Below are 72089 nucleotides of genomic sequence, written 5' to 3'. Positions count from 1 at the left end.
GGAATCTGTTGACTTGGAGTTTGTTGAATATGTCACTCTGTTCTCTTTTTGCCCATACTGTTTCTTTGGAGAAGTCTGATGTCAGCCTGATTAGTTTTCCTTTATAGGTTATGTATTTCTTTCTCTTTGTCAGCTTCATTTTTTTCCCTTGTCTTGGACTCTTGCGAGCTCTACTATTATGTGTCTTGCTGTAGTTTTCCTTTTATTGTGATAATTTGGTGTTCTCACTTCTTGTATAGCTATTTTCATCTTCTTCATGCTTGGAAAGTTCTCTTCAATTATCTCCTTGAATAGTTTCTCAGTTCCTTGGTGTCTCTCCTCACCTTCTGGGATTCCTCTAACTCTTATATTTCCTTTCCTCATCATGCTAGATAGTTCTCAAAGTGTTTCTTCATTCTTTTTCCTTTGTACTTCTCCTTCCCTTTCCCTTTTGTATCTTTTTATTTCTGTATTTCTGAGAGTACTAATTTGTTTTTCCATTTCAGCAATTCTGTTTTCATTGCTTTTCCCAGAGTTCTTTAACTTCTCCATTAACCTTTTGTTCTCCTGCATTTCTTTCATTTACTTTTTTAAGGACTCAATTTCTGAGTTCATTTATTATTTTTCTCATCATTCTTTTCCTTTCATCTTCTTTATGTTATTTAATCATGATAATTTTAATTTCTCTGTCTGGCAGGCAGAGAATTTCTTCCATGTCATTGTTGTATAGTTCTGATTGCTGGTTTTCTTTTTGTGTTGTGCTCTTCCCTAGAGGTCTTACTTTGTTATTTGTATTTTTCTTTTCTCCTATTGTTTGTTTTCTAATTTGTTCAGTGCATTGGGACATTGTGCTACTGGTATTGGCAGGCATCTCTTGGGAGTGCTCTTTCTGGGATGTTGGGAACTTGTGGGCAGACCAAACCCAGCCCTGTTACGCTAAGACTCCACAAGGGTAGTGATGTTGTGGGTATGCTGGTGGGTACTATCCCTGAAGATTCCCTCCCTCTGAATTTACTCAGTTCCACAAGGGGATATTGGGACCTCTGGCTTCATTTGCAGAGTTGAACCTCTGTCATTTCCCAAAGGGAATTGTTGGATCCCTGCCTGTGAGGCCTGTACTTTCCTGGTGACCACAGTTTACCTTGATGGTGGATCCCACACCCCAGTTTAACTTGGCTCCAAAGCTCAGGTGGGCTCCAAAGGCCTGCAGCAGCTTTGCTCCAAGCTCACTTCCTTACTGACCCCTGTTTTGGGGCCCTCCCTCTCTCAGATCCAGTGGGTGATTGTGGGGGTTCCTAACTTCCCCCAGTGGTGCAGAGATTGCACTCTCTTGGTGTGGTACCCGCAGTTAACTTTGATGGCAGAAACTGTGCCTCAGTTCAACTTAGTTCCAAAGCACAGGTGGGTGCCAGAGGCCAACAGCAGCTTTGCTCTGTGCACATTTCCGTATTGACCCCTATTTTGGGGTTCTCCCTCTCAGATCCAGAGGGTGATTTTGGGGGTTCCTGACTTCCCCAACAGGTTTAGGAACTGGTGTGGTGCACACAGTTCACTTTTCTATTTGCTTTTTCATCTGGGTGACTTTCCCTGATGGTTCACTCAGCTTCTTCATTTCTTCTTTTAAGTGTTGCTATTATAGATTTTTATTTGCGGTTACCATGAGGAATGTGCTAAAACTTCTATATCTGAAACAATCCATTTTATGCTGGTATTAACTTATCAACACTTAACTATCCAAATCCTGCCTTTTTTTTTAAGATTTATTTTATTTATACAAGAATGGGAGTACAGGTCAGATGTGTGGGAGGATGAGAGGATTCATGAGAGACAGAGTGGGGAACAGAACAGGCAGACTGATGAAATACACTGCTGAGGGGAGCAATGGGGTGACAGGAGTGGTCTGCTGCGCCATGTGGGTTGCTCCAAGGCCGGCAGGGATCGAACTGGCACTGCAGAGGCTGCAAACAGCTTCACTTCACTGCGCTCAACCGCCTGAGCCACCAGGGAGGCCCCAAATCCTGCCTTTTTATTCCCTGTTTTAATGTTTTGTTGTTTTCTCCTATTATTCTTTTTATGCTTCTGATTCTTTTTTACTGTTTATCAACTTGCTTAACTTTTTTTTTTTTTTCTTTTCTTGTGAAGGTCTTCCTTTAAACATTTCTTGCAGGGTGTATCTGGTGGGATAAATCCATCAGATTTCTTTGTTGGGAAAATATTTTTGCATTAGATTTGAATAACAATTTTGCAGGATAGAGTATTCTTAGTTGACATGTTTTGTCTTAGAATTGCAAATATGTCATTCCACTCTCTACTAAGCCTTGAAAATATCTGCTGAGAAATTTAATGAAAGTCTGATTGAGATGTCTTTGTATATTATATAATTCTGCCCCACCTTCATTCAACAATTTTTAATAGTCTTTTTTTTTTTAAAAATCTTTCACTTTTGATAACTTAATGGTGATGTTTCTGGGTGAAGAGTACTTACCATTTAGAAATTTGGTCATTCTTTTGGTTTCCTGGACATCTGTGATCAAGTCTTTCCTAAGGTCAGCTATTATTTCATTGAATAGGGTCTCTGTTCCCCTCTCTCTCTTCACCTTCTGGAATACCCATTAATCTTATGTATGCTCTTTTAGTGGAGTTTTTTTGGGGGATAGTGTTTCTTCATGTTTTCTTGACCTTATTTCTCTTTCTTCTTCCACTTATTTCATTTGGGTATTTATAACTTCAATTTCCAAAATTGTTTCTTTTGCCAGCTTGTGTCTATTTAATCTGCTTTCCATATTTGGTTTTATTTAGTTCACCATCTCTTTTGCACATTAAAAAAACCCCTTCAATCTTTTTTAGAAAAAAACACTTTTTGTTCCTGGATCTCTTTACTAAGATCCTGAACCTGCCTTTCTATATTTGATTGCCTTCCCAGGATTTAATTGAGTTTTTATGATTGTAATTCTAAAATAGTTTTCTGTAAGGTTTTTTTATTTCTGTGTTCTTTATAATGTTCTCTGGACTTCTTTCTGTTACTTATTTATTTTTTAATGCATTAATTTTTCTTGAGTTAATGCTAGCTTATAACACTATATAATTCAGAGTTACAGGTTCACATTTCTTCAAATGTGAGTTGCCACACTACATCTACTATCATGGCACCCAAAATCCACCATAGTCCACTGGATTCTCCATCCCCACTGTCCTGGTCTAGTAGCTTAAATTCTAGAGTCATATTTCTAGGATGTGTTTTGGTTTGGTTTTATCTGTAACTTTGTTTCTTTTTATTCCACATGTGAGTGAAATCATGCAGTATTTGTCCTCTATCTCACTTAATTCACATCATTCAATTCTGTTAAAAATCACAAGATTTCGGGCCTCCCTGGTGGCGCAGCGGTTGAGCACTGGGCTGCGAAGCTGCCCGTGGCCTCTGCAGCATCTTCTTCCCGGCCACCGGAGGAGGGTCCCACATTGCGCGCAGACCTCTCTTGCCGCCCGCTGCTCCCCTCAGCAGTGTACTTCGGTCCTTCTGCCTGCTCTGCTCCCCACTCTGGCTCTGGTGGATTCTCTCACCCTCCCGCGCTTCTGACACCACCCAGTGCATGAACAAACAAATAAATAAATAAATAAATAATGCCTCTATTAAAAAAAAAATCACAAGATTTCATCTTTTTATTTTTTATAGCTTGCTTGTATTTCATTACGTATGTATACCACATCTTTGTTAGCCACTTATCTGTCTTTGGGAACTTGAGTTGTTTCTATGGCTTGGCTATTGTAAACAGTGCAGTAATGAACACAGGAGTGCATCTGTCCCTTTGAATTAGGTTTTTTTTTTTTTCATTCTTTGGGTATATACTTATGTAGGGTAAGGTCAACAATTGTCGGGCTTTTCTGCCCTCCTGCCATTAGGATTGATGATGGATCTGTGGTCCTGATTGAATGCCTCATGGCAGGCACCTGAAGTAGGGTGTGGGCATATGTAGGTGGGTACACCTGGGCAAGAGACTGAGCTTATAAGGGTGGTGTCATGGGGATGCCAGCAGCGCAAAAGAGCAAAACAGAGTGAAAGAGAAAGATGAGGAAGGGAAACAGCAGAGAAACAAGGTCACGAGAGAACACCTGAGAGCCGAGACAGAGTGAAGACTAGCTGGCGGCTGGGAGGCCTGACAGCCTCCAGTCCCCACGGTACCCCTGCCTACTGTATACCTGGTAAATCCCAATAAAAGCCTGTGAAAGCCATTGAGGGCTCCAGGACTCTCTCCTTTAACCTGTCTGCTCAGGTCATAGAAAACCTGCACTGTGCCCTTCCTGCTGCTACAATTTAGGAGTGGAATTGTTGGATCATATGGTAGATTATTGTTAATATTTTGAGAAATACCCTTACTGTTTTCCAGAGACTGGACCAGCATACACTTCTATGAACAGTCTCTGAGGGTTTCTTTATTTTCACATCCTCACTCTCCACATTCTTGTTTCTGGCCTTTTTAAGATGGGTCATTCTCACAGGTGTGAAGTATTAGGTATTTCATTGTGGGTTTGATTTTCATTTCCTTGATGATAAGTGGTGATGAACACATATTTTTTCATGTGCCTGTTGATCATCTGTCTTCTTTCGAGAAGTATCTGCTTAGGATTGCCCATTTTTTTCATTGGTTTTGTTGTTAAGTTTTATGAATTCTTTGTAGATTTGGAATATTAGCCCCTTGTTAGACATATGAATTAAAAATATTTCTCCTATTCAAGAGGGTGACTTTTCATTTAATTATGGTTTCTTTAGCTATGTAGATACATGTTAGTCAGGTATAGTCCCATTTTTTATTTTTGCTTTTTTTCCCTCATTGCTGTTGGAGTTCAGTCCCTAAATGCATCTCTGAAGTCAAGGTCATGAAGTGTTTTGCTTATGTTTTCTTTTATGTATTTTATGATACCAGGTCTTATATCCAAGATTTTAATCTATTTTCAATTAATTTTTGTGTATGGGGTGACATGGTAGTCACATATAGCTGTCCAGTTTTCCCACCACCAAATTTTGAAGAGAATTCCTTCCTCCAGTGTATATTCATGGTTCCTTTGCATAAGTCAGTATGGGTTTATTTTTGGGCTCTCAATTCTATTCCAATAGTATGTATGTCTGTTTTTATTACAATACCATACTGTTTGATTACTATAGACTTGTATTATAGATCGAGGTCTGGGAGTGTGATAACTCCATTGTTCTTTTTTGTCAGGATTACCTTGGCTATTTGGTTTTTTTGGTGGGGATCCATATAAATTTCAGTATTACTTTGTCTATTTCTTGGAAGAATGCCATTGAAGCTTTAATAGGGATTGCATTGGATACATGTTGCTTTGGGTAACACAGACTTTTAAAAATGCTAATTCTTCCAAACCATGAATAAATGTGGATCCCTCAGCCTCCTTTGTTTTCGGTATTTTGCTTGGCACCCACAGTTGCTGCTGGTAAAGCTAAATGTACAGTCAGACAGGGAGCTTCTCACCTGGACAAAAGTCTTAGTATGAGGATATCTGTTGTAAACAGCAGGCAGACATTATGGCCAGATTACCATAACCAGCATAATCAGACCACTTTGACAGGAAGTTAAGTGTAAACAAGGTCTAGAGATAGCAGCAACAATGGAGCCCCCCCAAGCAACAGCCCCTATTCACTGCCCCCTACCTTGTGCCAGACTATTATATATGCATTGCCAATCCACATCCCCACCACACACATTCCTCCATACATTCTTCCATGGACTTGCCCACCTTCCCTGAATCTGATACCAAATAAATGTGAGACTGGCCCGGAAACTGGCACTGTATCTCCTGAGATGTAGCCCCTCTAGAGCTCTCTCTCTCTCTCTCTCTCTCTCTCTCTCTCATTACTTTGACTATGAGTTATTTTTCCTCCATCCCATGCCACTCTCAAAGTTGCCTCTCCACGAGGCAACAAATGGTGATCCTGATATGATCAGCTTGAAAGAAGGAACACAGGACTGATCTCCTATCGCTTCAAGAAAAAGGGGAGCCTGGATCATATGGAAGCTCTATGTTTAGTAGGTCCAGAAATCTCCACACAGCTCTCCACAGTGGTTGGACCAGTTTGCACTCCCACCAACAGTGCAGAAGAGTTCCTTTTTCTCCACACCCTCGCCAACATTTGTTATTGCTAGTTTTTTTTAATATGTGCCATTCTCACTGGTGTAAGATGGTATCTCATGGTAGTTTTGATTTGCATTTCCCTGATGACAAGTGATGCTGAACATTTTTTCATATGCCTGTTGGATTCCACTCCTAGGTATTTACCCAAAGGACACAGAAACATCAATTCCAAAGAACACCTGCACCCCTATGTTTATAGCAGCACTGTTTACAATAGCTAAGCTTTGGAAACAACCCAAATGCCCAAAAATAGATGACTGGATCAAGAAGATGTGGTACATATATACCATGGAATATTACTCAGCATTCAAAAAAGATAAACACATGCAATTTGCAGCAACATGGATGGCGCTGGAAGGGATCATGCTCAGCGAAATAAGCCAAAAAGAAAAAGAAAAATACCGGATAGTCTCACTCATAGCAGGAATCTAGAAAACTTAAATAAGGGACCAGGAAAACAAATAACTATAAGAAAGTGAAAATCAAAATCAACAAAAAACTACGAACCAGAGACACTTTTAAGGGGGCGGGGGTGGGAGGGGAGAGATTGGGGTCAGAATGGGGGGGCTGCAATTGTATGGGGAATATAAAAATAAAATTTATTATTAAAAAAAAAAAAAGAAAAAGGGGAGCCTGAAAAAAAGGCGGAATTGTCCCCAGAAGAGGGGCACCCAAAAAAAGGGTGGCATCGCCCCTGGAAGAGGGGAGCCTGATGGAAGGGTGAATAAAGGATGTTCAACTTCATCTTAGGTAAGTAAAACAACAGACTGTGGTAGATTTAGCTCCACAATCTGGGAAAGTCAAATTAGGATTTTTCACCTAGAGGTTTCTTTATTCCTGTCTCTGTCACTTTCTTTCTCTTTGTCTTTACAAAAAACAGATTGAAAAAGCCATATGTCATATGCTTCTATTAAATAGGCCAAAAAAGCTTACCTGGTGAATGTTTCTCTCTCTTGCAAAACATTTCCTTTATTTCAGAGCCATTAAGAGGCCATTGAAAAAAGGCATGGGTTGGCAGTTAAACACCACAAGGGTCGCCACCATAAGACTCCCCTGAGAGGATAAGCTAGAAGCCAATCAGGATTAGGAACTAGCCTCCCTCCAGCTACGAAAAAGGTCTGGCCATCATATGAGACACTTAGGTCTCTGAAGAAAATAGGCCCGTATACCATCTAGAAGCCCTTTCGGGGGGTTGCCCATAAAGGATTGATCTTCTGGTAGCCTTTATGGGCGAGAGGATTCAATACCTTGCCACAAGTTGGAAAGGGCTGGCCCCAGTGTGACAACTGGGGAAGATGTTTTCTCATCTAAGCACCACACAAGATCCGATACAAAAAAACCCACCCTGGCCTCAGACCCCCTGTTAGGTATTTAAGTGGCTCCTCTTGTCTCTTTTTCTTTCTTTCCTATTCTTGGAGACAAGTTTAACTTCTTGCAAAATGGGAAATACTCTAACACCTGAGGAAAAACAACAGAAAAAGCAATTACAGGATCTTTTAAAAATGCTAGGTTAAAAGGTTACAAAGTGTTATTTATCCTCCTCATAACCATTAGGAACAGATGCCCTGGTATCCTAGTGAAAGAATTTTAAATTAAATGATTGGAAAAAGGTAGGACAATGGTGAAGGACATCAGCTGGATGGGTAAGAGACTCTCACCTTTCCACATGGAATCTCTGTCAACTAGCACTAAAATCCCTTCAAGGGGATTAAAAAAATAATACATCCAAATGGCCTGAGGCCTCCTGCACTAACTCATCCTCCTCATCCCCTCCTGTACCACCACCACAGAAGAGGGACTACCACCTCTTACAGGTTTAAAAAAAACAAAGTAAAAAATGCATCATCTTGGGCCTCCCCGGTGGCGCAGTGGTTGAGCACTGGGTAGCGAAAATGCCCGCAGCCTCTGCAGCGCCGGTTCAAACCCGGCCTCCGGGCAAGGGTCCCATATGGCATGCAGACCTCTCCTGCCACCCGATACTCCCCTCAGCAGTGTACCTTCAGTCTGCTTGTTCTGCTCTCTGCTCTGTCTCTGGTGAATTCTCTCACCCTTTCATGCTTCTGACTGTACCCTGTGCTTGTATAAATAAATAAATAAATCTTTAAAAAAAAAATGCATCATCTTTTCCAGTTAGTTATATGAGGAGGAGCTCCGGGTCCCCAATGCTAGAGTTTGCAATTTGCTGTTTTAAAAATATTTACAGAATATATTTCTAAAAATGGTAATCAAAGTTCATTTACAGATAAAAATGTTAAAATTATTAAAAATGGGTGTAATATGACTGCATGAGACTAAATTTTTCTTGTTCTAGTCTATGCTATAGGTAAAAAATTCTACTTTCCTGTTTTCCTACAAAATGCTTATTAGTTGAGTAAAAACTTCTAAATTGCTTGTTGGGCCTATAAAAAGTTGAGTTTCTTCTCATGCCATTCACAGCAATGTGGATGGATCTAGAAGGAATTATGCTCAGTGAAATAAGTTAGAAGGAAAAAGAAAAATATCTGATGGTTTCACTTACAGCAGGAATATAGAGGAACCAAACAAGACATCGGTGTAAAAAAATAATAATATAAAACACAACACAACAAAACAAAAACAGACAATTATAAATCAGAGACATTCTGCAGGGGAGGAGGAAGGGAGGGATCTGTGGGAGGGAGGGAGGAGCACAGGGGACTGAGGTGATGGTGCACAGGTGCATTGGTGAAGGAAACTCTATGGGAACTACACCTGAGGGGGTGGGGGAAGCAAATACTGTTTACAAATGAATAATGTAAAAAAATATTTTTTAAAAGTTGAGTTTCTTGTTGAAATTTAATAAACCTGGTAAAAACTATACAATAAAAATACAGCTTTCTGTTAGTTAAATTCCAGACCTTAACATTTCTAATAAAAACTAGGAACAGAAAAACTACAAAATAAACATCTTTATCTCTTCACCTATACATAATCCATTAAAAAGTGTTTTTTTTATCTTACAAATGTGCTTGGTCTCAGTAAAATAAAACAGAAACAAAGTCAAGTTTAAGGATCATGTCTTAGTAATACAAAATTAAAAAAAAACTTTCTTTTCTAAAAAAGTTAGTAAAAACTTAAACTAAGTAATAAAAATTCTCAGTGTCTTCATAAATATTGGTAAAATAATTCTTAAAATTAGTACACATGGCCAAATTTTAAATAAAGACATCTCTGTATCCTTCTTTGTCTTCTACCTCAGGATGTTTAACTATAAATGACATATATAAAAAAATCCCAAATTTTAATCATGATCTAAAATTTTGGTAAACAAAAGCAATTCAAATTTAATGGTTTAACTTAAAGCATACATGCCTTAAGATTATAATATTGGGTATTAATACTTTTTTCTGTGTTTTAATATAACTACTTAAAAAAAAAGGTTTTGGTATTCAGCAAAACAGAAGTAATTAACGTGGTCTTTTCTAACAAAGATAAAGTTGACTTTTGTCTATACTAAAACTTTTCCTAATCAAATTTCTTTCCAAGAAGGAAGACTAATGCACTTAATTTTTTCCCTTTAAAAATAAAAATAAGTGTTTTTGTTTACTTGATTACAGTTTCAATGTTCTTGCCTATAACTGGTATTTCTTCCTGACTTAGTGTTAGAAGCTTGCATGATTCTATTCGTCTATTTCTTCCAGATTATTCAATTCACTTAGATGTCTATTTTAATCCTCTTTTCTTTCCAATTCCATTTAATAGAATATTTGTCTTTTTTTTTTCTTAGCCTAGGTAGAAGTTAGTCTGATTTGTTTCTCTTTAAAAAAAAAAAAAAACAAACAGCTTTTGGTTTCATTTTTCATATATTTAATTCATTTATTGCCATTATCATATCCTTGCTGTGATGGCCTTTGGTTTCATTTGTTCTTTTTTCTAGATTCTAAAATTTTAGTTAGATTATGTGTCTGAGCTTTTTTGTTTCTTGATATGGGTCTGTATTGCTATAAACTTTAGTTTTAGTACTGCTTGTTTTGCATAGGGTGATAGTTTGTGTCTTCGTTTTTGTTTGTCTCAAGTATTTTTTAATTTCCTCTTTGATTTCTTCATTAACCCAACAGTTATTCAGTAGCATATTTTTAGTCTCTATATTTTTGATATTTTAACTACACCCTTTTTTGTGGTTGATTTTTCGTTTCATGACATTGTGATGAGAAGGATACTTGAAATGAATTCAGTCTTCAGAAATTTTTCATCACCTGTTTTGTGACCCTCAAGAATGGCCAGGTGCCATCCAGAAGAACACGTACTCCACTTTTTTGGGTTGGAGTGCCCTGTAAATGTCTATTAAATCCATCTTGTCTAATTTGTCATTTAAGACTATTGTTACCTTGTTGATTTCTCTCTGGTTGATGTGTCCAATGATTTAAATGGGGTGTTAAATATGTTGCTTTCAACGTCTCCTTTCAGGTCTGCTGAAAGTGCCTTATATAGTTTGGTGTTATTCATTTGATGCATATATATATATATATATATATATATATATATATATATGTTCATAGAAGAACTGGGGTGTAGGCTAGAGATGCAGGGGTTGAGAGGATTTACCAGAGACAGAGTGGGGAGCAGAACAGGCATATTTACCACAATACACTGCTGAGGGGAGCAGCAGGTGAGAAAGCAGAGGTCTGCTGCTCCATGTGTGTTAACTCCCTGCCCAGGGATCGAATTCATGCCACTGTGGCTGGTGATAGCTTGGTAGTGCTGAGACTTTAACCACTGAACCACCAGGGAGGCCTTGAAAGTTACCTTTAATGTAGTGTTTATATTCCATTTTTATATTCATTTTTCCCTGTAGGTATGTTTTTATCCCTGCTGTTACTATGTGCTTTATATATAGGGTTGTATACTTAAAATCTATCTTAAACCAAAAGCAGGCTATTCCTGAGTTCATTCAACCAGTGTCCATTTTTACTCTCCTTCCCATCATATTTTCTGTTTTTGGAATTTTATTGCTTCCAAGTGAGATTTTTTATTTTTCCACTTTATAAAAGACTGTTTATTATTCCTTGCAAGGCTAGTTTAAAGGAGATGGATTTCTTCAATTTGTGTTGTCTGTAAAATTCTTTATCACTTCTTCAATTTTGTGTGTTAGCTTAGCTGCATGGAAGATTCTTGTTGGATCCCTGATAATCAGGGAAATGCAAAATAAAACCACAGTGAGATACCACCTTATACCAGTGAGAATGGCACATATCAAAAAAAAAAAAAACAAGCAGCAATAAATGTTGGTGAGGATGTGGTGAAAAAGAAACTGTCCTACATTGCAGCAGGTGGGAGTGCAAACTGGTACAACCACTATGGAAAGCTGTCTGGAGTTTCCTCAACCTGCTAAAACTAGAGCTACCGTACGACCTGGCAGTTCCACTCCTGGGAATCTACCCAAAGGACACAAAAACATTGATTCAAAAGAACACCTGTGCCACTATGTTTATTGCAGCACTATTTATAATAGGGAAAACCTGGAAACAACCTAAATGCCCCCAAATAGATGACTGGATCAAGAAGATGTGACATATATACACAATGGAATATTATTCAGCAATAAAAAAGATAAACTCATGTCATTCACAGCAATGTGGACAGAACTAGAAGGAATTATGCTCAGTGAAATAAGCCAGAAGGAAAAAGAAAAATATCGGATGGTTTCACTTATAGCAGGAATATAGGGGACCCAAATAAGACATCAGTGTAAAAAAATAACAGTACAAAACACAGCAAAGCAAAACAGACAATTACAAATCAGAGACATACTGCAGGGGAGGAGGAGGGAGAGGGATCAGAGGGAGGGAGGGAGGAGCTCAGGGGACTGAGGTGATGGTGCACGTGTGCATTGGGGAAGGAAACTCTATGGGGACTACACCTGGGGGGGTGGGGGAAGCAAATATTGTTTAAAAATGAACAATGATGTAAAAAATAAAAAAAAATATTAGAAGATTCTTGTTGGGAGATCTTCAGCACTTTAAATATCTCATGCCATTCTCTTTTTGCCTGTAAGGTTTCTACTGAGCAATCTGCTGATAATCTGTGTGGTTCCCTTTATATGTGACATTTTGCTTTTTCTTAGCTGCATTTAAGATGGTCTCTTTATCTTTAATTTTTGCCAGTTTAGTTGTCGTGTGACTATGTCTATTTGGGGCTATTTTGTTTGAACTCTTTGAGCTATCTGGATCTGGACATCTGTTTCCTTCCCTGATTTGGGGAAGTTCTTGGTTATAGCTTTTTCCCCCTCCCCTCCCCTCCCCTCCCCTCCCCTCCCCTCCCCTCCCCTCCCCTCCCCTCCCCTCCCCTCCTCTCCCCTCCTCTCCCTTTCCTTCTCTCCTCTTCTCCCCTTCCCTCTCTTCTTCCCCTCTTCTCTCCTATCCTCTTCTCCCCTCCCCTCCCCTCTCCTCTCCTCTCCTCGCCTTTCCTCTCTTCCAGGCAATCCCTTTGATGGAAATATTGTTCCTCTTGATGCAGTTTTAAGTTGTTTCCATTTTTCTTATTTTTTTCCCCATTGGACAGTGATTTATACTATTTATACTATACAATTTTTTGTCTTTCTGATTCATTCCTTGGCCTTCTTGAATCTATTGGTGGGCCCCTCTAATGTAGGTTTTTGTTCAATTGCATTTTTTTAAAAATCTGTGAGTTCTATTTGGGATTTTTCATATTTTCTCTGTCCTTGTTGTATTTCTTGTTTTGTTCTAATTTTGGTAAGCATTATTAAGACTTGTTCCAAAGTCTTTCAGAAGGTTGGTTAGTTCTGTTACAGTGGGATTTTTTATTCCGCAGGTTTTTGTCCTGATCCATATATTGGGGCAAATTCCTCTGTCTTCTCATTCTATTTGGTGCCTTTTGATTATTTCAATGGTATATCCCTGACTGTTTTCCTTCTTGCTCATGCTGTAAACTGTCTTTAGTTAGAATAATTGGTCACAGGGTTTCAGTTAGGTGTTGGCCTTGGATGTTGGGCTTTCTGTTGTTATGTTGGGTGAAGCCTCATCCCCAAGCAGTATAACTTGGGCAGGAAAGCATCTGAGTGTCCAGCTTTCACTGTCTGGGTGTAGAAAGTGGATGTGTGGATGATGCTGCAGTAGATTGCCAAGAATATAAGCCTCCTTTCATACTGCAGCCATATGAATGGAGGGATGACTCTGTAATCACTGTGGTTCAGGCAGACTCCTTCTGCAATGCTCTTCCACAAATCCCAGAATGAAACAGACTTCAACTGCAGTTCTGATTATGAATTTAGCAGGTTTTTCCCTGAGGCTTAGGCACATGCATAGCGGATGGGTACCAGTTGTATGCCCAGTCACAGGCAGCACTACATGACATTGAAGATTGTAGTATTCAGGCTGTCCAAGGGCCTGCCAAAACCAGATAGGGTATGAACTGGTATTTATTAGTACCACTAAAGCTAACTACAAACAATTCTTGTGTCCCTTGTCGTTATGCCACTGTCCCAGGCCAAGCAGTTTCATTTTTGTTTCAGGCAGATGAAAGAAGAATTTTGGAACCTTCAGAATCTCTAACATTCTGTTCTGCACTCATTCCAGTGCAGTAGGTTCATCATTAGTTCAGGTAGCTTGAAAGAGAACCTTGGAGACCTTGACATCATCCCTACAGGTTAGAGGGAAAAAGACTGCAGGGAAACAGCAACTTGGGCCCCCCTGCTTATCCCTATACACTCTTTCTTCTCTTCGCCATTCTCTGATGCTCTCTACTGCACCCGCCATACAGCCTTCTGCCGCCCCCATCCTCTGCTGCTGCTGCCATCTTTATATGCTCATTCTCTTGGCTCAGTTGTGCCCAATTATGCATGCTTACATCATACTCCAGGTGTCCGCCATCAAGCGTGCTTATAAGACCACAGGTGTTGATCATAGATGCTGGTGGAGGGAGTGTGAAAAAAACCTGATCACTTTGATTTACCCTACACACATGCCTTTAATGCTGAATTAGGGCACCAGACTCACAGAGCAGCAGGCATGGAGGCAGCAATTGAGCCCTAGGCCATGTGAATCTTTCCGTTTAGCCCTTGCTTCTCAGCCTAGGTGTCTGTATTTACATATGCACATGCCTCATGTTTTCTGGCTTCTCTTCCCAGGTGTCTACAATTACAGGTGTGTGTTCCCCACTCCCTAGCATGCTCCACAACAACACTATCATATGTGGACAAAAAAACCTGGGAGGAAAGCAAAGCCACAGGTAGTGGCTGTAGAAGCTGTCAGCAGGAGGCAAAAGGAGCCTGAGTACCCCATGACCCATACACTTGCTCAGCAAGCTGTGTTTGCCTGGTTAGGCTCACTCTCCCTGGCTAAAGCAAACTGCAAACTCTGGAAGACTGGGCAGGGAAGAGGCAGGAGCTTCTCCTGACTACTCCATTTTTCAGTAAGATCCCTGTTATTCCAGGGAGACTTGGACTCTTTCACTGCATTAAATCAGGGGCTTCAGGGAAGTCTGGAAAATTGCAAGCCACACTGTAGGGGCAGGAGGACACAGGGCAGGATCTTTATGACCAGAACAGACGGGTGAAGGAGGCATCCTGGAGACCTAGGTGACTTTTGCAGGTTTTTATTGGGATTTACCAGGTACAGAGCAGGCAGGGGTACTGGCAGGCCTCCTAGCCCCCATCAAGTCTTCACTCTTTCTGGGCTCTCCGGCATTCTCTCTGCTTCTCTGCTCTCCTGCTTCTGCTGGCATCCTCATGACACCGCCCTTAAAAACCCAGTCTTAGCCCAGGTGAATCCCATCTACATAGGCCCACACCCTATTCCAGTTGTCCTCCACCAGGCGTGCATTCAGGACTGCAGGGTTCAGTCATCTATCCCAATGGCGGGAGGGTAGAAAAGCCTCACACTTTTTACCTTACCCTACACACGGAAACCCAGTGCTTTTTGCTTGGCAAGCAATGTTTTCCTAGGAAGTTTGCACTCTCTATAGCAAGCTGGGAACTGTAGAGTAACCTACACATTAAGGAGAATGTGTAGGGGAGAGGCAGGCACCTTTCCTGACTCCCAAAGTCTGCCAGAGGCAACCCAGGTGTTCTTTGTTCAGCAAACTGTATTCTTTGGGGGAAGCATCCACTCTGTCTGTAGGAAGCTGTAAGGACCTCAGGAAAGCCCAGAAAATCCCAGAAGACTGTATAGAGGAAGGGTGTGTATCTGTAGGGTAAAGAAAATATCAGGCTTTTCTGCCCTCCCGCCATCAGGATAGATGATGGATCCTTGCGGTCCTGAATGCATGCCTGATGGCGGCACCTGGAATAGGGTGTGGGCATAGGTAGATGGGATTCAGCTGAGCTAAGACTGTGCTTTTTAAGGGCGGCGTCATGGGGGGACGCCAGCAGCAGCAGTAGAAGCCGAGAAAGCAGCAGCAGAAGCCGAAGAGAAGCTGAGATCACCAGAGAGCCCAGATAGAGTGAATACTTGCCAGCACCCCTGCCTGCCAGCACCCCTGCCTGCCATATGCCTGGTGAACCCCAATAAAAAGCCTGCAAAAAACCACTGAGGACTCTGACTCCTTTACCCGGTCTGCATGGGATCAGAAAACCTGCACTGTGTCCTGTCATGCCCTTACAGTATCTTTCCCAGTGTCCCAGTATAATGCACTTTTTGCCACACCATATTTCACCTTTCCTACCTTTTTTAGTGGTCTCTCTCTTTCCTCTAAACACACTAGTTTCCAAATCCTGAGCTTTCTTCCAGATGAGAATGCTCCCTTACAGATGCTGATCCACTGTGTTAGTGAAGAAAGTTATGACTCTAGGATACAGTTAGTCCATTGTCTTGCCCTTATCTAAAGGAAACTGGTAGGGTGCTGGCTTCTCTTAAGAGATTTAGAAAATACTGCCAGAGAGGGAGATGGAGAGAGAGAAAGATAACATCAGGTGCAGGCAATTCTGAAAGTAAAGACTATCAGGGAGGTGCAAAGAGTTAAGGTGTCTTTCTCAATTCTGATATTTTCTTCAGGTAAGCCCTTATTGAATTCTTTTTTCAATCATTAGATTGTCTTTGGTTCCTATTTAAATCTTGTAATGAAATGAAACTATAACCAGGTAGTGCCCAGGAAAAAGGGGAGGTTTCTATTTCCCTGCTCCACCCAAGGGAGGGTGGACCTGAGCAGGGAGGAGAAGGAGCTGGAGAGAAGGCTGGAGAAGGAAGGGAGCAGGGCAGAGAGCCAGGAGACCTGGAGGAGGCACATGGAGCAGAGAGACATGCGAAGAAACTGTGCTTGCTTCTTGGCCCTGGACTGGTTGAATCAGATGTGGGTGAGAGACCTGTGGGGAAGTTAAACAATGGCACTTTTTATCTTGGTTTTGATTTTGCTCTTTTCCTCCCAGACTTGTCTGCTTCTGACTCTTTTCTGTGGGTCCTGGCCAGAAGGTGTTTTAGACTTGGGGCAGGCTTTCAGGCCTTTCTTTGGGCCAATCCTGTTTGGCTGGACTTTTACGCATGAGGGCATGGGTAACTTCAGTTGCTAGATTTGGAAACTATATTCTTTGTTTGTCTATATTGCACACTAATTGTATTAAAGTTCCTTTCTATTAAAGGTCTTATATGTTTTGTCTTCATGTGGCAAATGGCAGAATCTATTTAGAACAGGCAGGTTTAGGGGTTGTGGGGTACCCCTCTCCCTGTCCTGTAACAATGCTATCATTCCACTATCTTTGCAGCTTTTGCTACCACCAAAAAATGCATCCCATTGTGCTTCTCTGATCTTTGAGTTGACTCTTTACCTGTGAATATGAATGTACAAGTTAAGTCATTTTGAACATTTTAATGTGATATCTCTTTGGATAATTCCACCATCTAGAGAGATATTTGCAATTATAGCTCCTTTCCCAAGCCAACCAGTGTTTGTATGTAATATCTGATGTTCTGATGTAATATCTGTAATATCTTTGTAATATCTGTGTGTGTCTCGTCAGATGCCTTATTTCCATTGTAAATTTTTCTTTCAGGAAAACAAAAGTAGGGGTAGAGAGTATTGTATTAAATTGCACTGATAGCTCCTAGATAACTGCTGCTCACATTATAGTTGTCACTGCTGTCTAAAACAGTTGGTGAAGGGGCCTGAATTGCCACCAATCAACCTTATATGCACCACCGAATGAGCAAAATTTTAATTACAATTGTGATTGGAAGAAGTTAAGAAACTGTTATACATCCTATGGCTTAACCCAGACACTTTCCCTAATGAACACAGATGCAAAAATCCTCAATAAATTCTCAGCAAATCATTAAAAGGATTATATGTCATGAACAAGTTGAATACACAGGATGATTCAATATCCAAAATTCATATATATATATATATATATATATATATACACACACACCTGGAAATAAATAAACTTAATAAAGGAGGGGAAGGACATGTAAAAGGAAAACTATAAAACATTGGTGAAAGAAGTAGAAGAAGACAAAAAGAAATGGAAAGATATTCCCTGCCTTAGGACTGGATGAATCAACACTGTCAAAATGGCCATGCTACCTATAGCAATTTACAGATTCAACACAAGCCCAACAAATATCTCATTGACATTCTTCAAAGAAATGGAACAAATATTAATAAAATTCATATAAAACCACAAAAGATCCCAAATAGCAAATCCATTCTGAGTAAAAAGGGGGAAATTGTGGTATTACACTTCTGGACTTCAAAGTATACTACAAAGCAGCAAATATTAAAGCAGTATGGTACTGGAATGGTAAGAGTCACAGTCAAATGGAATAGAATTGAGAACACAAAAATAAAAATCACACACATATAAATGACTATGATAAGGGAGAAAAAAATACACACTGGACAAGAACATCCTCTTCAATAAGTGGTGTTGAGAAAATTGGACTCCTATGTGCAAAAGAATGAAAATAGACCACTATCTCACAATATACACCAAAATCAACTGAAAATGGCTAAAAGACTTTGATGTGACTATGGAAAGCTGTGTGAAGGTTCCTCAAACTACTAAAAATGGAGCTTCCGCATGATCCAGTAATTCCACTCCTAGGTATCTACCCAAAGGACACAAAAACATTAATTCAAAAGGACACCTGCACTCCTATGTTTATTGCAGCACTATTTACAATAGGTAAGCTTTGGAAACAACCCAAATGCCCAAAAATAGATGACTGGATCAAGAAGATGTGGTACATATATACACAATGGATTATTACTCATTAATTAAAAAGGATAAATTTATGCCACATGCAGCAACATGGATGGAGCTGGAAGGGCTTATGCCCAGTGAAATAAGCCAGAAGGAAGAAGAAAAATATCATGTGGTTTCACTTATTGGAGGAAGGTAGAGGAAGCAAATAAAGGATCAGGAAAAAAAGTTACTATAATGAAGTAAAAATCAAAATCAACAGGATATATACCTACTCCATCCCTACAGAATGTCTCTGATCTATAGTTCAGATGTGAGGTCTGAAACCATAAAATACAAAGAGAAACTATAGACAAACTGCTCCAAAATATGCACCTCAGCAATAGCTTCACAGATTTGACCCAACAATGAGAAAACAAAGGAGAATATATGCACAACTGGACTACATCAAACTAAAAACCTGCACAGGGAAAGAGATAATAACTAAAATGAAAAAACATCACATGGAATGTGACAAAATATTTGCACACTACATCTGACAAGGAGTTGATAGCACTTATATACAAAGAACTCACACAACTCAACAAAACAAATCAAATATTCCCTTCCCTCCAAAAAAATTGGGCAAAAGAGCTAAATAGATACTTCAAAAAGAATATGCCAATAGGCATATGAAAAAACGTGCATCATCAATTATAATCAGGGAAGTGAAATCAAAACCAAAAAGAGATACTACCTCATACCAGAGAGAATGACCATAAAAAAGACCAGAAACAAAAAGTGCTCATAAGGGTGTGGAGAAAAGGGAACCCTCTCGCACTGTTATTGGGAATGTAGACTGGTCCAGTCCCTATAGAAAGCAGTCCTATGTCCATTTCCCATGGAGTTTCCTCCAAACGCTAAAAATTGATCTTCCATATGAACCAGAAATTCCATTCTGAAGTATGTATTCAAAGAACAAAAAATCACAAATTCAAAAGGAAACCTGCACTCTGTTTTTCACAGCACTATTTACAATAGGAAAACTATAGAAATTACCTAAATGCCAAAAAAAGAGATGAGTGGATCAAGAAAATGTGGTAAAAATACACAATGGAATACTACTCGTAATTAAAAAAGTTAAACTCATTTGCAGAAACGTGCATGGAACTGGAAGGGATTATACTAGCATAATCCAGAAGGAAAAAGATAAACCAGATAGTGTCAATCTATGTGTAATATAGAGAGACCAAACAAACATTCACGAACATTACAAAATAAGCCTTGAAAGCTAACCATGAACCTGAGGCATCCAGGAGGGGAGGGGTCAAACAGGAGGAGAGGTGGGAACAGGGGTGTGAAGAGCACAGTGGACTTGAGTGAAGGACTATGGGTGCTTTGGTGGTGGGAGAACTGTGGTGACTACACTTGACAGGAGAACTGTCAAAACATTAACGAGGATGTAAAACAATGGTACTTCATTATAATATGAAATCAAATTTATAAAGATAGAGAGAAATAAGCCAGAGAATTACCAACTCTATAATGGCTAAACAAGGAACACAATATAAGTTTAGGTCACAATATAAGATTGTTTACCTGTTTATATAATACACAGTTGGGAAATCTGTCCCAACAAATCTCAAAAGAAATATTTTTATTTTTGAGGGATAAATGGGCAAAAGTACAAAGAAGTTTTTCATCAGCCCAAAGGTCTCAGATCAGTATTGCTATATGTACTTTTATTCTCTATTTCTTTTAGTATAAATGGACTTACAATTATTTGACTTATGGTTTTTTGATTTACAGTGATGTGAAAGCAATTCATATTTAGTGAAAACGGTAATATGATACTACCCTCTTGAGATGCTGGGCAGTGGCAGTGAGTCACAGATCCTGGTCAGCATTTTCGACTTATGACACTTTCAATAAGTGGGACATAACCCCATCATAGGCCAGGAAGGTATGTATGTTATTTTCTTTCACTTACAAAAATTATATGTACAGGAAGACTGTTCACACAGAACTTAGCTATTACAAATGCTAGTAGGATAATCCTCATATACTTTAGGGAAGGAAAGGACAGTTGGAAGCAGTATTTATTGGAAAGCCAGGGTATCCTGTCACTTGACAATGTTATACCCATGGATACTAAAATCAGAGAGCAATAATTCTACTGGCACCTGTTGCAGAAGATCATCTTTTTGAATGCATCCCTGAGCTCTGGACTACGGAAGGCATAGATAAAAGGGTCAATGACTGCATTGCACATGATCAACATGCCATTCACCTCAAAGAGGGACATGTAGCAGGCACAGTAAGGGTTATGTGGGCAGAATGTCATTAGGAGGACATGAAGGACAAAGGGGGCCCAACAGAAGATGAAGACCCCAAGCAGTATAGTCAGAGTGATGGCCCCTTTCATGTTGGTTCTGGGAAGGGTGGAGATTGAGAACTTCTGGGCATGGGATCGGGCCAGCAGGAACATGTGCACATACAGGCACAGGATGAAGACTAACATGAGTGGGAACAATGATGTGAAGGTGATCACTGTGGGGACCTTATGGGAGAAAATGACTATGGTGATGCTGCTGCCTGTGCAGCATGTCCAGATGACTGTCAGAGTGACAATGGCACGTCTCGTGGTCACAATGCTGTGGTACTGCAGAGCATGGAAGATTGTGATATAACGATCAGTGGCAATCACAGATAGGCTGAAGATGGAACCAAGTAGGGAGAGGATGAACAAGGAGTCCATGATGTCATCTGCTGTGGTTTCAAAATTGCCATAAGACTTGAAATGACCCAAGTCTTTGAGCATCATCAGGATATTTTCTAAGAACCTAGACAGGCTGCCCAGCATATCTGAAACGGCCAAGCTACAAATGAAAAAGTACATGGGTACTTGAAGATTCTTATTCCTGATAACAGCCAGGAGGACAAGCATATTCTCCAAAACCCCGAAGATGGAGATTATGAAAAATATCTCTTTTGGCATAGGCATATAAGGACAGTCCGAATTATTTCTTGCTGTATCACTGATGTTTTCAGATAGATTGATCTTGTGCTTCATTTTTCCTTTTTCTTGTTAAGACAGATGTGACTTAGATGACAGAAAACTTGATTCTTCAGAATGTTTTCTTCTTTTTGATACTTGCTGGAAATCTGAAGTAAAAACCTCGTGCCCACCTAAAAAATAATAGATAGTGATATCAACAGATTCTACAATAGATTCCACAATAAATTCCAAAATAAAAGTAGCCATATTAGCTTTAAGAAAGTTCTACTATCTCTGAAAAATATTAGTGTGTAGTAAGTCACATTTATGGACCCTCATCTTACTCGCTCCGTGAAAAATGTCTTTATGGATTTTTGTGTCCAGAGATGAAAGTAAATTTTATCCTTTGTCTTCTTCCCTTTCCTGATACAGGAAATATAATTGTATGTAAGATAGATTAGAATATAAAAAGAAGTAAAAAAAAAATTAGAGAGGGATGTGTAGAAACAGGAAAGCACATAAACATCCTTCTTTCAGCTTGGAAGCTGTGGCTGTGTTCAGAGATGTTTAGGTCCTTTCCTTTCCTTTACTTGTCTTGTCTTTCTGGGTAATTGCTGGACCCTAAATTACAGCACAATGGTATTGATGTCTAATACCCAAACTTGACTATGCAATACTTGTCATTAATTGTGTTTCAAAGATAGAACTCAAGAAGTGGTAATTCTGGAAATCAAGTGCCTTATTGTGATCAGATTTATTTTCCATCTTGAATGTATTTAGTGGCTAAATTGAAAAGGAAAAAGAAAGAAATGTCAACTTCTTTAGGAATAGGACATTTGGAAGCCCACTTTCAGTCCATGAGCATTACTGATGCACTGATGCCAATCCTACAAAACCAGGGCAGAGTTCTGAGTTGAATAGAAATGTAGTGCATACTTTGGGCCCATCTTCAGCAGACCATCAATCAGTTGCTTGCTGCGAATTTACAATTTCTGCCAATCTTGTGGACTGTAAAAGGTTGAAGGGGTAGAGATGCTCAAACTAACACTGATGAGAACTCACTGGGTACCACTCTAAGCACTCCATATCTACCTCTTGCTCTGTTAATTCTTACTCATTAATCCTCCCCAGTGAAATATGTGCTGTATGATCCCCATTTGGCAATTGAGGAAGGAATTGCCCCGGGAAGGTAAGGTAACAGCTCAACACCCCACCATGGACAGGTTGTACTGGAGTCATCTCTGAACTGCCACACTACCCCTCTCTTTCAAGGTAGCAAGGGGTAACAATATATACAAGAAACCCGATTGTTTCCCCCACCGCACCCCAAATAGAAAAAATACTTATTTTCTTATTGACTCAGATTCCTCAGTGTCACCTAGGTATGGCACTGTTGTTTCCACCTACGTATTGTTTGTAGGAACATTAAGTGATGATTAGAAGTAATAAGACACCTTCATTAACACTTCACAACAATGAACTGACTTTACTGACTAAAGTATTTCAGGTGATAATGTTCTATGACTTCAAGACTCTGGATAATAATCCACACTGTGTCTCGTGAATTCAAAGCCTTCCACTGCTTCTCTCCCATCTGCATTTCTGTGTTTTGATTTCTTTACTTCAAGGGACACTCCTCTAATACTCTCTCTTCCTTTCTGGTTTATAGTTTGCTAGGCAGTTTATGTCCATCCTTCAAATCCATATGGCTTCTTTCAATATTCCAAGGAAAACTACCTCTGGTTAAACAAAATGGACCAGAGTCGCGGCCTCTACTAACTATTTTTTCCACTATGGTCTTTATGGTACAACAGAATATTACATTAATACAACCAACATTTATGACTTACAGTCATATTTTAGTTTTTAAGATAATTTAAGAAATTATATTTGATTTGGGAACACTGTATTTATAAATTTGCTTTTAATTTGGCAGAACCATAGTTTACTACCAATGTTCAAATACCAGTGAGAAACTAATCTGGTTTAATTTCCCTCCATAACTTGAAGCCAACACAGGCTGCTGAAGGAGCTAGTGGCCAGCTGGGGAGTTAGCCCACACCGGGCCCCTTCCGAACAAGTAGTCTGAGCCCACAGGGAGAGCGAGCACCCACAGCCGGGGCAGACCAGGCGCGCAGAAGAGTGTGCCTGAGACCGGACGTGCAGGGAGTGTGTCCCACATCACCATTATAGATCAGGGACATTTCTTCAGTAAAGACTACCTGCAGAAGGCTTCCTCAGGAGCCAGAGGTGAGCGGGGGAAGTTCGCCCACGCCAGACCCCCTCTGGCCTGCAGTCCAAGCCCAGAGGGGGAGCAGGAACCCACCGCCGCCGGGGCAGACCAGGCGCACAGGGGAGTGTGTCCCCACATCGGCATTTTAGAATAGGGACCTTTCTCCAGTAAAGACTGCTTGAAACTGACAGATGACTCCTGGAGGAACCAGAGGGGAGCAGAGAAGCCCACCCAAGATGCCGGCCAGTCCCAACAACACAGTGTCCCAACGCATATGGCAAATTAGAAAACAGACAGTAGGGAGGAGAAGAACCACACGCAACCTAGCAACTCTGCAGAGAAAAAGCACACCACAAAAAGAAAACCAGGCCCCAGATTGCAACGACAGTAACTTGGAAGAACTTCTGAGCCTTCCAGAAAGAGAATTTAAAATTGCCGTGATTAAAAAACTGATGGAAGTCGTAAAGGAAAACAATGATAAGGGAAAAATAATCAACGATCAGAAGAATGAAATTGAGTCCCTAAAGAGGGAAGTAAAAGAAATGCAGGAGATCAAAGAATTAATGGAAGAACTAAAGAATTCTGGGAAAAGCAATGAAAGCAGAATTGATGAAATGGAAGAACGAATAAGTACTCTTGAAGACACAGAAATAAAAAGAACCAAAACAGAAAAGGAAAGAGAAGTACGAAGGAGAAAGAATGAAGAAAGACTTCGGGAACTATCTGACTCCATGAGGAAAGGAAATATAAGAGTTATAGGAATACCAGAAGGAGAGGAGAGAGAAGTAGGAACAGAGAAAATATTCAGAGAGATAATTGAAGAGAACTTCCCAAATGTGAAGAAGGAGCTGAAAATTGATATACAAGAAGCAAGAAGAACACCAAACTTCCATGACGAAAGGAAAAATACAGCAAGACACATAATAGTAAAGCTCCCAAGAATCCAGGACAAGGAAAAAATAATGAAGCTGGCAAGAGGGAAGAAACAGATAACATTCAAAGGAAAGCCAATCAGGCTGACATCAGACTTCTCCGAAGAAACACTATGGGCAAGGAGAGAGTGGAGGGACATAGTCAACAGACTCCAAGAAAACAGATGCCAACTAAGAATACTCTATCCCGCCAAGCTCTCCTTCCTCTTTGAAGAAAGAATATGGACCTTCCCAGACAAACAGAAACTCCGGAATTTCATTGCAACTAAACCCCCACTCCAAAAAATACTACAAGGAGTCCTAAAGCCAGAACCTCAGAGGGACGAATAACAACGAAAGAAGGCCAAAAAAAAAAAAAGTTATTAAAAGAATAAATAAATAAAATCAAAGGAAAGACAAACACAATGGCAAATACAGATGTTAACATATCAATATTAACTCTAAATGTAAATGGACTAAACTCTTCAATAAAAAGACACAGAGTTGCAGCCTGGATTAAGAAACAAAACCCAACCTTTTGCTGTCTCCAGGAAACACATTTAGCTACAAAAGATAAAAATAGGCTCAAAGTTAAAGGATGGAAAACAATCCTACAAGCAAATGGACCAAAAAAGAAAGCAGGAACAGCTATTGTTATATCAGATAAAACAGATTTCAAACTCAAAAAGATAAAAAGAGACCCCAATGGTCACTACATTATGATCAAGGGGACAATACTTCAAGAAGAAATAACACTCATTAACATAACTCATAACCAAACGAAGGAGCACCAAAATATATCAGACAACTGTTGTCCTCTCTGAAAACAGTCATTAGAGAAAACACATACGTAGTGGGAGAATTCAACACACCACTATCAACAATGGATAGATCAACAAGACAAAAAATAAGTAAAGAAACCAAAGCTCTAAATAAGGACCTAGAGCAATTGGGCTTAACAGACATCTATAGAACACTAAACCCCAAAAAAACGGAGTACACATTTTTCTCAAGCGCACACGGATCATTCTCCAGGATCGATCACATACTGGGGCACAAGACAAACATCAACAGATACACCAAGATTGAAATCATATCAACCATCTTTTCTGACCATGAAGGCATCAAACTAGAAATAAACCATAAAAAGAAGGCAAGGAACTTTCCTACCTCATGGAGATTAAAAGCCACACTACTGGAAGACCACTGGACTAATGAGGAGATCAAAGAAGAAATTAAAAAATTTTTTGAATTGAACAACAAGGAGGACACCAATATCCTAAATGTATGGGATGCAGCAAAAGCAGTAATAAGAGGAAAATATATAGCAATAGAAGCTCACATCAAGAAACAAGAAAGAACTCAAAGAAACAACCTAATCTCGAAGCTCAAAGATCTAGAAAAAGAACAACAAAAAAACGCCTAAACCAGTAGAAGAAAAGAAATAATAAAAACAAAAGCAGAAATAAATGAAATTGAAACTAAAAAAACAATCCAAAAGATCAATGAAACCAAGAGCTGGTTCTTTGAAAAAATCAATAAAATAGACAAACCCCTAGCCAGGCTCACAAAGGAAAAAAGGGAGAAAGCACAAATAAACAGGATCATCAATGAAAGAGGAGAAATCACAACGGACACAGCAGAAATCAAAAGAATAATCAGTAACTACTATGAACAGTTATATGGAAACAAGTTCAACAATCTAGAGGAGATGGACAAATTCCTACAACTCTACAATCACCCAAAGCTAGGTAAAGAAGAAATAGAACACCTAAACAGACCAATTACAATTAGCGAAATTGAAATGGTAATCAAAAACCTCCCCAAAAACAAAAGCCCAGGACCTGATGGATTTACAAATGAATTCTACCAAACATTCAGAGACGAATTAGTGCCTATCCTTCACAAACTCTTCCAAAAAATTGAGAAGGAAGGGACAATACCAAACACGTTCTATGAAGCCAACATTACACTAATACCAAAACCGAACAAGGACAACACAAAAAAGGAAAACTACAGGCCAATCTCCCTAATGAACACTGATGCAAAAATCCTCAATAAAATTTTAGCCATCAGAATCCAACAATGTATCCATAAGATAATTCACCACGACCAAGTAGGATTCATTCCAGGGACACAAGGATGGTTTAACATCTGAAAATCAATCAACGTTATCCAACACATCAACAAAAAGAAATATAAAAACCATATGATAATATCAATAGATGCTGAGAAAGCTTTCGACAAAGTGCAACACCCATTCATGATAAAAGCCCTTGAAATTCTTGGGATACAAGGAACATACCTTAACATCATAAAGGCCATCTATGACAAGCCAACAGCCAGTATCATTCTCAATGGTGAAAAGCTGAAAGCAATTCCATTAAGATCTGGAACAAGACAAGGATGTCCACTCTCACCACTGCTTTTCAGTATAATACTGGAAGTCCTAGCCAGGGCAATAAGACAAGAGAAAGACATCCAAGGAATCCAAATAGGAAAAGAAGAAGTCAAACTATCACTATTTGCAGACGATATGATATTATACATAGAGAACCCCAAAAACTCCACAGAAAAGCTAATTCAACTCATCAATCAGTTCAGTAAAGTGGCAGGATACAAAATCAACACGCAAAAGTCAGTAGCCTTCCTATACACAAACAATAAATCTGAAGAAGAAGAAATCAAAAAAACCATCCCTTTTGTTATTGAAACAAAAAAAATCAAATATTTGGGAATAAATCTAACAAAAGAGGTAAAGGACCTATACAAAGAAAACTATAAAACACTGTTAAAAGAAATAGAAGAAGACACAAAGAAATGGAGAGACATCCCCTGCTCATGGATTGGAAGAATAAACATTGTTAAAATGGCCATCCTTCCAAAAGCAATATACAGATTCAATGCTATTCCAATCAAAATTTCAATGTCATTCTTCAAAGAAATAGAGCAATTATTGATGAAATTCATATGGAATCACAAAAAACCCTGAATACCCAAAGCTCTCCTGAAAAAAAAAGAAGGGAATGGAGGCATCACACTCCCAGACTTCAAACTCTACTACAAAGCCACAATCATCAAAACTGCATGGTATTGGAACAAGAACAGACATACAGACCAATGGAATCGAATAGAAAATCCAGAAATAAACCCACAGATTTATGGTCAACTAATCTTTGACAAAGGAGCAAAGACTATGCATTGGAGCAAAGAAAGTTTGTTCAATAAATGGTGCTGGGAAAACTGGGTCGCTACATGCAAAAGAATGAAGCTTGACCACTACCTCACACCATACACAAAAATCAACTCAAAATGGATTAAAGAACTAGACATAAGACCTGAAACCATAAAATATATAGAAGGAAATATAGGCGAAACACTACGTGATTTGCACATCAAAGACATCTTTACAGACACATCACCCAAAGCAGTGATAGTGAAGGCAAAGATCAACAGCTGGGACTACATCAAATTAAAGAGCTTCTGCACAGCAAAAGAGACAATAACAAAAACAAAGAGAAACCCCACCAACTGGGAGAACATTTTTGCGCCCAACACTAATGATAAAGGACTGATCACAAAAATCTGCAAAGAGCTGATGAGACTCAACAACAACAAAGAAAATAATCCAGTCAAAAAATGGGCAGAAGAGCTAAAAAGAAACTTCTCTGAAGAGGAAATGCAAATGGCCAACAGGCATATGAAAAAATGTTCAACATCACTTGTCATCAGGGAAATGCAAATCAAAACTACCATGAGATACCATCTTACACCAGTGAGAATGGCACATATTAAAAAAACTAGCAACAACAAATGTTGGCGAGGGTGTGGAGAAAAAGGAAGTCTCCTGCACTGTTGGTGGGAGTCCAAACTGGTCCAACCACTGTGGAGAGCTGTGTGGAGATTTCTGGACCTACTAAACATAGAGCTTCCATATGATCCAGCAATTCCACTCCTAGGTATTTACCCAAAGGACACAGAAACATCAATTCCAAAGAACACCTGCACCCCTATGTTTATAGCAGCACTGTTTACAATAGCTAAGCTTTGGAAACAACCCAAATGCCCAAAAATAGATGACTGGATCAAGAAGATGTGGTACATATATACCATGGAATATTACTCAGCATTCAAAAAAGATAAACACATGCAATTTGCAGCAACATGGATGGCACTGGAAGGGATCATGCTCAGCGAAATAAGCCAAAAAGAAAAAGAAAAATACCGGATGGTCTCACTCATAGCAGGAATCTAGAAAACTTAAATAAGAGACCAGGAAAATTAATAACTATAAGAAAGCGAAAATCAAAATCAACAAAAAACTATGAACCAGAGACACTTTTAGGGGGGCGGGGGCGGGAGGGGAGGGATTGGGGTCAGAATGGGGGGCTGCAATTGCATGGGGAATATAACAATAAAAAAAAAAAAAGAAAGAAAAAATAAATAAATAAATAAATCTGTAAAAAATAATAATAAAAAAAATTTCCCTCCATAAGTCAAAGTTAAATTAATCATCATAGCAGGAAAACATAGGTGCTTAAATTTTTTGGCTATAAAAAGCAATATATTTGGTAAATATAAAGCAATCATGGAATATTTAATAGAAAATGAAAATGAATCACTTTTTATTCTTTACTACTCACAAATGTTAAGATTAGGTCATTTTCCAGGTTCTTTGGGAAAAAGTACCAGATGTGAGGTTCTTTTCCAAATTAATAGTGAAAGAATTACATTCCTTGAGACAGTTTTCAGTGCAAACACTCTTTGCTTTTTCTGCTTGTATTTAAAAATTCCATTTAGACCACAGGGATCTATACCCAGTGTGTGCTCAGTAATGGCTTTCTATACCATTCTACCAGGGAGGGTGGTTACTTATCACCATACAAACCAGAATACTTTCAGTTTGGTGAAACAATTGCTAAAATGACAACTGAACATTTTATTTATTTATTTATTTATTTATCTATCTAGCTAGCTATTTATTTATTACTTTAAAAGATTTATTTATTTATATAACAACTGGGGTACAGGCCAGATGCGTGGGAGGGTGAGAGGATTCACCAGAGACAGAGAGGGGAACAGAACAGGCAGACTGATGAAATACGCTGCTGAGGGGAGCAGTGGACGCAACATGAGAGGTCTGCTGCGCCATGAAGGACACTCGCCGGCCTGGCCAGGATCGAATTGGCGCTGCACGGGCTGCAGACAGCTTCACAGTGTGGCACTCACCTGCCTGCGGCAACATGGAGGCCCAACAGCCCAACATTTTAGAAAATTACACCAATAATTATTATCCAACAATAAAGAATAAAATTATACTTAAATTGCCAGGTGCTTTGCATTTGTTTTTTCGGTTTTTTGTTTTTTTTGCTTCCTGCTGACTCTCACCTTCATAAATCAGGTATTTGATTCTCTGGCTTTACTATGAACATGAAATTATTATTATTATTATTATTATTATTAGTTATTGTAGTCTAAATGTAAGATTCTGAAGTTCTTGATTGACAAGTTATTGTGCATGCCCCTAGGGGAGTTAACATGAACTTGACTACTCTAGTCAGACTATAATTTGTCTTGGCTTATAGAGTGATCTTTAAATCTCCGAAGTTTTACCTGGCCAGTGTGAGTCCTTGAGCCAAAGTTGCCCATTAGAGGAATCGTGGTCCTATGGTTTGGTGCAAATGACCTAATCTTAACATTTTGTGAGGTGTAGTACCCCCAGGGGCTGGGAGCAGCCTAAGAGAAACATGACCTCAGCATGGGGGAATCCCAACAGTGGAGAGCTGCACTGTTGATTAGTTCTGCTGCTAGAGGACTAGCAGCAGGTCTGAGTGGCATCTTTCCATGAACACCAAATCCCATGTCATTTGTATTCAATCAAAGATAGTACAACATACAGTGTTTTTTTAACCTTGCTTTACCTTGGAGACTGCAAAAAGGTGGATCATCTCTTCCTCTCTGTCACTCGCTCTATACCTCCCTCCCTCCCTTTCTACCTTTCTTCTCTCCTCTCTCCTATGTCCCCCTTTTTTCCTTCTCCCCCTCTTCTCTTTTTCACTACTGCATGATATTGCATTGGATGGATATGTTCTAAGTTATTTAATCTTTTCTGTATTAATAATTCTGTCATGCATTTTATTATTTTCCTTTGGTTGCTTTGATTTCCCAATTGGGGCATGCTCTCTGCCATTCCTGTAGTCTCATGGCATTTTAGTCTTTCCAGTTTTAGCTTTCTACTTTGGTTTCAGTGCTCACAAAGGCACCAGCCCCATCCTGCCTCAATATTTGGCTTAGAGAGGCACCAAATATTTCCTGTTTGGGCACAGATTACCCTTATAACTGAGTTGTGCTTTTATGTCTTGGTCTTTAATTTGAAGAAAGATGAAATGAGGGGAAAAAACTTAGTATCAGCTAATGATAATATAGTGAAAAAGAAGAGATGTAAAATGGAAAATAAGAAACAATAGTGAAATCTTAAAAACCAATATTCAGGGACAGGTCGGATTTTTACATAAATTAAAAGTAACCCAGTAGTAGACTCATCATTGGCCACTCCTGGAAGGAATTTGGGTGGCAATCTCAGGGTGTGTGCCAACAGCCCATCTTTCTCTATCTTCTACTTTGTCATTCTACTGCTAGAGGTTCTGAGCCCTAGCCAGTTCAATCTTCACTCCCAGATGTTTGTCTAGAATAGGGAGGAATGCTTTGAAGGACTTCTTATAAAAGTGTTTGGCCAAATGAATAAACTGAAACAATTCTGTGCTTGTGAAGAATTTAATAATTGAAATTAATCTTGCATGCATGCAATAAGTTATTTTCCTTTGTCCCCAGTATCTCCCATTGGATGTCTAAGTCTACCACTGGCATTGGATTGATGCTCTTTTTTTTTTTTTTTTTAAAGATTTATTTATTTATTTATACAAGCACTGGGTATATTCAGAAGCGCAGGAGGGTGAAAGAATTCACCAGAGCCAGATCGGAGAGCAGAACAGGCAGAATGATGAAGTACACTGCTGAGGGGAGCAGCGGGCAGCAGGAGAGGTCTGCGCGCCATGTGGGACCCTCGCTGGCAGCCAGGGATCGAACCGTCGCTGCAGAGGTAGCGGGTAGATTCGCAACCCAGCGCTCAACTGCTGAGCCACTGGGGAGGCCCAAACTGATGCTCTTTTTAAAATATTTATTTATTTATGCATGCAAGAGCTGGGGTGTAGGCCAGAGGCGCAGGGAGTGAGAGGATTTATCAGAGACAGAGTGCGGAGCAAAACGGGCGTATCTACTGAAAAAAAACTGCTGAGGGCAGCAGCGGGCAATGAGTTGATGTGCTATGAGTTGATGCTTTTTAGACATGAATGTTACTGATTTCTGTAGAGGAATTGGTGGAATCTTGTACTTGATTTCTTACTGTTTTAATTTTGTATGACAGCCTGGAATTAATATTTTTCTGAGATAGGCAGAGGGCCCAAAGTCAGGCATATGTATTGTTATCCTCTGTTGTTGGCAGGTTAGCAAAGACTTTAAACTGAAGAATACTAGTATTGATATTAAAAGTCAGTGAATTAATTCTCTACCATTGTGCTTCAGCTGAAGTACAGAGAACTTCCAATTTGAAACTGATATTTTTTACTTTATAGCCTGATTAATATTTACATAGAGCAGCGGAATCGACAAACTAAAGTAGAAGAGCTTTGAGATATCTAAGCTCATCAGGTACGCTGCTGAGAATTTTTTCACTAAGGGATTTCTTTTTGTTTCTCTTCCACACCAAATTTATTTTTTAAAAAAGTTTGTATTAATTATGGTAGCTTTTATTTCTTTGCTCAAGGCAATAGCTATATCAACCAAACTCAACTGTTATTCATGCCATTCTTAACATTTGTACTGATTTTGATTCAACATGAATATTACTCCTCTGGCCAAGAGAAACTCAATTGAAATTATCAACAAAATAGGACACTTTGAGTTTCATACACACAACTAAATGACTATTGTTCATTCTCAAGTTACATGATGCAAGTGAAGATAAAAGATTCAATCACCGAAGTGAAAAAGAAGAGTTTGTAGAATGTTTAGGTCTGTTTCTTCAGCATATTATAGAGAAATAGTATGCTTTTCTGGGAAGAGAGCTGGATATATTCATAAGAATGTAGTAGAGGATGCTCACTTACTTTCTTAAAAGAGGTGAAATCAGATCCCCAAACACCTGGTCATGGTGAAGTATTTGGTCTCTGAATGGGTTCATATTTTTAGTGATAAAATATTTTTTATTTCTGCTTGCTAATCTTTCTCTCTAAATTTTTTTCAAATACTCTTGGAAATTATCTAACATTCTTAGAAGGGAAATCCAAGAAATAGTGGTGTTGAGTGTATGTGTATTTGTGCGAGAGAGAGAGAGAGAGAGAGCAAGAAATAGAGAGACTATAATAAGGTTGATTCTATGAACAGGTGATTTTATTGTATTATTAAAGATAATATAACAAGTACAATATCCTATTTAGGATATCCTAAAAATACAGAAACTTTTTGTGAATGCTAATTTTGTTTTGATCTAAGAGAAATAATCATTGCAATTAAGAAAATGCATCAAAGAAATAAATGTCTTTAACTTTTATCATCTTTAGTTTTCACATAAATGGAGAGTTCTTATATTATGGTTTATATGTGAAACTATATGCTGGGCATGTAGTGTGAGTTCAATAAAGGTTATCATTCTTCAGTGAATTCTGTTTCCTTACAGAATAAAATTCCATTTTAAAAAACACTTGGCATTAAAACTCTCTACAGTCTGTTTCCAAGCTAACATTTCCTGCCATGGAATCTATGTAGAGTCTACATTTCAGTCCGACCAGGTTTCTTACTGTCTCCATGAAACCTAGCACATTTTGCCTTCTATAAGTTTACTAACATCCTTTTTCTGAGTGCTCTAAACTCTACTGTCTATCTAAATTCTACTCTTCTTTAAATTCAAAGTCAAGATCAGACAGTCTCTAGTTTCTCACTCACCATCTCAGCCCATGTGACCTTTCTCTGGTCAAGTACTGCAGCGTGTTTTGTTCTTGCTCTGTATTTGGCATGTGGCAAACAGTGTGTAAAAGGTCAATTTCAGATGTTTTTCATGTCTCCTAAGCAGCCAGGTAAAACCTCAGAGGGTTGGTTGACTCCACATCATGTTTTTATATCCACTTTAGTAGCTTATTAAGGTACCCAGTAACAATTTGTTGGTTTTTAGAATGTGATCATTGTCTATTGAATAAACAGCAGTTTGTGTTTCTCAAGAGATATGGTAGATGAAGGTATTCAAAATATGCAATAAATAGGTAGCTTCACTTTTTATTTTTCATATGTCTGAGCTTAAACATTCTGGTGGATAGCATTTCAGTTAAAATTTTGTGGGAAAATGAGTGCTTTTGCCAGAGATTAAAATTTTGCTTTCCTCTTTTTTTTAAAGTAATGCCATAAAAATAGGCAAACTTTGCCAACATTTCCTGTCTTCTTAAAAAGGGTGAAGTCTCACATTTTCTAGAATCATGGAAAACAACTTTATTGCAGGAGACCAAAGGTATTCTGGGTGGTAAAAGTGGAAAATAATAAGGCATTTCATGTAGAAGAGAAAGAAAGAGGCATTTACTTGGAAGGAGAGGTGCAGGTGTGCACCCTCTTTCAACAGAGTGAAGTAGAAATCAAAAGCCTTATTTTTGGAGGTTGAAAAGGGGAAAAAAGTCCAACCTCAGGGAATATTTACTCTCAGGGACAAAGAAAGGGACAGTAGATACAGTCTACCTCTAGGAAGAGTAAGGGGGGTGAATGTCAATCCCAGTTTTGGCCTCCAGTTCCAGGTGTGGTCAGTACCCTGGATGATGAGTGCTGAAGGAACTTAAAGAGCTGAGGACCACCAGCCCTGGTCTGAGAGTCTCAGGCAAGCTCTCAAGGAACCATGGCACTTTGGCTACCAGGAGAGCTGAAATGTGGAGTGGTTCCCTGCAGCATGTGTAGTAAGCAGTAAGGACAGTAAATTGACTGCTGGGGCCCTTGGTCATTTTTAGAACCCCCTAAGTCCTCAAGATTTTAGAAAATTCAGGATACAGTGGCAGTCCAGAGAAAATATTTTTTTCTAACATAGTCAACTGGTGCTTGAATATTTAACTCAAATATTAAAACATGAGGCTATTTTTACAACTATTTGTGGAATAACTGACAATGGTTACATTTTGATCTATATTAAAATGTGAAATTTGAGATATTTAGGATAAAAATAAGGTGTATATCTAATAAATAAAAGTTAGGAAATATATACTATGTGATTAAAAAGTGTAAGTCTAGCATTATCTATACAAATGAATGAAAAAATCCACTATTTTGAAATCTTTGGGTTCCACTTGGTGCAAATCAAATGTAAACTAGTGAGTTGAGAAAGGTTAAGAGTCTTCCAGAAGTCATTTCCCTCCTTGACTCTGGAGCTAAGACTTTTCATGCAGGAAAAAAATACTGACTGATAATTTAAATAAATGTAAAGTAACTATTCTCTGCTTTGGGTAAAACTTAAAGGAGGGAAAGGGAAATGTATGATTAAAGCAAATAGTTTTCTATTAACATTGGCACCTAATCTGACTAATGACAGTTCTTAAAAAAACTAAATTGAAGAAAAGATGAAAGAAGCTAAGTTGCTATTCAGTATCATGATTATAGCTGATTTGTTTAAATTTAAATAAATAAAATTTGTTCAAAATCCCAGTACCAATTTTTGTTAAATGTATACAGATATCTAACTTCATACCCCTTAATGAAAACTGAAAGCAACATAAATAACTGATGGTGGGGAATTGTTTAAATAAATTCTGGCAGTCCCTAAGGCAGAGCACTATATACAGTCATTAAAATCATGGTTCATGGTGTATGATGGTGTATCTAAAGGTGCATCTGATACATGAAGGTGTGTGTTTATGTGTGTGCGCATTGCATGCTCACGTATGCTCAAGCACTCATGCAGAGGCACAAGGAAATCCTTGAGAAACATTTCAAATTTTAAAGGTTATTATAGTTGGGTGGGTGGAGCTATGAACTATTGTTTTAAAATAAACTTTTATTTTAGAATAGCCTTATATTTATGACAAAGTTGCAAAGATAGTACAGTGTTCCCATACTGCCCACACCCAGTTTCCCTTTTCATTAACCAATATTACCACATAATTACTAACTAAAGTCCACACTTTGTTCAGAATTTTTTAGCTTTTTTTTTTTAATTAATAAATTTTATTTTTATATTCCCCATACAATTGCAATCCCCCATTCTGACCCCAATCCCTCCCCTCCCGCCCCCCACCCCCAAAAAGGTGTCTCTGGTTCATAGTTTTTGTTGATTTTGATTTTCACTTTCTTATAGTTATTCATTTTCCTGGTCCCTTATTTAAGTTTTCTAGATCCCTGCTATGAGTGAGACCATCCGGTATTTTTCTTTTTCTTTTTGGCTTATTTCACTGAGCATGATCCCTTCCAGCGTCATCCATGTTGCTGCAAATTGCATGTGTTTATCTTTTTTGAATGCTGAGTAATATTCCATGGTATATATGTACCACATCTTCTTGATCCAGTCATCTATTTTTGGGCATTTGGGCTGTTTCCAAAGCTTAGCTATTGTAAACAGTGCTGCTATAAACATAGGGGTGCAGGTGTTCTTTGGAATTGATGTTTCTGTGTTCTTTGGGTAAATACCTAGGAGTGGAATTGCTGGATCCTGTGGAAGCTCTATGTTTAGTAGGTCCAGAAATCTCCACACAGCTCTCCATAGTGGTTGGACCAGTTTGCACTCCCACAAACAGTGCAGAAGAGTTCCTTTTTCTCCACAACCTCGCCAACATTTGTTGTTGCTAGTTTTTTTAATATGTGCCATTCTCACTGGTGTAAGATGGTATCTCATGGTAGTTTTGATTTGCATTTCCCTGATTGCAAGTGATGTTGAACATTTTTTCATATGCCTGTTGGCCATTCGCATTTCCTCTTCAGAGAAGTTTCTTTTTAGTTCCTCTGTCCATTTTTTGACTGGATTATTTTCTTTGTTGTTGTTGAGTCTCATCAGCTCTTTGCAGATTTTTGTGATCAGTCCTTTATCATTAGTGTTGGGTGCAAAAATTTTCTCCCAGTTTGTGGGGTTTCTCTTTGTTTTTGTTATTGTCTCTTTTGCTGTGCAGAAGCTCTTTCATTTGATGTAGTCCCAGCTGTTGATCTTTGCCTTCACTATCACTGCTTTGGGTGATGTGTCTGTAAAGATGTCTTTGATATGCAAATCACGTAGTGTTTCGCCTATATTTCCTTCTATGTATTTTATGGTTTCAGGTCTTATGTCTAGTTCTTTAATCCATTTTGAGTTGATTTTTGTATATGGTGTGAGGTAGTGGTCAAGCTTCATTCTTTTGCATGTAGCGACCCAGTTTTCCCAGCACCATTTATTGAACAAACTTTCTTTGCTCCAATGCATAGTCTTTGCTCCTTTGTCAAAGATTAGTTGACCATAAATCTGTGGGTTTATTTCTGGATTTTCTATTCGATTCCATTGGTCTGTATGTCTGTTCTTGTTCCAATACCATGCAGTTTTGATGATTGTGGCTTTGTAGTAGAGTTTGAAGTCTGGGAGTGTGATGCCTCCATTCCCTTCTTTTTTTTTTCAGGAGAGCTTTGGCTATTCGGGGTTTTTTGTGATTCCATATGAATTTCATCAATAATTGTTCTATTTCTTTGAAGAATGACATTGAAATTTTGATTGGAATAGCATTGAATCTGTAAATTGCTTTTGGTAGGATGGCCATTTTAATAATGTTTATTCTTCCAATCCATGAGCAGGGGATGTCTTTCCATTTCTTTGTGTCTTCTTCTATTTCTTTTAACAGTGTTTTATAGTTTTCTTTGTATCGGTCCTTTACCTCTTTTGTTAGATTTATTCCCAAATATTTGATTTTTTTTGTTTCAATAAGAAAAGGGATGGTTTTTTTGATTTCTTCTTCTTCAGATTTATTGTTTGTATATAGGAAGGCTACTGACTTTTGCGTGTTGATTTTGTATCCTGCCACTTTACTGAACTGATTGAGGAGTTGAATTAGTTTTTCTGTGGAGTTTTTGGGTTCTCTATGTATATTATCATATCATCTGCAAAGAGTGATAGTTTGACTTCTTCTTTTCCTATTTGGATTCCTTGGATGTCTTTCTCTTGTCTTATTGCTCTGGCTAGGACTTCCAGTATTATATTGAAAAGCAGTGGTGAGAGTGGACATCCTTGTCTTGTTCCAGATCTTAATGGAATTGCTTTCAGCTTTTCACCATTGAGAATGATACTGGCTGTTGGCTTGTCATAGATGGCCTTTATGATGTTGAGGTACGTTCCTTGTATCCCAAGAATTTCAAGTAGAAAAACAACATGCAACCCAGCAACTCCTCAGCAAAATAGCACACCACAAAAAGAAAACCATCTACCAGATTGCAACGACAGTAACTTGGAAGAACTTCTGAGCCTTCCAGATAGAGAATTTAAAATTGCTGTGATTAAAAAACTGACAGAAGTCATAAAGGAAAACAATGATAAGGGGAAAATAATTAATGACCAGAAGAATGAAATTGAGTCCCTAAAGAGGGAAGTAAAAGAAATGCAGGAGATCAAAGAATTAATGGAGGAACTAAAGAACTCTGGGAAAAGCAATAAAAGCAGAATAGATGAAATGGAAGAACGAATAAGTACTCTTGAAGACACAGAAATAAAAAGAAGCAAAACAGAAAAGGAAGGAGAAGTACGAAGGAAAAAGACCGAAGAAAGACTTCGGGAACTATCTGACTCCATGAGGAAAGGATATATAAGAGTTATAGGAATCCCAGAAGGAGAGGAGAGAGATGTAGGAACAGAGAAAATATTCATGGATATAATTGAAGAGAACTTCCCAAACGCTAAGAAGGATCTGAAAATTGATATACAAGAAGCAAGAAGAACACCAAACTTCCATGACGAAAGGAAAAATACAGCAAGACACATAATAGTAAAGCTCCCAAGAATCCAAGACAAAGAAAAAATAATGAAACTAACAAGAGGGAAGAAACAGATAACATTCAAAGGGAAACCAATCAGACTGACATCAGACTTCTCTGAAGAAACACTACGGGCAAGGAGAGAGTGGAGGGACATAGTCAACAGACTCCAAGAAAACAGATGCCAACCAAGAATACTCTATCCCGCAAAGCTCTCCTTCCTCTTTGAAGAAAGAATATGGACCTTCCCAGACAAACAGAAACTCCGGAATTTCATTGCGACTAAACCCCCACTCCAAAAAATACTACAAGGAGTCCTAAAGCCAGAACCTCAGAGGGACGAATAACAACAAAAGAAGGCCAAAGAAAGTTATTAAAAGAATAAATAAATAAAATCAAAGGAAAGACAAACACAATGGCAAATACAGATGCTAACATATCAATACTAACTCTAAATGTAAATGGACTAAACTCTCCAATAAAAAGACACAGAGTTGCAGGCTGGATTAAGAAACAAAACCCAACCTTTTGCTGTCTCCAGGAAACACATTTAGCTACAAAAGATAAAAATAGACTCAAAGTTAAAGGATGGAAAACAATTCTACAAGCAAATGGACCAAAAAAGAAGGCAGGAACAGCTATACTCATATCAGATAAAACAGATTTCAAACTTAAAAAGATAAAAAGAGACCCCAGTGGTCATTACATTATGATCAAGGGGATAATACTTCAAGAAGAAATAACACTCATTAACATATATTCACCAAACGAAGGAGCACCAAAATATATCAGACAACTATTGTCATCTCTGAAAACAGACATCAGAGAAAACACATACGTAGTGGGAGACTTCAAACACCACTATCAACAATGGATAGATCAACAAGACAAAAAATAAGTAAAGACACTAAAGCTCTAAATAAGGATCTAGAGTGCTTAGGCTTAACAGACATATATAGAACACTAAACCCAAAAAAATCTGAGTATACATTTTTCTCAAGCGCACACGGATCATTCTCTAGGATCGATCATATACTGGGGCACAAGACAAACATCAACAGATACACCAAGATTGAAATCATACCAACCATCTTTTCTGACCATGAAGGCATCAAACTAGAAATAAACCATAAAGAGAAGGCAAGGTATTCTCCTACCTCGTGGAGATTGAAACCCACACTACTGGAAGTCCACTGGACTAACGAGGAGATAAAAGAAGAAATTAAAAAATTCTTTGAATTGAATGACAAGGAGGACACCAATTTCCTAAATGTATGGGATGCAGCAAAAGCAGTAATAAGAGGAAAATATATAGCAATAGATGCTCACATCAAGAAACAAGAAAGAACTCAAAGAAACAACCTAATCTCGAAACTCAAAGATCTAGAAAAAGAACAACAAAAAAGCCCCAAAACCAGTAGAAGAAAAGAAATAATAAAAACCAAAGCAGAAATAAATGAAATCGAAACTAAAAAAACAATCCGAAAGATCAATGAAACCAAGAGCTGGTTCTTCGAAAAAATAAATAAAATAGATAAACCCCTTGCCAGGCTCACAAGGGCAAAAAGGGAGAAAGCACAAATAAATAGGATAATAAATGAAAGAGAAGAAATCACAACGGACACAGCAGAAATCAAAAGAATTATTAATAACTACTATGAACAGTTATATGGAAACAAGTTTAACAATCTAGAGGAGATGGACAAATTCCTACAACTCTACAATCACCCAAAGCTAGATAAAGAAGAAATAGAACACCTAAACAGACCAATTAAAATTAGCGAAATTGAAATGGTAATCAAAAACCTCCCCAAAAACAAAAGCCCAGGACCTGATGGATTTACAAATGAATTCTACCAAACATTCAGAGACGAATTGGTACCTATCCTTCACAAACTCTTCCAAAAAATTGAGAAGGAAGGTATAATACCTAACACGTTCTACGAAGCCAACATTACACTAATACCAAAACCGAACAAGGACAACACAAAAAAAGAAAACTATAGGCCAATCTCCCTAATGAACACTGATGCAAAAATCCTCAATAAAATTTTAGTTATCAGAATCCAACAGTGTATCCATAAGGTAATTCACCACGACCAAGTAGGATTCATTCCAGGGACACAAGGATGGTTTAACATCCGAAAATCAATCAACGTTATCCAACACATCAACAAAAAGAAATATAAAAACCATATGATAATATCAATAGATGCTGAGAAAGCTTTCGACAAAGTGCAACACCCATTCATGATAAAAGCCCTTTAGCTTTTTTTTTAAAGATTTATTTATTTATTTATACAAAAACTGGGGTATAGGCCAGATGTGCGGGAGGATGAGAGAATTCACCAGAGACAGAGTGGGGAACAGAACAGGCAGACTGACGAAATACACTGCTGAGGGGAGCAGCGGGCATGACAGGAGAGGTCTGCAGCGCCATGTGGGACCCTCGCGGGCCAGCCAGGATTGAACTGGCACTGCAGAGACTGCGGACAGCTTCACAGCGTGGCGCTCAACAACCTGCTCTACCAGGGGAGGCCCAGAATTCTTTAGTTTTTTACCTAATATCTCTTTTCTAGGATCCCATCCAGGACCTCACATAATATTTAGTTGTCATTCCATTTAGTAGATCTTATGCTCCTCTTGGCTGTGACTTTTTTTTTTATACTTTTCTTATTTTTCATGACTTAGTCATCAAAAGAGTATTGGTTAGTTATTTTGTAAATGTGCTACAATTGGTATTTCTCTGGTGATTGGGCTATGGCTTTGGGGGCAGAAGACCACAACAGGTAAAGTAACATTTTCATCACATCACAATAAGGAACATACTATCAATATCTTATCGATGTTGATGTTGATGATACTTACCATGTCAGATTTCTTTACTATAAAGGTCCCATTATCCCTCCCATAATGTAGTCTTTGAAAGGAAGTTACTATTCATAACTCATATTTAAGGGATGAAGGGCTGTGCTTTCCTCCTTGAGAGTGAAGAATCTACATAAATTATTTGATATTCTTCTATTTGGGAGATTTGTCTATCCTTTCCCAATTATTTATTCAATCATTTGTTTTTATCAGTATGGATACATGGATTTTTATTTTATACTTTAGATAATAATCAAATTACTTCATTTATTTTGTGCTTAAATTGTTCCAATTTTGACCATTTGAAGTTCTTTCAGTTTCCACCTGTGTCCTTTGGATCTTCCCTTATCATTGTGGTTTTAGAACTCTTATTTGTTCTATTACATGACAAGGTATTCCAGCCTGGAGGAACTAGCCATTCATCCAAGGATTTCCTGATTCTTTTTGTTGGATAATGGTATTAAAAATCAAGATCTGAGTGGTAAAAGTGCTTGCTGCTATTGAGGTGATATTGCTTATAGACTTTTTCAGCTGTAGAGTAAGCAAATCTATGTTTATTTACTAAGCAATATATGTTTATTTACAGAGATGTATATATATATCTGTAAATAATTCTGTAGCCATCTATACCTGTATTAAGCTAAATATAAGCTCTTATTGATGTCTCCAACTCTAATCCATTACTACATGGACACTTCTAAACTTTTCCCCTTACTTATCTATAACCTTTTATTCCAATAGTGAGAAACCTGGTTTCTTCCACTTGTCGTTAGTTACTTAATTGTTCACCTAGTATATGTCTACGGTGCTTGCAGAATAGTTAACCCATATCACTGTGGTAAACTTTATCTTTTGGTACATTTCATCCTGAGATCCCCTCATCTCCTAAATGTTTTCTTTTTATTTTTGTACATATTAATATTCACTCTTGATACTGTAAAGTTCTGTTTTCACAAATGCATAGATTTTGATAAAGGTAAATATAAATATATTCATATTACAGTATTGTACAGAATAGTTTTACTACCCTAAAAAATCCCCTGTATGTCATTTATTCAATTCTCAATTCATTGCATGAATCATTGGCAACAGCTTCTCTGATTATTGTCCTATATTTTTGTCTTTCCCAGAAGTTATATCATGGGAACCATATAGTGTATAACCATTTCATAAAGTGTATAACCATATTACTTAGTAATATACAGTTAATTTTCACCCATGTCTTTTTTTTAAGCTCTACAGCTAAAAAATTGTTGGAGGATGTCTTGATTTCTTCCAAGGTTTGGCAATTATAGATGATGATTTTAGTGTTATATCTAAAGACTCATCAACAAATACACTGTCATATAGATTTTCTTGACAAGTTGTATAGTTTTGGGGAGACTGTATAGTTTATAGAATTATGATCCATTGGGGTTAATTTTTTTATGTAAGTTTGAAGATCTAGGTCTAGATTTATTTTTTTCATATGATCATCCAATTGTTTTATCAGCATTTGTTGAAGAGTCTTTTTCCCATTGAATTGTGCTTATATATTTGGAAATTAGTTGACTGTATTTTTATGAATCTATTATTGGGCTCAATTTCATTCTACTGATCTATTTATATTTTGTCATTTGTATTTCATCAATACCATACTATCTTGATTATTGTAGCTTTATAGTAAATCTTAAAGTCAGGTAGTATCAGTACTCCAACTTTCTTCTTCAATATTCTGTTGGTAATTCTATATCCTCTGCTTTTCCATACAAATTTTAAAATAAGCCAATCAATATTTACAAAGCAGTTTTCTGGGATTTTGATTGAGGTTGTTTTAAATTTACAGTTCAAGTTAAAAAGATTTAAAGAAATATATGTGATTTTTGTTGTTTCCTGAGTTTGTTACTTAAAACACACACTGAAAAATGTATGAAGGGAGCTTAGATAGTTTACTCTCAACCTTGACTAAATAAAGGGAATCTTCATTTGGCGATGATTATTCTCATTGGTTTTGTCTTAGCTGTACTCTGGGGATGCTTCCACCAGCTTCAGCAGTATAATTTGCTTCTGTAAGTCAGGGGTCTGCCTTAGAGTCATTCCAACTATCTCTGCTTCTTATCACAAGAGTATTTGCATCAACATATGTTGGCCTCACATGATCTCAAGTATCTTTTTTTTTTTTTTTAAGATTTATTTACTTATACAAGAACCGGGTTACAGGCCAGATGTGCAGGAGGGTGAGAGGATTCACCAGAGATGGAGTGGGTAACAGAACAGGCAGACTGACTGAAATACACTGCTGAGGGGAGCAGTGGGCGAGACAGGAGAGGTCTGCTTGCCATGTGGGTATCTCCACAGCCAGCGGGGATTGAACTGGCACTGCAGAGGCTGCGGAGAGCTTCACAGCACTGCGCTCAACTGCCTGCGCCACTGGGGAGGTCCTGATCTCAAGTATCTTGTCTACAAAACTGATGCCAGTCTACCACTGCTATCATGGCACTGTTCCTCAAGAGAAAGCATTGTCTCCAGAAAATATTTTTCTTTTCAATATCTCTTATCATTCACACCCATGATGAGGTTGACATGTTCTGTGAATTCCCCAGTCTCCCTTGTTCTTGGTATATTCTCTTGGTGACCAGAGTTCCTGCTGGACAAGCTAAAATGTAGATAAGGCAGGGGACTTCTCACCAGGACAAAAGTCTTGGTATGATGACCATACTTGGAAACCAGAATCTGCTGAAAACAGCAGGCAGACTTTATGGCCAGATTAACATAACCAGCTAGACTACTTTAACAAAAAATTAAGTGAGAGTAGGAACTACAGATGCTTTGATCAAGGGAAACAATGGAGCCCCCCAGGCAACAGCCCCTATTTACTCCCCCTAGCTAATGCCAGACAATTATGCATACCCACCACATACAGACTATTATGCCCACCTAACCTGAACCTGATCCCCAATGAATGTGAAACTGCCTTTGAAAAGGGTCTACACTCTTGAGGTATAAGCCCCTCTAGGTCTCTCTCTCTCTCTTCTTGGAATTTGAGTTGTTTCCCATCCTGTGCCACTCTCAACACTGCCACCCTGTGAGGCAACAATATTCTCAATTGATCCCTTTATTTTTGATTTGTATAATAGTGATAAGATAGCTCAGAAGATAACATGGGCTGGATGGTTGACCTTGGTAAGAATGTAAAGCAGAAAATCCTCAAAATCATGACACTGCTGGGTACACTGTCACAGTTTTAAGGACTAAGAACACAGGTATGTCATGGAGCAAACCTTGTTGATAATCAGTCACTCTTTAATTGAATCATTTTTATTGAATCAACAAATCCTTATTGTAGCTCATCTTAACAAGTGATCAGATTCCATAATTCCATTTCTGTTCCCATCTTTAAAATAGCCCAAATTTCCCTTGCTTTGTAAAAGTATGAAATACTTCATAACTGGTTCAGCTAGCTAAATTGATGCCATAAACTAGAAAAATATTAAGCAACTGTTTTCCTTTTGTAGGTGAATTTTTAACTCACTTTGTATGTCTGGATGGATGTCTAGAAGCCTTCTTTACCTCACCAGGCACCTGCTATTATTATCTTCAAGAAGTGAATTGACCCCAACTTAATTGGAACCCAAGCCACCATGAGTACAGCAGGCAGTACCAAAAGGTCTGGACCATGCTCTGGAGTGTTGAGAAACTGGCAGTCACTGACTTTGTACACTCCAGAGTGGGTCTCAGTTCCTGGGGGTGAGGGGGTACTGACTGGAGCAGGTATTATCCAAGGAGAATAGTGGGAGTCAATATATGGGGAGATAAGGGAGGAAGAAAATGTTAGGGTCTTTAACCCAAACTATCAAATAACAAATTGGCATTTAGGAGCACCTTCTAGGTCATATTTCTGGTTATATGTGGAGAAGAATAAAAAAATAAAAAGTATAAAAAGGATGTAGGAAAACCGCACGATTCAAAATCTAAATAAGGAGACAATACACACATGCCTGCAAAAGATAACAGGGAAGTTTATCATGACTCACTGATCTTTGTCATGGCTGCTACATGATGTGCATGACATGGGAAAGGATTGACTTTATCTATAGTATTTTTAGGTAATTCATTGTTCACTGTGTATGGCCCAAAATGTGTATTTAGCAATTTTGGTACTCTGAGAGATAAAAGCAAACTCCCCAATACAGTAACATAACCATAAAATCTTTTACAATTTGATATTTCTGAGGCTTCTTATACAATGGTCCTGACGTTAAAGATCAGAAAAGTCCACAGTGAAGAGATTCCCCTTTAATGCTCCATTTAAATATAAGGGGTGGGTACTACTCCTATGTCCTGTTCCTGTATCCATTTCATAGGTAAGAAAATTGAGAGGCAGTGAGTTTAAGTAATTTATTTTCAAGGTCACCCAGCTGTTAATCAGTCTTGCTTCAAGGCCCATATTCCCTCTTTTATTTCAAATAGCCCCTGGAGGCTGAGCATCAAGAAGTGGAAGTGGCAGGACTCCAGTTCTGAATACTCATATTGCTGAGTGCTTATGCCTTTACTGTGCATTGGGAAAGGAAAAAATGAAGCTGCTTCATATTTCCCAATACAGGGTCACAAAGTTCTCTTATAACTGATACTATACAGAACGCAACTGGATTACAGCTGCCCTTTGCATATATGGGCTGTGGAGTGGGGCATATTAGCTTGGGCTCCAAGATGTGGGAAGCCCTAGTGTCTGATCCACACTCTGAGATGGTTGAGGTGCTAAATAAAATAAAACAAAATTTAAAAATAGCATCATAGGAGGGTTTGAGGATATTATTAGTCAACACTCAATTGAAAGCCAGAAGAAATTCCAATGTTAGATGAATTTCTAACCATCACTTCTCTGTCCCAATAGCTTTTGCTAGCATCAAATCACCATTACAAGTTAAGGTCAATTTTCTTGATATTATTGAATAGAAACATTTCTGACTCTAAAGATTAGCTATTCATGAGACAGTGCTCATTAATGATAAACAATGATTCATCTGAATCCACCCAGCATCCTTCTTTGGGTTCTGTTTAGTGTCAGTTATAAGAGAACTTCATGACCCTGTACTGGGATGTATGAAGTGGCCTCATTCTTTTCTTTCCCAGTGCACAGTAAAGGCAGAAGCACTCACCAAAGTGACCATGAAGCTGCAGATTTGCAGGTTTACAGATTTTACACATTACAGAGCACTGTGTTTACAATGTGATTTCTTATATTTGGAATTAGGAGGGAATGACAATATGAGGAAATAAAGTTCCTGATAATCAACTTTTGTCCAATTTTACACAACTGTGGGACATTTCCCCTTCCCCTTGCTTAATTCCCACCAACTTAAATCCTCCCCTCCTTGAAATACATCACTTCTGTGGGCACTTTGTAAACACCATTCCTGCATGTCTGTACACATTGACCTTCCTGGAAAGTTGCTGCAGCTGCTTCAGAAATGCTTGCTGGCTCTATACTTTGACATTTGAACATGCACTTGGTTATTTTGGTTTCTACTGTTTTGCATGTTTTATTTTCCCCTGAAGTCAGGGCCCAAGTCTTACTCAAGCTGCTAACACAGTATTTGGCATATTGTAGTGAATCCCTGAAAACTGGCTTTTCTTTTTCCGACTTAATGCTTTGGTAGCTAAGGCATTTGCTTCAACAAAGGCTACTTGAATAAACACATTGTTGTCCACAGGACTAGACCCAAAACCAGGATGTGTACTGCCCTTCCCTCAGGCCCCTTCCACCACGAAGTACTTTGCTCTATGCATCCTGGTTGATTTAGATAACTGATCATTTGGGCTGCTTGTCATCATCTCTTCCTCCCTCACACCCTTCCTTCTTCTCTCTCCCTCCTTCCCTTTCTTTTTAATCTCACCGTATTTCTCTTGGCATGCCCTGTAAGCTATAGAGCCTGTAAGTAATAAACTTTTTCTTTATTCAGTTTCAAATTTTCCTGATGATTATTGCTAAAGGGGATCTTGCAATTATAAAGAACCATGAGGGTCATAAAATTGGTTTGGGAAGGGAAACTTACCGTGACCAAGGTGAGTACTCCCTGATATCATAGCTCATAACATTAGTACTGACAAGGTGAAACCCCAGAAAACACACATGCATATTTTGAGTTGAGCACTAACTTCAAGACCGTATTGTAATTTAATACGATGGCTTCTTATTCCTAGCAGGAGGAACTCATGAAAGGCTAATTAGTTCTTAAGTATTCAGTTCTTAAGTATTCAGGTGGGAAACACACTTGGAAAAATTAAAGAGGTAAAGAATAGGATGACCTTTTATGTTTTACACTGAACTGCCTTAAACTGCCCTGAGGCAATGAGAGGAAATTGATGCTGCAGGAAAATTTCTGCCATGAGAGATGCAGAACATACTGAAAAGTTATTGTTCTGCTGCTGTCTATCCTATTCCCCGATGAGGACCTTCCTCCCTGCCTTGCTAGTCTGGATTGGGGTTCCCAAAAGGCCCCCTTTGTGTATGCCTCCATATACCTGACTGTGTCTGTGACCTCGTCTGGGAGTTAGTGTGAGGTGTCCTTGCCTTTTAGAGTTCCCAGAGACCCAAAGCAGGTGCTCAGGACCCAGCACATTTGTGATCAATGTGTGAATGAATGAGCACAGCTTGTAAGCATCCCTTCTCTGCACCTGCTCTGGGGTACTGAAGGGAGCTCTACTCTTCTCAGTCTTGCTTAAGATCTTACCTTATCTCTTTACCATCTTGTGGACTTTGCATGTGTGTAAGTGTATGTATGTATTTATGTGTGGATGTCTTGAATATGTACGTATTTTGAAGGGGGATTGGTAGTAGGATTATCTCAAGGCAATTTAGGCAAATAAAAATTTGAATAACAGCCATTTATATAAAAATACTGACATCTCTATTCTGCATAATGTGCATCCCCTGAAACAGCCAGTCGAACAAGGAGTGAGTGTTGTAAGTTATCAATAACAGCCTGGTTTTCCAAGTAATAAGCACTTTAGAAAGCAATAATGAACACATCTTAAACTCTTGTTTATCCTACACACATATTGCTGCCAAGGAAGTCAGAGGACTATTGATTTACTAGAAGAGAAAGGCAGAGAGAGAACATCATCCCAAAATGACAGGTAATCTACCAGCACATGCCCAGTGGCAGAGTGCTTAGATAGTAATGCCAGAGCCACAGGAAGCCAGCTGCAGGTTAGCAGTCCTAGTCAGTATGGCAGCAAAACTGCTGTGCTGAGAAGAACAGAAAAGTGAATCAGGTGAAGGAGCAAAAGAAGCATGGTTTCTTTTTTTTTTTTACCCCAAATTCTATCAGGGAAAGTCATGGCTATCGTCTTTGAATAGAACTTGATAAAGTCTAAGAAAATAGAGAAGTTAATAAGTTCACTAGTAGGGGAAGTTGGTTGAATTAGATAAACAAGTAATAGTTTATTGTTATAGTCAGAAAAAGAAATCATTCGCTCCAGAGGATAAAAGACCATAATTAAAAAATAAATTATTAGGAGGAATTCTGAATATAACCTTTTTTTTTACAGATTTGTTTCTAACTATGATTCAAAAACAGTTAAGACACTGTGAAATTAATAGGAAATGTGCTTACCTTTGCCTCTGAAGCAGGAATTTCTGACTAAGATGGCTGAGAAGAAATGAGCATTGAAGAAAAAGCAAGTGAATGAACCTTGAGCTGGGGAGAACCGGAACACATGCATCACCCGGAGACATTTAGCTTGTTGTCATGACCCTGAATAAATGTCATGTGAAATGAACTGCATATTTCTGGTAATGTGAAGTCAGAGAAATGGAAAGAAATAGTTAGATTAAGACATAACTTCCATGGGCTTAGCTAGACAAGGTTGTTTCTAATGTTTATGACAGTTTACAGCAAATTACAGAGTTGTGACCTTTTTCTTTTTAACACTCTTTTAGAATTAGATTTAATTTTAGAATTGAAAAATTAGATACACCAAAGTTTTTGAGGAAATGATTTTTGGAAGAATATATTTTAAAATTTCTAAGACATCTTACAAGCATTTAGCTCATTAACCTCATTAAGAATAAGGGAATAATCCCTTTTTCCATATTTCATAAGACTGAACAATAAAACAGAGAGAACTGTGAACTCAAGGGCACCTAAATGGAGCATAGGCCAATTCAAGAAGAAATTCTCTGCCAGTTCTACTCTGTCATGAAGCTTTACAGTAACTATCACTGAAGCTATTTTTCAAAGAAAAATTATTTGATTTTAGGGCACAATATTGTTGGTTTCCTATCTGCCAACTCCTGCAGGAAAAGGCCACTGTTGGTATTGGGCATGTCAATCTGAATGTTTAAAATGTGGCTTGGGGCCAAGTTTTGGGATGGACATAGAGTTTTGAGTCCAAACCAGTGAATATTTCTGAAAATACTAGCACCAGACTCAAAGTGAAAGATGTTTCCAGGTGGGTGGTCTGGAAGGGGCCGAGGACAGAGTTCTGAACTTGGCTTCCCGGGAAGGGAAGCACTTTTATAAAGTGCCTTTCTTCTGACCTGTCCATGAGACAAAGCTCCTCCTGCCCATGGCCAGACCTGGTCATTCCAGCTTTAGGCTGATTTGTGAGTGGTTGTGAGCCCCAACAACCAGCCTGGGGCTCATACATGGATATTCAAAGCGTCTTCTTCACCAGAGTCACAGAGCAGGTGAGGTAGGTCAAATAGGGGAACAAGGAGAGATGGGCAGGGATCTGGCTTTTGGCCCACACTTAACATTTGGGGGATTAGAAGTAACAGAGAAAGACACAGTCCTCTTGTGTTTCTCCTTCACTCACACAGCATTTTGACACCATATGTGTTAGTGATGTCTCACACGCCTGACCCAGGGGAGTATCCTACAAGTCGGTTCAGTTTTGACATTGTCTTCAGAAGTGTGTCAGATTATACTTGTTATGATTTTACTATCCCTGGACTGCCTCCTCCCACCCTATTTTATTTTTTCAATTCCATATGGATTGAATAATATTTTTTAGAATATGAGTAAACGTAATAAGACAAAATTATTTAAAAATTAAATACAACCAAGTTAAGAGGTAAGCTAATATGGTTTTATGTAAAATAATATTAGAATTGCTGTTTGAAATTAATTTGTTAATTGATATAACCATCCATTCTTTATTAAGCTCATGTTGTATGTAATAAACTAAGTGTAATAATTTCTTTTAAATGCCAATTACAAGTACCAGGTTGTCTCTTGTGCCTCTGACCGACTTGCTATAAATCTAGCTTTCTGTGATTCTCCCTTGGCTCATGTAATTTGCTTTAATGGCTCACAAAAATCAGAGAAACATTGATGTTTACTAGTTTACCATTAAATATACAGATGGATTTTTTGACTGGATTATTTTCTTTGTTTTTGTTGAGTCTCATCAGCTCTTTGTAGATTTTTGTGATCAGTCCTTTATCGTTAGTGTTATGTGCAAAAATATTTTCCCAGTCGGTGGGGTTTCTCTTTGTTTTGGTTATTGTCTCTTTTGCTGTGCAGAAGCTCTTTAATTTGATGTAGTCCCAGCTGTTTATCTTTGCCTTCACTATCACTGCTTTGCAAATGGCCAACATCCATATGAAAAAATGTTCAACATCACTTGTAATCAGGGAAATGCAAACCAAAACTACAATGAGATACCATCTCACACCAGTGAGAATGGCACATATTAAAAAAACTAGCAACAACAAATGTTGGCAAGGTTGTGGAGAAAAAGGAACTCTCCTGCACTGCTGGTGGGAGTGCAAACTGGTCCAACCACTATAGAGAGCTGTGTGGAGATTTCTTGAACCACTAAAGATAGAGCTTCCATATTATCCAGCAATTCCACTCCTAGTATTTACCCAAAGGACACAGAAACATCAATTCCAAAGAGCACCTGTACCCCTATGTTTATAGCAGCACTATTTACAATAGCTAAGCTATCGAAACAACCCAAATGCCCAAAAATAGATGACTGGATCAAGAAGATGTGGTACATATACACAATGGAATATTACTCAACAATCAAAAAAGATAAACACATGCAGTTTGCAGCAACATGGATGGAGCTAGAAGGGATCATGCTCAGCGAAATAAGCCAGAAAGAAAAAGAAAAATACCGGTTGGTCTCAATCATAGCAGGAATTTAGAAAACCTAAATAAGAGACCAGGAAAAAGACTAATCAATACAAAGTAAAAATCAAAATCAACAAGCAACTATAAACCAGAGACACACTATGGGGGAGGGGCTGGGGGGGAAGGAGGGGCAGGGAAAGGAAGGACTAGAGTCAAAATAAGGGGCGAGGTGCAATTGTATGGGGAATATAACCAAAATGAAAATGCATACATTGTGCAAAGATGAAAAAAGATGTCAGAATTATATAAAATAAAATATTTAAACAAAAAAAGAAGTATACAGATGGAGGGCGAGATGAGGAGGTACATAGAACGAGGTCCAGAAAGGTCTCCAGCAGGGAGATGGGGTGTGTCATCCTTCCAGCAAGTTGCTGTTTTCACCCACTAGAAAACTTTCTGAACCTTTAACATTTTATGGTGGCTTCCTCATTTAGGCATGATGGACCATTAACTCAATCTCCAGCTCCTTTTGCCTTCCTGAAGGGGGCTTGGGATTTAAGGTTTCAAGCTTTTAAATCGTGGCCTGTTGTTTCTGGTGACCAGCTCCCCTCCAGGCCAGTCAGAGTTGCCTCATTACAAGAAGAGATGGAACTTAGGAGAATTTTAGGAGCTCTGTGCCAGGAACTGGGGACAGAGACCAGTATATTTATTTTCCATTGTTTCACAAACTCACAAAACATCTTGCCAAAATATGCCATTGTAACAATGACATAGTATTTCTTAGGTACCAGCTTCTCTCATTGTTCTAAGTGTCTTACATATGATGATATTTGCTCTTCACATCAAATGTGGAAGGTGGTCTTATTGACCCTATTTATAGATGAGGTTTAACTAGGAGCAGTCATAATGGAGAGGCATGATGCATGATTCAGTTTTATTCTGAGAATGAAATGGTCTAGGTTTTAAAAAGATCCCACTAGCTGCTCTATGGAGAATGGATTGTAGGGCAAGAAGGGGGTGGGAGAGCAACTGTAGTGGGGAGGTTTGTACAGTTGCTTGAGGAGGGAATGGAAAGTAAAGATGTGGAAATAAATAATAAGTGTGGATAAACTTTAAGAGGTTTTGATGAGAGAAACATGCAGAGGGATAACTGAAATGAGATTGGGGGCATTTTCAGAAGAGGATCTTGGGTATATCTGTGGGAGCTTCAGTGAGGTTGGGAGTACCTGTGAGGAAGGAGGGGCCTTTGGACAAAAGTGGGGAGACATTTGTGTCATTCTGTTTGAGGTAATAGCCTGGTGATGGGAAGATAAGAGTATGCTTGCTCGAAGAACATATTTTCTCCCAGAAACAGGAGGCAAAGTTATTTTAGTCTGAGCTATCATTTGGGTGACTTCACCTACATCTGAGCTACTCACATGCATACCTGTATGACCAAGAGGGTACATCAAAGTCATGCCACCCAAAATGAAGAGGGTCAGCCAGAAACATGAATTAGTCTCGTCTCATAAAACCAAAAGAAGCAAATTCCTTGTAGTTTTTCCACTGTTGGCCCCACTTCCAGTATTAAACTACATTGACATACATCTGAACAAAACCTCTCTTTGCACAAAATGTTCAGCAGTAATGATTAACCTAGAATTGAGTCAATCAATAAAAGATCCTTGTCCCATTCTTGACTGTTTATGAGCCCCTTCTGTTATTAACATTTTCACATATATTATCCCCTTTGGTCCTTATAACAACCTCATGCATTATGTTTAGAAGGCAAAGATTAATCCACACATTTACTAATTTATTCAGCAGTCATTTAATTGTATGCACCTCATCTTCTGTCCCCTCTAAGTGCTGGGGAGACAGATCACAGTCTCTGACCTAGAAGATTTCAGTATCTAGGAGGATCACAAGGGTAAAAATATGTAAAGGTCAGGTGTGTTAAGTGCTGTATCTGAAGTGTAAATATTTGGAGAATTCAGATCTCAAAGTGTCTCTTTCCCCATCAGATGTGAAGACATCTTCCCAGGCCACCACAGTTGCACCATGAGGATAAAAAGGATTTAATTAAGCAGATGTGGTTGGGAAGAATATTCCAGAAAAAGAAGGAAAGTCATGCTAAAAGCACATGTGTTGGGGGAATAGTGAGGAGCAGAGAGTGAATAGGAAATGCTGGGGGTGGGGAGAGGAAAGGGACAGCCTGTCACAGGGCTAACAGTATGGACTTCAGGGCCAGCTGTGTGATCTTGAACCAGTTTCCTAAACTTTCTGGGCCCTTTTCTTGTTAAAAACGATACTAATATTTCCTATCTGTGGCAGAGACACTGGGCTCATCATACTTCATAGGTGCTTTTTTCCTACTTTTTCTTAAAACTGATGGTATGACTAGCTCTGGCCAAGGGGCCAGGTACTATGACAAATCAGTGGATTCCAGGGTGACTCCCTACTTCTTTTATTTTTTCCTCTACACAGGCCCTGATATCCATGTATTTAGAGTAATAGAACTACAGATTTTCTGTCCCTGCATGGGGACAGAGCACACTCAGACTCAAATTACAAATCTTTGGGTGTTCAGTCCCTGATAATTTGGGGTGAATTTATTTTGGTAACTTTGCCTGCGCTATCCTAACTACATTACTAGTTAGTGTTTTAAAGATCAAGTGGATTGACACTTGTGAAACTTTTAGAATGACACCAGAATGGTGGAATGATGTGGACATGAATGTGGACATGAATGTGGACAGAATGGGGAATGATGTGGACATGGGGTAAATAAAGACAGTATATTTGTGCTGCACCTCCCCCTGCAGTGACCTCTGGGAATTCCTAGGTCCGGCTGGGCAAGGAACAAGCGCGCAGGGGGAGAACAGCAAAATCCCCTGAAGACATAGATAAGACGAAGCCTGTTGACAGATAACGACCACCAGGAGCCACTACAGGAATGCTGTCCGCTGGGAAACTTATCTCGCCTTCTCAAGGCCCACAAACTTTATTCTAATACAACTGTCTCTCTAAAATCTTTTCTCTTTCTAAAATCTTTTCTCTTTCTCTGTCTAAAAGGTCATTGGTTTGCTGATTAAAAAAGAGCATACGAAATCTAATAACTAGGCTAATTCAAATGAAACGTTACTAAACTCTGTGTATTAATAGAACTGTTAGCTTAATAATTTCTCTGTTGTATGCTTAGCCTTGTTAGCATTAATCTTAATGATAAAAATATTACATTGTGAAAAGTAAAATTCACCCGTGTTAATTAATAGTAATTTAGTGGTAGTGAGTAGTTAAAACAAAAAGTAATCATATAAAACAAAAAGAAAAATTAATAACCTAACTACTTAGGAATGCACCTGAGTCCAGATGTAAATCACTGCTCTGTCAATGATAAGCTAAACCTATAAGCAAGCTGATTTCTTTACTGATGTTCGCCATTCCTATGCTTTTAGAAAACATATATATACTGGTCACCAACTCAAATTAAATTACACTCAGATTTTCACTCTTGAAGTGTGTCTGTTTGTCATTTCTTTAACCAAATCCCTGACCACCCTGCGCAGTCTCTCAACCCTGAGACGGCCTCATCGTTCACTGCTGTGCAAGTCTGCGGCAATTTGGATCATGAAAACCCATGAATGCTATAAATGAATTTTATTTTTATTAGAGGAGTGTATGAAATTTTGGGTAAGAATTTTGGGTACAGAGAATAAGAAAGCAGTACCTCACACATAGTAAATGCTTAATGATGACTGGTCTTGGTACATCACACTGTGTTCTAATTGTGGATGCTCCCTGATTGGAGGATAGAAGCAGAATGGGGGCAGTCATATCCTTTAGCTGACACTGTTAGGATTGCATTGATTTATTGTGTGCAGAACACTGCCATCAGGGTTGGAGGATGTTGCAAAACAAAGAACAGTGTAAGATTAGGACATACAGTCAACATGGTGAGAATCTTGTTGAAGTTGAAGGGCACACAGGAAATTCTTCATCTCAGTCCAACCCTCCTTGTTTCACAGAGGAAAAAAGTGACCTCAGAAAGACTAACTTGCCCAGGGTCAACTGGCTATTCCCTGTTATGTAGAAGTTAAATCTGCATTTGTTCATGCTGTCGAATCTTTGATCTTCTCAAGGGGCCCACAGTAGTGAAGACTTCCTCAGCCTTTTCTTCAAGTAAACTTAGTTTTCCTGCTTTCTTTCATTTCACCCCAATAACACTTATTTTTTTCTTTTCCTAAACTTTTCTGGTATTTTCATCTCCTTCTCAGATTATGAATCTTTGGTTAGACACAGAAACAGTTGGGATCCTATTGAATAAAAGAACTATTTCAAAGATGTGGGCATAGTCCAGGGAAGCCAAGATGGGGAGCACAAAACCTGAGAGCAGCACTGGGTCTGGGGGAGGGCAGAGGGCAGCAAGATGACTACTCTTGGAGAGGCTTCTGCCAGTGTTTACCCCCCAGGGAGGAAATGGGGGAAGAATGTCCTTCCTTTTTCCCTCCTATTATGTGCTCTTTAGGGTTTAATCAAACCAGAAGCAAGGTAGTTCCTGATAAGTCTCTTCTATTACTCCTGGAATTCAGAGCTAACAGTATTAGTGTGTGACCAAGACCCTAAATTTAATGGGCACATTTTATAAAAAGTTTTGGCCATCTATGCACACAAAGGAAGCAGACTCTTAGTGTGATAGATCTTTAATAAAATTAGTGTGCATAAAGAGGAGAAAAAGTGATATTTCTAATAAAAGTTTCGCAAATACCCCAAATTACCCATCCTCTCATGGGCAAATGCCTCACCAAATAGGGCTAGCCTGAAGTGGGACCGCTGAGGCCAGAAAACTTGCCACAGGTCTAAACTTTCCACTTCATGGCAGGCAACCATAAGAAAGAGCAAAGTCAAGTCTGGGACAGAAAGAGAGATGCAAAAATACAAATCAAAGGCCTCTCCTGGCAGTGCAGGTGGTTGAGTGCTGGGCTATTAAGCTGTCCGCAGCCTCTGCAGTACCGATTCAATCCCGGCTGGCCAGCGAGGGTCCCACATGGTGCAGCAGACCTCTCCTGTCTCTCCCGCTGCTCCCCTCAGCAGTGTATTTCGTCATTCTGCCCACTCTGTCTCTGACGAATCCTCTCACCCTTCTGCGCATCTGGCCTGTACCCCGATTCTTGTATAAATAAATAAATAAATCTTTAAAAAGAAATCAAGATAATAGGGCCTCCCCGGTGATGCAGCGGTTGCAGCGCTGGTTCGATCCCCGGCCACCAGGCGAGGGTCCCACATGGCGCGCAGACCTCTCCTGCTGCCCGCTGCTCCCCTCAGCAGTGTATCATCAGTCTGCCTATTCTGTTTCCCGCTCTGGCTCTGGTGAATTCTCTCACCCTCCCGCGCTTCTGACTGTACCCAGTGCTTGTGTAAATAAATAAATAAATCTAAAAAAAAAAAAACAGAAATCAAGATAACAGCTGCCATTGTCTCTGCTAACAACAGTCTCCCCAAATGTCTCTCACCCAGGTGTCTCTTCCAAGTCTCCTACATGTCTCCTCCATGTTTCCTCCTCCTTTCAAGTCTCTGATCCAGCAGTACTGGTTGCCAGTTAGGCTGCAGAAGCAAGATCCCTTGTGCTCATATGTGTTTAATTATATACCAAGCATGGCTGTTTATCTCCACTTCTAGGCCCCAGTAGCTCCCCCAGCCAGGAACCCCATTGGTATACTAGGACTTGTAGTCCAAGGCAGCTGCATGTGAGTGGGGCTGAGGAAAATGGTGCTGTTCAATGCTCTGTAATGCTCCTTACTCTCTGATGGAGTTGTACTCTGTATCATCATGGAGTGGGGACAGGAAATATGGAGAGGCAATGGGAGGATTTCTTATACAGGTACACACAAGTTAAACATAAGCTGGCCTGGGAGAAGTTTGCAAATGTCTGTGGGTATTTGCTTCCTAGAATGTATCACCCAGTAGTACCTAGCACCACTCATCTCTTAGACAAGAGGTGCTGACTTGTGCTTATCTCTGTGGCCTCCTCTTCCTGCTCCCATAGTCATTAGCAATGCTGCGACTATGAATGGTGAATGGTGCTATATTTGCACCATTCATTCCACAGTAAAAGGATGGTTCTATAGCTAAAATGCTTCATGCTATTCTCAAGTCCTAACTTCATGCACAGTGGCGAGAAGGTACTTTTTGCTCTTGGGTGGTATATATAGAGTTTTCATGCTTAACTACATAGCTTCTGGAATATTCTTTTTATATTTGGCCAAGCTGTCTAAAATGTTTTACTCCCTGTCTTCACCATGAAGAGATTACATCTATCAGAAAGCACAACCATCTAATTTAAATGGAAAAATAAGGATCTCCAAACTTGAAAACACAAAGAACTGTTAGTAAATACTCTGGTATGGCCTCAGGCATGCTATAACTCATTTTTGGGTTTGGAGTGTCACCTAAAAAGGAAAATTGAGGCATTTGACTTTGTTTCAGAATACACATACACAGAGCCAGCCTACTATATCCCAGACTCAGATGCAGAAGGACAGGTGCGTTGAGTTTAAAAACTCTGATTTGCAGATAAAGAAACTGAGACCTGGGGAGGTGAAAGACTATTTCAATGACTATTTCAATGCCATCCTATAAGGCCAAGTAACTGTGTTTCATAGATAACACATATTTTACTAGAGGCCCAAGTTTTTCTTTGACATAAAAGTTAAATTACTTGAGCTGCCATTCCATGACACTGCTGGAAGTCTGACTCTTTATCCCAATTAATGCAAGGATTTCATAATCAGTATCTCTCATGATGCCAGGCTCTAAGCCTCCGAGGTATGAGCTCTGTCCCGGGCTCTCACCTTTGCCTTGGCCCTTGTGTTGGGCCTGAGGCTCATGGAGGTTGCCACCCTACTCCCAGCATAGCAGCAGACTAGGGCAGACAGGATCATAGCAAGAAAACTCAGCTAGTGAGACTATTCACTCAATATTTGTTGAGAGCTTATTGTGTACCCGACAATGTTTTGGGTGACATTTAGGTGACAAAAAGTCACCACCCTCCTGGAACTTCCATTTTAGGACCAGTCTCCTTTATCCAAAGACCCTTGTCTCTCTTGCCACCACCTGACATCACCTTGACTGGGGTCTGGTCCCTCAGAGTAGAGTTCTTCCTCCCTGAAAGGTTCGGCGCGGTAAAGAAAAGGAGAGCCAGGCTACATTTCTCAAAGGGAGGGAAAGTTTATTGCGCCCCGGGCGGACCTCACAGACCCAAGGCAGGGGGTCAGTGGAGTCGGGCACGTTGTCAGGGGGAAGCAGGGTTTTATAGGGTGAGGAGAGGTCAGGTGGGAAGTTGGGCTCGAAAGGCGGGAAAAGTTTGTAGGGCAGGTAGAGGTTCTTTGTCTGAGACCAGACTCGTAGGGGGAGGGGGGAGGCTCATTGTCTGAGTCCTCCAGGCAGGTATCCACATTCCTGCCCCCCAGGTGGGCTTCCTGGTTGGCTCCTGCATTCCGGCCTGCTGCATGGACCTTTCATACCAGCCTTTTGTTGATAGGAAAAGGGGTGACTGGTTCTTTCTTTGGCTACTTCCTGCTGAAAAGGGGCGAAGATCAAGGGGGTGGCTCAGGCCTGGTTATGAGGGTCTTCTGCAGGGATGCGAGAATATGGGTGGAGAAGGAGTTGGTTAAAGGTGGTAGGAGACATTTCCTGAATGCGAGTTTGTATGAATTTTAGGGGGCAAGGAGCGAAAAGAAAAAAATAAGGTTATCATTAGTATTGGCCCCAAGAGTGGGAGGAGCCATGACACTATAGGATTTTGAAACCATGTCAGCAGAGAGTTGGAGTCCCCGGTTTTACTAGTAATAACATTCTTCCCTGAGGAACAGGCAGGTACCCCCTTTATTAGCTGTTAACAAGTCCAGAACCCTCCGGTTTTGGAGAGTAACCTGTGCCAGGGAGGTGAGCTGTCTGTGTAATGATGCTAAAGACACACAGGTTTTTTCTAAGGAGGTATGTTTTTATAAAATTTCTGGGCAGAAATCAGGCTGTGTTCCAGGGCCCCACCTGCCATACTTGCAGCTACTATCGATGATGCCAGGCTGATTACAACCATGATTGGAAGAAAGGCTGCCCGCTTAGTCCGATGTGGTGAGAATAACCAACCTAGCTCAGACCGTCTGTACAGAGCTAACTGTGGGACCACGAGAGAGTACGTGGGCCTGGAGTAGCAGAATTAATACACTGAGAGAGAGAGCCATTGCACCGGAAAAAGTTTCCCTTTGTTGTTGTTCGGAGCGCAGAAGTAACCGAAATGTTAGAAGCACAGGAATGAAAGCTGACAAGGGCATCAATTTGATAGCAGGGGTAGCTGTGATTGGAGTCCCATAGGGTGAAAGAGAGTTGGGGAGTCTGGCAAGCAGCGTCTGTTATTTTGGTCATAGTGGTATTGAGATTAATTGGAGCTGCCGCCAGTAGAGGCCTCCGAAGGGAAGCACAGAGGAAACAAGAGGAGGTATTAGTCCCAAAAGAGTCATTTAGGAAGGTTATAGTGTTTTGGATTATATGAATCCAAATTGAGGGTGTCTCAGTATTTTTAAGTGATGTTAGCTAATTTTATAGGATTTGTTCTGAATGGAGGATGTCCTGGGAGACTTGGACTTTGTGTCGGGACATATTCCCTTGAGATGGACAGTGTTGCCACTGGGTAGGAATGCCAGCCAGTGCACACTGCGGCTTGGACTCCCTGTACCCAACGTTGGTCCCAAGGATCTGAAATAGTATAGCTAACTTTATTGCGCCCCGGGCGGACCTCACACTCCCCTGCAGCTGGGATCCTTGGCCTCCCTACTTTTATTATTTGTGGGCCAGAGGAAAACAGAAAATTGGTCACAACAATTAAAAACTCTGTCTAAGAGAAATTTTACCTCTTTAATTGCCTTTATTGAGCAGTGGCTTTAAAAGTGTGGTCCTCACATGAGCAGCCACTGCATTACATGGAAACAAGTCACAACAAAGGAAACCTGCTGGGGCAGATTCCTGGGTGGGGGTTGGGGAGCCCAACCATCTGTGTCTTCACAAGCCCTCCAGGTGTTCCTGATGCCCCAAGATTGGCACTCCTATGGAGCAATTTAACTTCCACCCTTTCAGCCTTCTCTTCCCTCTAGGCCTACTGCTGCTCTTTATATAACCAAAGGGCCTAATAAAGTGCTTTCTCAAAGCAAAAAATAAAATTATTTAGTTACTTTCAGTAAGTTCAAGAAAAAAGAAATTATATAAAACTGCAGACTTTTAGGAACACATTGCTCATGTATATAAGTGATACAATAGTTTCAAATGTCAATGTTTAGTATATGCTAGGAATAATATCTTTTTTTCTTTTTTTAAAGATTTATTTATATATTTATAGAAGCACTGGGCACAGTCAGAAGCGCGGGAAGTTGAGAGAACTCACCAGAGCCAGAGGGGAGAGCAGAGCAGGCAGACTGATAAAGTACACTGCTGAGGGGAGCAGCGAGTGCAGCAGGAGAGGTCTGCAGGCCATATGGGACATTCGCTGGCAGCCCGGGATTGAACCAGAGCAGCAGAGGCTGCAGGCAGCCCAGCAACTCAGTGCTCAAACGCTGCACCACCAGGGAGGCCCGGAATGATATCTTTTTGAAGTTACTTAAATTTGTGATGAAAAATGCTGAAAGTCCTGTGAGAAATGTAAACAGGACACAGGCTTTCAAAATCTTTAGTGGGATTTGAGCAAAAGTGTTGAAGGATGACTGTCTATATATGAAAGCAACCCTTCTTCAATACCTTGGGATCTGGGATGGCGCATTCACCTTATCTTCATGCACTCTCAGCTCATGGTGACCTGAATGTTGCTGGGCAAGCGTCTCCCTCACCTACATCTGCATCTTCTATGAGTTTCCATGCCCTCCATGCCTCCTCCCTTCCAGAGTGAAGGGGTGCTCCTGTTGCTTGCTCCTTTGTGTGATAAATGCTTAGTGCTCATCTGTTGTGCAACCATCTGTAGGATAAATGAAAGTGATCAGATTTTTTCTACTCTCGGACCATTAGCATCAATGACCGACACCTGTGGTCTTACACGCGTGCCTGATGGCGGCACCTGGAGCTTGGTGTGGGAGTGCTTGAGTGGGCACAGCTGAGCACAGCTGCGCCAGACTGTGAGCCTGTGACAATGCTGGAGGTGCCATGGCAGTGCAGAAGTGGCCAAAGTCTAGGAGTACGAGAAGTTACAGACACTGCAGGAGCAGAAGACAGGGGGCAGCAGAAGACAGAAGTGTGGGTACAGTGGAGATCAGCAGAGAGACCAGGAGAGAATGCTAGAGAGCCCAAGAAGTGAAGATTCACCAGGGGCTAGGAGGCCTGCCAGCCTCCTGGACCCCAGGACTCCTGCTTGCCCTGCACCTGGTTGCCTCACTACAAATGGTGTAGAAAGATCATTAAGACCTGAAAAATGTCGCTTGCTGTACAGAAGCTTTTCAGTTTGATGTACTCCTGCAACAGGGTGGTCCCCAGGAATAGGCAGGTTTGCGGGGTTTGGGCTGCCCCTCTCCCTGTCCTATAACACTCCCAGGTGTTTATCTTTTCCTTGATTTTGTTTGCTTTGGGTGATGAGTCTTTAAGGATGTTACTGAGATATATCTCTTGTAGTGCTTTACCTATATTTTCTTCTATGTATTTTATGGTTTCAGGTCTTTATGTCCAGTTCTTTTATCCATTTGAGTTGATTTTTGTGCATGGAGAAAGGTAGTTGTAAGGGGCAGGATTGGGCATTGAGCAGGTTTTCTGATCCTGATCACTGTTGAGTGAGGGTGAGGAGCTGAGGAACCCGTCCTTGGGGAATGGATGGGGAACATGGCTTGTAGTGGAGCCCACAGCCAAAGTGGGGACCCAAGAGAGGCTGCATGTGGAGCTTGTATCCACGGATCCCCGACCCATGTGCTTGTGCAGTGGGCTGGCGTGAGTGCAGGGGTCTGTGTGTCGCATTGGTGGCTATGAAAGCCGAGTGCTGGAGTGACTGCAGACAGAAAACCCTGAGGATTGGGAGATTACCCCCAAAGAGTACAGAATTGCCAATCCAAGAGTGAATGCATCCTGGGGGTGGATGTGGTGTGAGGCCTGCGGCTGATACCACAGCTGGATGGTTCCCACCCTCGCATGAGCAGTGCCTTCAGCAGCAGAAATGGTGGATCATCTGCTGGTGCCAATAATTGTCTTTTGCTGGTAGGTTGGTGCCCTGCCTGGACTTGCTTGTGTTCTGTTGTATTGTTTATTTCCTTTTGTGGGCCATGGCTGCACTGTTTATGTTTGTTAAGGGAAAATTGTATATATATAGATATAGATATATAGATACAGATATAGATATAAATAGATTGTATGGCAGAAAACCCTGAGGGGATGGATTACAGGGTAAATGGTTTTTCAGGCTTTTCTGCCCTCCCACCATTAGGATTGCCCTGCCTGATGGGGTACCTGCATTTGTTACATTGTTGCAAGCTATCTTACTTTGTGGACCATGGGAGGAGTATTGAGAGATAGTCACTGAAAGAAGCAGAGAGAGGAGAGAGGCAGGAGAGAGAAGGGGAGAAATAAGCCAGAGAAATAATGCTAGAGTGAAGACTTGCAAGGGGCTTGGAGGCCTTCAGGCCTCCTGGCCCCCTGGCACCCCTGCCTGCCGTGTACTTGTTTGCCACCCTACATGTAAAGCTCAATAAAAGCCTGAGAAAACCACTGAGGGCTCGAGGACTCCTCCCTAACCCATCCACTGGGATCCTAGAAAACCAGCCCTTACTGCCCCTATGCCTCCATTCTCCTTTGCTTTTGTCAGTAGGGCTTTGGCTATTTGAGGTTTTTTGTGGATGTTAACCAAAACAAAGAGACATCCTGCTGATTGGGAAAATTTTTTTGCACTCCATACAACTAATAAGGGTCTGATCACAAAGATATACAAAGAACTCACACGACTCACCAAAAACAAAATAAACAATCCAGTCAAGAAATGGGAAGAAGAACTTAAAAGACATTTCTCCAAAGAGGAAATGCAAATGGCCAACAGGCATATGAAAAAATGTTCAACATCCCTTATAATCAGGGAAATGCAAATCAAAACCACATTGAAGAGAGGGGGCGGAGCAACATGGCGGCGAGGAGACGCTGCGAGTAAGATCTCCCATTAAAAAAAGTTAATAGGGAGGAAAAGCGCAGGTCCCAGTGAGAACTGGGACACGGAAGATAAACGGGTGACGCCAGCAAACTGCCCGAAGAAGAAAGTTGCCATAAAAGAGGACTAGAAGGGAGGAAAGCGCAGAACCCTGCTCCCCTCCCCCGCCCACAGAGCCGGCACTCTCCGACCAAAAGAGAGGAGGAAAACAATAAACCAAAATGACCAACAAGAACAAACTATGCAGCAAGCGGGACTGTGAGTGGAAAGGAACTATTGCAGCCACCACACCCCGTGAACGGGAGCTGTGGAGAACCCTGCAGGATTCGCCGTGGTGGTGAGCAAACGGCTCTGGGCGCCATTAGAGAAGAACAAAGACCCCGGGAGACGTGCACACAGCCCGGGCTGCCGGTAAGCTTGCGCGGAAAAACGGCGCGCTTGGCGGAGCGCTTGAAAAGCAAATGCAGACCTGGATCGCCGCTGCCCAGGTCCCCGCGCCTGCGACCTAGGCTTGCGGGGAGACGCGCAGAGGCCCTCACGGGGGTGAAAGTCCCTCCCTGAGTGAGCAGGAACCAGGCGCCCAGGCACAGGAGCGGGGTGCAAAAGGCGTCATTCCCGCGCCACTGAACTGGGCTACAGCCTGCATCCTGGACCTGAGGGCTTTGAACTGAGACCCGGGGCACGAAATTTGGGGCGTGGGTTCTCCACGACGGTGGGGCACAAGGCAGACACAGCACCCCAAAGCTGTTGAGGTTTACCCTACCATTCCCACTCTGCTCCCTGTCCCACGGGGTGGGGGGAGGCGAAAAACAGCCCCCCAAGGACAATAGGAGAGATCTCTGGCGCCACCTAGCGACCAGAAAAAAAAAGTCACTAACACCCCATAGAACAGGAAATTTCTTAAGACTGCTTGAAAAGGGCAGAAGGCTTCTGGAGGACCCAGTGGCCAGCCGGGAAGTTAGCCCATGCCAGGCCCCTTCCGACCAGCAGTCTGAGCCCACAGAGGGAGCAGGCACCCACGTCCGGGGCAGACCGGGTGTGCAGAAGAGTGTGCCTGAAACCGGAGGCGCAGGGACTGCATCCCACTTCGCCATTTTAGAACAGGGACATTTCTTCAGTAAAAACTGCCTAAAACCAGCAGAAAGCTGCCCCAGAAGCCAGAGATGGCTCCTGGAGGAGCCAGAGGGGAGCGGAGAAGTTCACCCAAGATGCCAGCCAGTCCGAGCAACACAGTGTCCCAATGCATACGACAAATTAGAAAACAGACAGTAGGGAGTAGAAGAACCACACGCAACCTAACAACTCCTCAGGAAAGAAGCACACCACAAAAAGAAAACCACTCCCCAGATTGCAACGACAGCAGCTTGGAAGAACTTCTGAGCCTTTCAGAAAGAGAATTTAAAATTGCCATGATTAAAAAAGTGATAGATCAGAAGAAGGAAATTGAGTCCCTAAAGAGGGAAAACAATGGTCAGAAGAATGAAATTGAGTCCCTAAAGAGGGAAGTAAAAGAAATGCAGGAGATCAAAGAATTAATGGAGGAACTAAAGAACTCTGGGAAAAGCAATAAAAGCAGAATAGATGAAATGGAAGAACGAATAAGTACTCTTGAAGACACAGAAATAAAAAGAACCAAAACAGAAAAGGAAAGAGAAGTACGAAGGAAAAAGAATGAAGACAGACTTCGGGAATTATCTGACTCCATGAGGAAAGGAAATATAAGAGTTATAGGAATTCCAGAAGGAGAGGAGAGAGATGTAGGAACAGAGAAAATATTCCAGGAGATAATTGAAGAGAACTTCCCAAATGCGAAGAACGAGCTGAAAATTGATATACAAGAAGCAAGAAGAACACCAAACATCCACAACGAAAGGAAAAAACACAGCAAGACACATAATAGTAAAGCTCCCAAGAATCCAGGACAAGGAAAAAATAATGAAGCTGACAAGAGGGAAGAAACAGATAACATTCAAAGGAAAGCCAATCAGGCTGACATCAGACTTCTCTGAAAAACACTACGGGCAAGGAGAGAGTGGAGGGACATAGTCAACAGACTCCAAGAAAACAGATGCCAACCAAGAATACTCTATCCCGCAAAGCTCTCTTTCCTCCATGAAGAAAGAATATGGACCTTCCCAGACAAAGAGAAACTCCGGAATTTCATTATGACTAAACCCCCACTCCAAAAAATACTACAAGGAATCCTAAAGCCAGAACCTCAGAGGGACGAATAACAACGAAAGAAGACCAAAAAAAAAAAAGTTATTAAAAGAATAAATAAATAAAATCAAAGGAAAGACAAACACAATGGCAAATACAGATGCTAACATATCAATATTAACTCTAAATGTAAATGGACTAAACTCTTCAATAAAAAGACACAGAGTTGCAGCCTGGATTAAGAAACAAAACTCAACCTTTTGCTGTCTCCAGGAAACACATTTAGCTACAAAAGATAAAAATAGGCTCAAAGTCAAAGGATGGAAAACAATCCTACAAGCAAATGGGCCAAAAAAGAAAGCAGGAACAGCTATACTTATATCAGATAAAACAGACTTCAAACTCAAAAAAATAAAAAGAGACCCCAATGGTCACTACATTATGATCAAGGGGACAATACTTCAAGAAGAAATAACACTCATTAACATATACTCACCAAACGAAAGAGCACCAAAATATATCAGACAACTGTTGTCCTCTCTGAAAACAGACATCAGAGAAAACACATACGTAGTGGGAGACTTCAAACACCACTATCAACAATGGATAGATCAACAAGACAAAAAATAAGTAAAGAAACTAAAGCTCTAAATAAGGACCTAGAGCATTTGGGCTTAACAGACATCTATAGAACACTAAACCCACAAAAAACGGAGTACACATTTTTCTCAAGCGCACATGGATCATTCTCCAGGATCGATCACATACTGGGGCACAAGACAAACATCAACAGATACACCAAGATTGAAATCATACCAACCATCTTTTCTGACCACGAAGGCATCAAACTAGAAATAAACCATAAAAAGAAGGCAAGGAACTTTCCTACCTCATGGAGATTAAAAACCACACTACTGGAAGACCACTGGACTAATGAGGAGATCAAAGAAGAAATTAAAATATTCTTAGAATGGAATGACAAGGAGGACACCAATATCCTAAATGTATGGGATGCAGCAAAAGCAGTAATAAGAGGAAAATATATAGCAATAGAAGCTCACATCAAAAAACAAGAAAGAACTCAAAGAAACAATCTAATCTCGAAGCTCAAAGATCTAGAAAAAGAACAACAAAAAAACCCCAAAACCAGTAGAAGAAAAGAAATAATAAAAACCAAAGCAGAAATAAATGAAATTGAAACTAAAAAAACAATCCAAAAGATCAATGAAACCAAGAGCTGGTTCTTTGAAAAAATAAATAAAATAGACAAACCCCTAGCCCGGCTCACAAAGGAAAAAAGGGAGAAAGCACAAATACACAGGATCATAAATGAAAGAGGAGAAATCACAACAGACACAGCAGAAATCAAAAGAATAATCAGTAACTACTATGAACAGTTATATGGAAACAATTTCAACAATCTAGAGGAGATGGACAAATTCCTACAACTCTACAATCACCCAAAGCTAGATAAAGAAGAAATAGAACACCTAAACAGACCAATTACAATTAGCGAAATTGAAATGGTAATCAAAAACCTCCCCAAAAACAAAAGCCCAGGACCTGATGGATTTACAAATGAATTCTACCAAACATCCAGAGACGAATTAGTGCCTATCCTTCACAAACTCTTCCAAAAAATTGAGAAGGAAGGGACAATACCAAACACGTTCTATGAAGCCAATATTATACTAATACCAAAACTGAATAAGGACAACATAAAAAAGGAAAACTACAGGCCAATCTCCCTAATGAACACTGATGCAAAAATCCTCAATAAAATTTTATCTATCAGAATCCAACAATGTATCCATAAGATAATTCACCACGACCAAGTTGGATTCATTCCAGGGACACAAGGATGGTTTAACATCCGAAAATCCATCAACGTTATCCAACACATCAACAAAAAGAAATATAAAAACCATATGATAATATCAATAGATGCTGAGAAAGCTTTCGACATAGTGCAACACCCATTCATGATAAAAGCCCTTGAAATTCTTGGGATGCAAGGAACATACCTCAACATCATAAAGGCCATCTATGACAAGCCAACAGCCAGTATCATTCTCAATGGTGAAAAGCTGAAAGCAATTCCATTAAGATCTGGAACAAGACAAGGATGTCCACTGTCACCACTGCTTTTCAATATAATACTGGAAGTCCTAGCCAGAGCAATAAGACAAGAGAAAGACATCCAAGGAATCCAAATAGGAAAAGAAGAAGTCAAACTATCACTATTTGCAGATGATATGATAATATACATAGAGAACCCCAAAATCTCCACAGAAAAACTAATTCAACTCATCAATCAATTCAGTAAAGTGGCAGGATACAAAATCAACACGCAAAAGTCAGTAGCCTTCCTATACACAAACAACAAAATCTGAAGAAGAAGAAATCAAAAAAACCATCCCTTTTATTATCGAAACAAAAAAAATCAAATATTTGGGAATAAATCTAACAAAAGAGGTAAAGGACCTATACAAAGAAAACAATAAAACACTGTTAAAAGAAATAGAAGAAGATACAAAGAAATGGAAAGACATCCCCTGCTCATGGATTGGAAGAATAAACATTATTAAAATGGCCATCCTACCAAAAGCAATATACAGATTCAATGCTATTCCAATCAAAATTTCAATGTCATTCTTCAAAGTAATAGAACAATTATTGATGAAATTCATATGGAATCACCAAAAACCCCGAATAGCCAAAGCTCTACTGAAAAAAAAAGAAGGAAATGGAGGCATCACACTCCCAGACTTCAAACTATACTACAAAGCCATAATCATCAAAACTACATGGTATTGGAACAAGAACAGACATACAGACCAATGGAATCGAATAGAAAATCCAGAAATAAACCCACAGAGTTATGGTCAACTAATCTTTGACAAAGGAGCAAAGACTATGCATTGGAGCAAAGAAAGTTTGTTCAATAAATGGTGCTGGGAAAACTGGGTAGCTACATGCAAAAGAATGAAGCTTGACCACTACCTCACACCATACACAAAAATCAACTCAAAATGGATTAAAGAACTAGACATAAGACCTGAAACCATAAAATACATAGAAGGAAATATAGGCGAAACACTACGGGATTTGCACATCAAAGACATCTTTACAGACACATCACCCAAAGCAGTGATAGTGAAGGCAAAGATCAACAGCTGGGACTACATCAAATGAAAGAGCTTCTGCACAGCAAAAGAGACAATAACAAAAACAAAGAGAAACCCCACCAACTGGGAGAACATTTTTGCACCCAACACTAATGATAAAGGACTGATCACAAAAATCTGCAAAGAGCTGATGAGACTCAACAACAACAAAGAAAATAATCCAGTCAAAAAATGGGCAGAAGAGCTAAAAAGAAACTTCTCTGAAGAGGAAATGCAAATGGCCCTCAGGCATATGAAAAAATGTTCACCATCACTTGCAATCAGGGAAATGCAAATCAAAACTACCATGAGATACCATCTTACACCAGTGAGAATGGCACATATTAAAAAACTAGCAACAACAAATGTTGGCGAGGGTGTGGAGAAAAAGGAAGTCTCCTGCACTGTTGGTGGGAGTGCAAACTGGTCCAACCACTGTGGAGAGCTGTGTGGAGATTTCTGGACCTACTAAACATAGAGCTTCCATATGATCCAGCAATTCCACTCCTAGGTATTTACCCAAAGGACACAGAAACATCCATTCCAAAGAGCACCTGCACCCCTATGTTTATAGCAGCACTGTTTACAATAGCTAAGCTTTGGAAACAACCCAAATGCCCAAATATTGATGACTGGATCAAGAAGATGTGGTACATATATACCATGGAATATTACTCAGCATTCAAAAAAGATAAACACATGCAATTTGCAGCAACATGGATGGTGCTGGAAGGGATCATGCTCAGCGAAATAAGCCAAAAAGAAAAGAAAAAAATACCGGATGGTCTCACTCATAGCAGGAATCTAGAAAACTTAAATAAGGGACCAGGAAAATGAATATAAGAAAGTGAAAATCAAAATCAACAAAAAACTATGAACCAGAGACACTTTTTGGGGGGTGGGGAGCGGGAGGGGAAGGATTGGGGTCAGAATGGGGCGTTTGCAATTGTATGGGGGAATATAAAAATAAAATTTATTGTTTAAAAAAAAAACCAAAAAAAAAAACCACGTTGAGATGCCACCTGACACCAGTAAGAATGGCACATATCAAAAAAACTCGAAACAACAAATGTTGACGAGGATATGGTGAAAAAGGAATTCTTCTGCATTGCTGGTGGGAGTGCAAACTGGTCCAAACACTATGGAAAGCTGTCTGGAGGTTCCTCAGTCTATTAAAAATGGAGCTACCATATGGTCCAGCAATTCCACTCCTAGGGATCTACCCAAAGGACACAAAAGCATTGATTCAAAAGAACACCTGTCCACCTATGTTGATTGTAGCAATATAATAGGTAAAACCTGGAAACAACTCAAATGCCCCAAAATCGATAACTGGATCAAGAAGATGTGATATATATACACAAAGGAATATTATTCAGTAATCAAAAAGATAAACTCATGCCATTTGCAGCAATATGGATGGATCTAGAAGGAATTATGCTCAGTAAAATAAGTCAGAAGGAAAAAGAAAAATATCAGATGGTTACACTTACAGGAGGGATATAGGGGAACCAAATAAGACATCAGGGAAAAAATAATAAAAATACAAAACACAACAAAACAAAAACAGGCAATTATAAACCAGTGACATCCTGCAGGGGAGGAGGAGGAAGAAGGATCAGAGGGAGGGAGGGAGGAGCACAGGGGACCGAGGTGATGGTGCACAGGTGCATTGGGGCAGGAAACTCTATGGGGACTACACCTGGGGGAGGGAATCAAATATTGTTTAAAAATGAACAGTGATTAAAAAAAAAAAGAGAGAGCCTGAAAAAGCAACCGAGGACTCCTGGATCCGTAGAGAACCTGCTCCCGTGCCTTCATGGTGCTGTACTGTCCCAGGCCAGGTCATTCACTGTTGGTTCTCACAGATGAAAAGAGGCCTCAGAAGTACTTTTACAGACCTTTAATGTTGAATCAAGAGACAGACCTGATTCTCCCTCTCAGTCTCATGCCTCTCCTCTGGATGATGCCTCCCTTTCAGCCCTTGCCCCTTGGCACGTGTCCCTACTTACACACGTGAGTGCTGAGCTCTGTGGGCCCAGGTGACCACAGTCATGGAAGCAGCAGCAGGAGGGCATAAAAAAGCCTGATTCAGCTCATGATTTGAGTTGTCTTAGGCCTCCCTAATTTCAGAGAAATCCACACAACTTTAAAAGTCATGTTAGCACATATTCCAATAAAAATAAATTTATTGGGTTCATAATTCAGTAAAATTGGATAGCTATAAGATTAACAAACAAATCTTAATTATTCAGAAACTAAGGGACAGCTTATAAAGGAAATTAAAATCTAATTACAAGCGTATATGGAACACAGTGAAAAGGAGAATATTTCATTTAACACCTATGGGACATAGCTAAAGCTATACAGCGTAAATTGTCTAACATTATATACCTTTCTTTTTTTATTATATATTTTTAAATAATGTTTGCTTTCCCCCCTCCCCCAGGTATAGTCCCCATAGAGGTTCCTTCACAAATGCACCTGTGCACCATCACCAGTCCCCTGTGATCCTCCCTCCCTCTGGTCCCTCCCCCTCCTCCTCCCCTGCAGGATGTCTCTGGTTTATAATTGTCTGGTTTTGTTTTGTTGTGTTTTGTATTATTATTTTTTTCCCCTGATGTCTTATTCGGTTCCCCTATATCCCTCCTATAAGTGAAACCATCTGATATTTTTCTTTTTCCTTCTGACTTATGTCACTGAGCATGATTCCTTTCTTTTTAAAGAGGAGATATTAACAAACCCTACATACATTTCTTATTAAAGAGAGTTTATTTTATATATTTTTGAAGATTTATTTATTTATTTATACAAGCACTAGGTACAGTCAGAAGCATGGGAGGGTGAGAGAATTCACCAGAGCCAGAGTGGGAAACAGAACAGGCAGACCAACGAAATACACTGCTGAGGGAGCAGCGGGGGTGGCAGGAGAGAGGGATCGGACTGGCGATACAGAGGCTGCGGGCAGCTTCTCAGCCCAGCGCTCAACCACTGAGCCACCAGGTGAGGCCCTTAAAGGGAGTTTAAACTTAAATACTCAACTGAAGAAATGAGGAAAAAAATACACAAAATTAGAAAATGAATTAGTATGGACAAAACATGTTAAAAAAAGAATAGAAATGATAAATACAGCTGTTTGATGTAAATGATAAGTATCAAATAGAGCTGCTACTTGGAAAAATCTCAAACTTGGAAATGCTCTCTGCCCTGTAATGCTTATAACCCTACACTGAAAATTTTCTAGGTCCTGGGATTAGCTAAAGTTTAAATTTATGTGACTAGGTAGTGAGAATGCGGTTTGATGACTGAGACATGGCCTTTTAGG

At 39.7% G+C, this 72089-nt stretch overlaps 1 protein-coding gene across 1 annotated transcript; it reads right to left on the bottom strand.

Annotated features, from left to right (window-relative positions):
- Positions 1–19738: 19738 nt before the first annotated feature.
- MC2R (melanocortin 2 receptor) lies at positions 19739–48874 on the bottom strand. The gene is made up of 2 exons (XM_037509736.2): positions 48830–48874; positions 19739–21409 (listed from the first exon to the last, which is right to left on the bottom strand). The coding sequence occupies exon 2, from the start codon at positions 21291–21293 to the stop codon at positions 20394–20396; it is 900 nt and encodes a 299-aa protein (XP_037365633.1). The 5' UTR covers positions 21294–21409; positions 48830–48874; the 3' UTR covers positions 19739–20393.
- Positions 48875–72089: the final 23215 nt, after the last annotated feature.

This window comes from Talpa occidentalis, unplaced genomic scaffold, assembly GCF_014898055.3.
Source record: "Talpa occidentalis isolate TD23 unplaced genomic scaffold, MPIMG_talOcc4v2.1 talOcc4.13, whole genome shotgun sequence".
Taxonomy (NCBI): Eukaryota; Metazoa; Chordata; class Mammalia; order Eulipotyphla; family Talpidae; genus Talpa; species Talpa occidentalis.
This window is presented reverse-complemented; position numbering and strand designations above follow the sequence as displayed.

What these genes read in the sequence shown, in the direction of transcription:
- MC2R (XM_037509736.2), bottom strand. Translation starts at nt 21,293, where the DNA reads ATGAAGCACAAGATCAATCTATCTGAAAACATCAGTGATACAGCAAGA.